The sequence below is a fragment of the Myodes glareolus genome, chromosome 7, assembly GCF_982192425.1.
Source record: "Myodes glareolus chromosome 7, mMyoGla1.1, whole genome shotgun sequence".
NCBI lineage: Eukaryota > Metazoa > Chordata > Mammalia > Rodentia > Cricetidae > Myodes > Myodes glareolus.
The window spans coordinates 84,678,021-84,728,669 of NC_142032.1; the positions used below are offsets into that span (position 1 = coordinate 84,678,021).

Below are 50,649 nucleotides of genomic sequence, written 5' to 3' on the forward strand. Positions count from 1 at the left end.
TTTCATTGAATATATATGTTGTATATGTCTATATAAATAATGTTTAAGTTTTCCACAATGAACAATGAATTTTCCTGCAGTAATTTTTGAAATTTCCAGGAAGAAGATGGGGCCCCACAACAATAACTCTACCTGGTTGATATGATGTCATGATGCTGATAGCACTACTATAAGACCTGTTTTGGGTACCAGCTGCTCAAGAGGGTTCCAACTTGGTTAGCTGAAATGGTATACTTTTTTTTTTAACAACGTTCTGGCCAGAACTCCAAATAGGAACCTCATAAAAAACCTACAGAATACTCAAGAGACTATTTGCAATTATACCAGACAGCAATCTTGGAACTTAACCATCATTTTACTTTCACAGGATCCTATAGAAAGAACATCACCCCCATGACAGCTGGAAGTAATTCTCGAAGACAATGTCCCCTCTCCAAACAAAGTTTGTCCTCAGGGCTAGGGACATCATTTAGGGGTTGATTACAATTGGTATAGGGTTGGGAGTGGAGGGGGTGAAATTTTGTAGAATCAGGGATCTCTTTGAAAAAAATGGGGAAATTGGATGGGATATTAGATCAGTGTAAGCTTACTCACACTAATAATATTAGTGAGTAATAGAGTGAATACTTGATACTTGTGAGCTATTATTTATAGGCAATTTACATTGGTATAGATTCTTGTTTATTGATACAAACTTAAATTATATTGACTATGTTCCTATTTTTGTCTACAATATTAGTATACCTAAGCAAAGTTGTTTTGTCATATTGTATGCATGCATGCTTCTACCTCTGCTTAAAACATTTTTGTATATTGATACAATTTTAAGATATATTTATCATATTGCAATGTACATTTCTACCTCTGATGAAGATACTTATACATTGTTTACATTTTGAGGTCATTGTCTTCATTTGTTGCAAGTTTATTGTATAATTTTTTAATATGAAGTTTTAGTCTTTAAGTTATATAGGTATTAAGAATTTTAGATCAATAGTCATCTGTGTTTGTCATACTTAGACTAATCAGGTTCTTTAGATACATAGAGATTGTATTCTGCATAGATAGGTAATCTTTGACCACTTCAAAGAACTATAGAATATGGCATTTAAATAACTTAGGGTTCTGTTGGTGTGAGACACGATTGCTCCTGGCAGCACAATCTAGTCCTGAGAGAATGTTGAACATCAAAGACACTCCACTTCGAGCTTGTTTTCTTCTTGGCAAAATTGGCTTTTGAAGCAAGGAACTGTCCATGCCTCAACCACTGACAAGATACATGCTATCCGGAAATGGATAAGCAGGACACAAGCAAAAAGATTGTCAAATCTTGTCAAGACAGGGTAAGATGGTTTTGAAAAATTTCTTGCCTCTGAAAATGGTCTGTCAGTTTTGCTAGGCCTTAGCCAAAATTGGTTGCTTCAACACTGCAAATGAGACTTTGGGTGATTGCCCAGGTAGCCTGTTGTCTCTGTCATTTGTTGTACATTTTTGGAAGTTGCTTGATTGCACTTCCTGCATACTCAAGTAATACTATTTCCCTTCTCAGATCTTCAATGGGGTTGAAGACTAGATAGTTGTAGTTACTTTCCTCTTATGACTTGGCCAAATTATTTATTATACAAGATTTAAACTCATTAGAATAGGGTAATTATTGAAATATTTATCATGTTTCTTGCTTGATTTATTTGTTCTTATTGTATATAATTTTGCATTAGGCATAAAACTCTCTTATTTAAACAAAAGGGTGAGGTGCTGTAGAAATTCCTACAACCAGTAGCCTTTAAGTTACCCGTCAACCTGGGTGTGGCCTCTTATACTGTTTATGCCAAAGTAAAGTGCACATCTAGCCTCTTTTCTGGCTGCAGAATTAGATTGCTGTTCTCCATTCCAGCAGAGGATATTGATTTGTGAGTGTACCTCTAAATAAATAACCCTCTATTATTCTCAATTCTGAGCTAGTGTGGGATTTCTTTTAAGTGTCCTTCTTCACAGGGCCTTGACTTTGCTCTCTTTGATGAGCTCACAGTGCTGCAGTTGCTCAATCTGCTGGTTCAGGTCTCCGATTTCGATTTCCACCGTGGCCCACTCCTGCCTCCCACCCCCATGCAGGTCAGAGTCAGGTGCTGTCCCTTTCCGAGAGTCTTATTATTAATTATAAATGATCAGCCATTAGCTCAGTCTTGTTACTATCTAACTCTTACATTTAAATTAACCCATATTTCTTTCTTTTTTAAACCCATATTTCTTATCTATGCTTTGCCACATGGCTTTGCCACCTTGTCTCAGTTTGGCATGTTCATCTTGCTTCTCCTTGTGTCTGCTTACAACTCCTCTGACTCTGTCCTTCTTCTTCCCAGCATTCTCTCTGTGTCAGGTTATTTGGCTCAATCTCTTCCTGCCCAGCTATCAGCCAATCAGCTTTTTATTAACAATGAGAGTAATATATATTTACATTGTACAAAGATTGTTCCATAGCAAGGTTCTGTAGGGTCTGTATAAGAGCACCTTGATCAGAAAGTGAGTTTTTCCTTAGTCTTGTAAAATCTGTCCTATGTAGAATGTTGATGTCCCCAAGGCAGAAAAGGCCATAGGGATGTTGAGAATAAGTGGAGGCTCATTTCTTACTGTGAGGTTATTCACTTTACTACTGAAACATCACACACACCTTCTAGTATAGAGACACACAGGTATGTATATATGTATGTGTGTATGTATGTACGTACATATGAATGTATATATGTATGTATGTACATTTGTATGTATGTATGCATGATGATACTGTCTGTAGAGAAGACAGAGAGGGAGGGAAGGGAAAAGAAAAAGAGAGGGTGTAGGAGAGAAGGGAGAGAGAAGAGACCACAAAGATGGTCATATTTGTTTTGACTGACCTGTATTAGATTACCAGGCAAGGGCTCCAGAAAGGTCTAGTAGTCAGGATGAACCCTTGTATGAAGACAACATCAGCCCACATAAACACCTTCAATGAAGTAAAAGCTATCCTGTTCATCTAGCACCTACAAGGAGGAAATGTCGTGATGACCCTTGTAACTTTTCTCCCACTTTGTCTGACTAAATTTGCATAGGTCAGACTTTCTCACCTCTGAGCAATTGAGTGTTCTATCGGCTGTTCTAGCAATCAACTCTCAGAGCTTGGCCTTCAGACAGAGGTTCTGCTGGGTTATCTGACTACATAACCTCTATTGATGTCCTGCCAGCTACCAAGTAGAGCAGGAGTGCCCATGACTCAGGATGTTTTACCAGTTAGTGTCAAGATGGACTTTGTTTTCATGCATATTTGACCTGTGCCTTTGACCCTTACAGTTGAGGTTACTGCTCCCTCTCAGGCAATGGTGCTTCTGAGAGGCACACTCTGTACTTGCCCCAGTTTTGAGGGTCAAGGGAGAATGTTCCAGGACTCAGAGTTTGCTCTTTGGAAAGGGTGCTTTGTTTTGCTTGTTTTGCACAAAACTAAGGGTAGGTTTTGGGTTAGCTGGAATTATATTTTAATTCATTCTCTCTTGTAATAGTCATAAATATCAATTCTGTAAAATGATGATTGCATTTGTTGTGGTGATCATACATTTCCAAATTTTGTGTTTATTTATATATTAACTTGCAATCTTGTTATTATGACCATATTATGAAATATGAAAGTGAATTTTTACCATAGATTACTTGGAATCGTATTCTTATAAAGCTTTAGTTCTCAATACTTAATAATGCCCCTGATTACTTTGACACAAAATTTGTATTTCTGACAGCAATATGACCTTAAGTGCTTCTTTAGAACTGACAAGAAGGTCAAAAGAAAACTTCAAAACTTTTAGAAATTTGTGTCAAGCAATATTCTGTACAGAACTTTTGTTGAATTAATAATGCACGTATTATAAAGCAGGAGCCCATTTCTATTATTTATGCTCATATATATATAAACATATTAATATACTATGTTCATATTTATCTTTTTCACACCTTATTATGCTTTTCCCTCAGTCTTTCACGTTGTTTAGGAATACTCCTGGATATTTCCCAAAGGATTTTAAGTATGTTCTGCCTGGAGATTCTGCATAAGGCCTAGGATCCCTGTCCACTGTAAGATATATTTATTAGTTTCTCAATTTTTAAGTATCTTTAAACTTGCAAATGAAATTAGAGTTTTAAAAACGTGGAGCTGAGGATGCAGCTTATTTGGTAGAATCGTACCTGTCAGGTACAAATCTGGATTTCAAACCCCAGCACCACACAGACTAAGAATGCACAGCTTCAATTCCATTACTTGGAGGTATAGGCAGGAGGAGAAGAAGTTGAAGGTTGTCTTAAGCCATATAATGACCAGCCTGGGCTACATGAGACCCTGTCTAAACACACGAACAAACAAACAAAACCAAAACCTAAAAGTTTGTTGACTTATATTTTGCAGAAAAAACAAAACTGAGCATTTTGGGTCCTATATTTAACATGCAGGTAAAGTGTAATAAAGTCAGACATGGTCAGCAGAATCTTATTTTAAGTGTTTCCATTATTTGTTTTATACTTATATGTGCAGCAATGAATCACCCGTCTCAGGAACGGACCACATCTGTCAGTCACAATTCATTGTCTGTCTGTGCTCTCCCCATTGCACATTTCCAAAGCTTATCTCCCTGTCAGACCCAAAGGAAACACCACTTCTCCTGATTCCAAAGACAGAAGGAACAAATGGCTGTCTGTGTTGCCTGTTAGCATATGGACCGGAGCACATGGTGGCTCCCAGGCTCCCTCAGTAACAAGACCATTACTGAGGTCTTTACATGAATTCATTTCACCGTCCATGCTAACCCCTACCATAAACTCTCCCAGCTCACAAACTTCCCTATTTCCAGCTACTCATTCCCCATATAACCCTGCTATTTTTGATATGCTCTCTTTCTCTCTTTCCTTTCCTTCCCTTCTGTTTCTTTATGTCTCCCTTCCTTCTAGTTTTCTCTGCTCCCAGCCCTCTCTCTAGCTCTCTGCACTGCTCCTGCTTCTCATGCCCAGGTCCACTCGGCTGACCATGCTCAGCCTACTGCTCTCTCTGCTCTGGACTCTTCCAGATGACTCTGGCTGCTCTCTCTCTCTCTCTCTCTCTCTCTCTCTCTCTCTCTCTCTCTCTCTCTCATACAATAAAAACCATACCATGAACGGTCATGTTGTTAGTTTATACATTACCTTTTACACATCCCTGAATCTTAGGAGGGTGGTCTCTTATTCTGTACCCTAGGAGTCTGTATCATAATTTTGAGGTCGATCCATATTGTTTGTGTATTAACTGTTTGATCCTTCTCGTTGCAGATGGCACCTCCTATTTGGCTAGTACACACTTCCTCTTCCATCTTATAAAGAGATCGGGGCTGTTTTCCCCCTTGACTCTACCTTCAAAACAAAAACTGGTACACCAACGCCGCTGCAAAATATCCCAGAAGTCTCTGAAGTCTGAACTGACTTGAAAAAACAACCATCCAATTGAAGTGTGGTTATATGTACTCAAGCATCAGGAATTAATAACTATTTTAGGATTCTTGTTAAAGTGAAATTTCACTGCATTTTGGTTACTTTTCGAGATTTTATATTAAGGCTGAGATCATTGACTCCTTCAGGCTTTATTCAATGACATTGCTCTACTTTCCTATTGCTGGGACAGATACTCTTATAAGAAAACTTTACTGTCCTTTGTGGTGAGGAAGACATAATAGCCATAGGCAAGAGAGGCTTGGTGTCAGGACCACCAGGTCCTCCCTCCCTCCTTCCCGCTCCTCTTTCTCCCTCTTTCCATTCATGCATCAAATAGCACATTTTGGGTGTATCTCAAATTGAATCCCAAGTATATGTCTTCTTAAATAGGTAATTCTACAATTCATTATCTATAATTCATTCTTTACAGGTCTCTTTTTCTATAAAAAAATAACACGGAGAAAAATTTACAAACTTTTAATAGATATCATGTTTGAGAAATTCACATTACCAGAGTAACTTGAGAGCTGTCAGCATCCGCCCTACACAGTACTGTACAAGTGGTCACACCGCCTTCCTATCATCATGGGTTGTTCTTTCTCATTACGGCGTGTGCTGCATGGGCCCTCGAGTAGGCCTTATTCTGCTCTGTGCTGTGGTTTTGCGGTCGCATTTCCCAGTGGAGCAGTGGCCGATCTTTTCCACTTCTGACTCTAAGTCTCACCCATTGACTGCGTATCCCTGCTGTGTTTGCAGTCTTGAAAATGGTTCAGAATCAAGGTGCTGAATTTGAGGGTATGTGGAGACAAGTCAGGGGCCACCAGCTGAGGACGTCACTCAGGGGAATCGTCTTCGTCATCACTTCAGAGTCTCAAAGAGTTGGCATCATGAAACTTGGAAACCCCGCACTGCTCACATCTCTTTATCCCTTCTTTAGCTTTCTTCAAGGACTAAGATGTGAGAATGTGATTATTTCAGAAGAAGGCCATCTTCTCTGTGTGATTTGAACGTTTCCTGCTCTTTAAATGGTAAAGATCACCGAGTCTAGGAGAGCAATTGTGACAGTGTTGGATCCAAGAGCAGGTGGGGCCATGGCGAGCTAGGAATTGGCTTCATTCGGGTGCCCTCACACACAGGCTAATAACGCCTTAGCCATGAGAGAAGTAAGAGGCCGGAGGTGTCTCCTTGGATTGCTGGCATCCACTGGAGCTGGTCGAGGGGAGGCAGCTCTCATGCTGACCTGTGAAGGATGGCTTTTTTTTTTGTAGTTGATGTGTTCTAAATATCTAAATAATAAGGTTTCTTATTATTTAGAATCGCATCATCACGACTGAACCATGTTTTTTTTTTTATAACTTTTGCAACCTGGGTCTGATTTTGTTAGCTTCCCTAAGAAGCCTTTCATCGCTGCCTTGTTGAAATTTCTATTCTATCCATTTTCTTTTGCATAATCTTTCTGTGAACAGACTTTAGCACATTATAAATGTAAGCTTAAAATTTATGCAGAGCTTGTTTCTGACCCACTTGCAAGCACGGTTTCCTGGCTTAGAATCATCTCCATTCCCGTGGCACAGATGAAGAAGCAGACTCGGGGCAGGAGTGGTCGCTAGGCAGAAAAATGGCCCAGAGAGACTCATGTCTAAGGTGCGGGTGAGTCTTGCAAGGGAGAGGAATAAGAAACTCTATGTTTATAGCCCAGATTCTATGGCTGGGTATGTGAAGTGGAGCCAATGTCCTTGTTTGTAGCTCAGTGCCTGTGTTTGTCACTTGTGTGGTTAGTCATTACTGTAAGGACAATGATATCATCTGATAATTCCGACAGCTTACTGGAAATGGAGAGTGACACATAGTTCTATGTGCAGGGTACACTTTTATCATGGCTTATACATCTTCCGAACCAAGAGCCATACTTCTCACTCTATGCCCACCCTGATCATGTGACCCTGTCCACAAGACCACTCTAATTAGACACTCTCTTGGGATCCAGCCGTAGCCCCACAGAGGGCTACGCAGAGGTGATTTCCCAGCACCATATTTAGAATCCAGAAGACACCACCTTCAATAAGAGTCTAAAGGCAGCAGGTCACATGAGAAATCATGTTATGTATGAAGCTGTGGAGGTGTTCTCAATCAAGGCTGGGCTGCTAGTGTTCTGCTTGGCTCTGTGCTTGCTGAATTGTATAATCCCCTGAGTGTGTGTATCTATCCAAGAATCAGGCAGGTGTTGAAGGGAATCTCTCAATAATGATGTCCCTCCAAGGTGGGTTAAAAGAAGAAAGGATGTTCTTTCCCACAACATCCCCTGACTGAGGACATGTCTCCTTCTGCTCTTCTTAACCTCTGGTTATACCAGATGGTCCCACCTCAGACCTCAACGACCTGAGTGACAGAGAATCACAGAACTCAAGACCTGAAGGGGAAAAGGGCTTTGGGTCCCTAGAGGAGGTTATAGTGAGAAAAGAGGTCCTATATGTAGAGGAATATTGGCTGAAGAGTCCTGGGCCCTGGCAGTGAGTGAGTCCCCTGGGGGATCATGTTCTCATTCTTAGGCAAAGGATGCCTATGTTCACTCTGGAGGAAAACCTGGAATTAAGGCTCTGAAGTCCCTGTGTAGAGATAGAGGATACCTACATGATTCCTGGGTTCCCAGAAGCTGGGCCTCTCACTTGCTCATGGTAGGAAAAGTTAAGTTAGGAAGCAGCAGCAGCAGCAGCAGCAGCAGCAGCAGCAGCAGCAGCAGCAGCAGCAGCAGCAGCAGCAGCAGCATTGCTTGGGAGTGGGGCAAAAAAGATCCTGGACTCATCAAAAGCAGAAGGGACAGGATTGTTTGGCAGGTTTGCTACCAATTCAAAGCCGAGCTCAGTGGATTTCCTTCTGGCCTGAGTCTCCTTCTGTCCCTCCATGTCCTGGCTGTTGAATGCGTGTTCAGAGCTCCTCCAGAAGCTGCGTCAAAGGGGAGAGTCTAACCCTGGAGTGTCTCAGGCTGACAGCTAGGGAGAATTGTGGATAGAAGGCATCCATCCATAGAAGGCTGCATGGCTTCTTTAGGAGCAGGCTTCTTGGTTCACCAGCACAAATGGCTCTGATTTTTTCATGAAGTCTGGCTATGGAGCATTTAAATGGTGTTTGTGAGAAGTCAAACTTTTGTTATTTGTAGATGATATGATAGTGTACATAAGTGACCCCCAAAACTCTACCAAAAAACTCCTACAGCTGAAAAATACCTTCAGTGATGTGGCAGGATACAAGATCAACTCAGAAAAATCAGTAGCCCTCCTATACACAAAGGATAAAGTAGATATAAACAGTGTAACTGTAATTCTTGCTTGATAACTGTCTTGTTATATGTAATTTTGCTATGTTAAAGTTAAAAACCTTCCTTTCTATTTAAAAGAAGAGGGAAAATGGTATGGGAAGTCCTTCTGCCTATGTGTTGCTTTTATTGGTTGATAAAGAAGCTGCTTTCTGCCAATGGCTTAACAGAGTAAAGCTGGGCTGAAAGAGATGTATAGAGAGAGTAGGCAGAGTCAGGAGAAGTCATGTAGCCGCCTCTGGGGACAGACGCCTGCACTGGAGCCCTCTGAAACTTTGCCAGTAGGCCATGACCTCATGGTGATGCACAGATTAATGGACATGGGTTAGTTTAAGATATAAGAGCTAGCTAGAAATTTGCTTAAGCTATTGGTCGAACAGTATTGCATATAATAATACAGTTTTGTGTAATTACTTCAGGAGTTTGGGTGGCTGGGAAACAAACAAGTAGCCTCTTCCAACAAGCGACCACACAGGGTGCTATTCAGGTTTATATTTTATTGCCCACAAACCAGATTTGGGAGCTCACTGTGGCCAACAAAAGGACAAATGACTTCCAGGAAGGGTGGTAGCTGAATTTGAAAATACAAAAATGTTTGTGGGGGGGGTCTTGTTTTCCTCTTCCAAACTTACCCTTGCTACAGTCCACCCCATCTCCACCCACAACAGTCAAAGACCTGTGTCAGGTCACAGGGATGCTCCTGGGTTCTTTGCCGATCTCTGACTGAGCTCCTTTATTCGAAGTTCCTTCCTTTTGATTTTGCCTGTGATAGTTTTGGGCAATTCAGGAACAAACTCGATCTGGAACAGAAGAAAGTCATCCTGACTTAGGACTGTTGCTGCTTCCTTCGAGTTCCCACGCCCTGCTCCACCCAACCCTCCTGCACAGACTGACACCTGAGGTGACCTCTGTGGGTTCCATTGAGTCCTGCAGGTTTCTCCTGTTTCCTAAAGGAGGGTGTAGTGATGTAACTTGCTTTGCCCCATGGACTGTGAGTGGAAGTGGAGCATGTCCTCTCCAGTCAGAAGAGTTTGGAGCCAGGACAAGGCGGGTGCCTCTGTGGCATCCCTATCCCAGGGCGAGGGATGTGGGGCAGAGGTTCTAGAAGAGCCACGATAGACACGAACAGGAGACTATCAACCTCCATTGTTTGGGGTCATTGTGTTTGACTAATGTAGAAGGGTGGTCTTGTCACACATCCTTTTGAATTCCAACTCTCCTTTTACAGAGTGCGCCCTCAGGTGACTTCAGCTTCATCTCTATCAAACATGCACACATGCTCTTAGATTGTGGACAGGCTCGAATTGCAGTGCATTGGGGCTAGAACCTGGCACGCACAGTATTCTAGAACATGACACATGTTAGCCCTGCAGCTTCCGAACATGTATACCTTGGTGAACATGGGAATGGTGCAGGGCTGCACTACAGCGGAAGAAAGCAATGACTTTCTGACAGGCTTGTCTCTTATTTTAAACCAGCAGGACCATACTGCGCATATTACTTCAAAGTTTGCTTTTTCTCTTAATATACTGAGAAGGAATTTTATGTCAAAGATAAAAAAATCTGAAACTCGACCTGATGGTACATGCCCGTGATCCTGATACTCAGAAGGCTGAGGCAGGAGGATTGAGAGTTTGAGGCCAGTCTGGCTACATAATGAGTTCTAGGCCAGCCTGGTTTGCAAAAAGACACTGTCTCAAAAATAAAGGACAAAAATATAATGTAGCAGAATGAGAAATAAAACAAAATTAAAAGAAATCTTTGCCACCCTCTCCAATTATAGGAAATATTTCAATTTAGTGACTAGATCATTTCACTATTATTGGGCATTTTTACATATTGCACATGGCACTTGAAACAAATGTGGCAAACTAAGCATCCCCAAATAATTTTATGTTCTAAGAATAAATACTTTGTTTCTTTTGGTTTGCTTTATGTATGCATGTTATCGGGGCTGAAAATACGGTTTAATTTCTTACAATGAATCACATTTTAAAAGTATCAATTTTGACTTCTTAAATTTTATAGAATGATAAGTAACCTTAAAAATACATTTTTGGACGCTTTTCTGATCTTTTTCTTTTAATTAGTGTGCATCAGTCAGTTCATTTCTGGTACAGAGCAGAGATGTCCCCAGGAAACAAAACCTTTTGGCTGGCTTCACTGTTCGCCCCCACCCCACCATGGCTGCTCTGGGCTGGAGCCCAGAAACTAAAGTCGCCAGCTGGGTCCGTATAGCCCGGCTCACCTTCCTGGGGTACTTGTACGGTGCTGTCACAGACTTCACATGCTGCTGTAGCTCTTTGACAAGCTTCTCCTGATCGTGTGACCGGAACTCCGGGTTCAGCACAATAAACGCCTTCACCACCTTCAGAATGGGAGTGGAGGTTCAGACGCATGCCGGCTCACAAAACTTGCTAAACAGTGTTTATTGAATGGACAAATCCACTGTAGCTTGAGTTGATGTTTGAGACTAAGGGTTACATGGAAAAGGAAAGGGCCAGGCTCGAATCCGTGTCCTCCCCATTTCCACTGCATGCCTTGGAAAAACACCTGGCCTTGCCTCTTGCCTCACCTTAAATTCCATCTCTGTGAAATGGGCACAATAGGAGTTTATTCTTCACGGGGGGGGGGGGTCGTAAAGCTTCTGTGCCCCATGGTGACCAAACCGTATTAAGTGCACACACACACACACACCAGGAACCATCCTAGGTTTCCAGCTTCTGCATGCTAAGGCCTTGGAAGTCGCCCCACCCCCTGTCTCTCCAGTCCCTGCAAGCGGGCTTCTGTGTCCTCCCTACCTCTCCTCTCTTCTGGTCCGGGCTGCCCACCACGGCCGACTCTGCCACTGCAGGGTGCTCCGCCAAGGCGTTCTCCACCTCTGCAGGCCCGATGCGGTACCTGGAGAGACAAGTGTTCTGAGCAGATGCCAGGGCTGCAGAGAACTTAACCTTATACCTTGTACTTGTGGGTCATGGACACTTGACGCCGAGGGTGGAGGTCATAGACAGCCAGAGACTCGATACTAGCATTTTTTAGTACTAAAACTACCTGGCTCAGGTGTTCCTGGGATGGCTCTCTTGGTGTCTCTGCTGAGGAGGTGGCAGAGTGATGGCCCTTGAGGAGTGTTTGGCCCAAGCAGCTTCCCTCAGCACCAGAGCCCCCGAGATCCTCAAATTGTGGCCTAGAGAAGGTTGGGTCCTCTCCGTGTGCTATTTCATCTTTTAGGCTTTGTTTCTCCTCCCTTCCTTTCCTTCCTTCCTTTCATGGTACTAGGGACTGAGCCTAGGCCCTCACACATGGAAGGCAAGCCCTTATCACCGAAGGGTACCCCCAAACCCCCTTTAAAAATTTGAGGTAGTTTAGTCAGTTGCCTAGGCAGCCTTGGACTTGGGCTCCTTCTCCTCAGTCTTGTGAGTACCTGGGATTATAGGCCTGTGTCACTACTCTCTTGGTTCCTTCTCATCGCTGTGTAATGTTTGATCCCCTTGAATTTCACTTTAATTACATCTTTGGGTGACAGGGATGTGGAGGTGTCCAGCCACCCAGGATATCTTAAACACGGCTCTGTTCAGAATCAGGCCGATGGTCCCATCACCAAGGCATGAAGGAATATCAAGCAGGCAAGGTGTCTTGAGGCATTTGAGGGTGTCAAGAGCCAGCCCAGGGCCAGCCTCACCTACCCAGAAGCATTGATGACGTCATCACCCCTGCCCAAGAACCAGAAGTAGCCGTCTTCATCAACAGAGGCTCTGTCCCCGCTGTTGTAAAAGTCTCCACATTCCACTTCAGCTGTCTTCTCCGGGTTATTCTGCAAGAAGAGCAAAACACCCTTGGTGAAGGTAGTGAGCTTAGGGTTGATGAGTGTGGGGTCACATCTGGGTTTGAATTCTGCACCTGCTACCTGGACAAGTCCACACACTGTGGGTTGCAGCTCGAGCCATGAACACCATTCAGATCATATTTAAAACACAGCATCTTACTTTTGTGGGACTCTCCACAGACTGAAGTCTCCATTCTAGTGAGAACCCTGGTTTTATTCTGCTCAGTATGCGCAGTGCTGGGACAGCTGAGGGGGACCAGTAGGCACAAGCGAGTGAATTCCCTTCTCCAAGTGCTGCCTAACCTGATTCTCGGATTCTCACTTGAATCCAGCAAGGCTTCATAACATATGCTTTCCTATGATACTACAGTACAATGTAAAGTAAGAAGAATAATAAGAACAGTACCTAGAAATCCGATTGCCCTTTGTCTAGTTTCCTCCAATGGTAATGTTTTGCAAAGCTATTGTTCAATATTCCAATCAGGATACGGACATTGATCCAGTCTCTGATCTCTCTCAGATTTCCTGTGGTGTGTGTGTTATGTAATTTGCTCACAGGCATGGACTCCTCATCCTACCATGGCAATCAATGTATAGAGCAGAGCCATCACCAGGAGACCCTTCACAAGGCTTTGGTAAGAACTCTCACCTCCCTCTGCTCCATCCTTCCCCATTCACCAGCTCTAACCCCTGACAACAACTAATCTATAGTTTTTTTCATTGATACATAATAACTGAATGTATGTGTGGGCTGCAGCTGATAATTCAACACACATAAAATGGGTAAAGATCAAATATGGAAAAACAACTAAATTTAAAAAATTCACCCGAAGGTTTTAAAAGCATATTAAAACAGGCAGAAAGAACTAAGTCACTGAAAGTATAGCAACAGAAAAAAATAATATAATCCCAAGAGGAAAAATGTAATGTAACAAAGTGAACAGAGCCTCACGGACTTGTAGGACATACCAAGGCCACCAAGAATGCACTGTCATAAGTTTTGAAGAAGAGGAGGGAGTGGGGTGGTGTTCAAATCCATTAGGGTAGAAAAAGCTTCCAAACTCAAGGAAAATGAAATAAGTGTGTCACATGATCTCACTGCTATGGATTTTCTGAAACAGACAAAGTCGGGAAAGGGCTGGGAGGTAACGAGATCCTGGGGGTGAGGGGTTGGCTGTGGGTCGGTCTATTTGTGCAATGAATACAGAGTTTCTTTGTAGGGTGTAGATTTTCTGGAGACAGATGGTGTGAGGGGTTCACTCTGTCATGAAATATTTAAATGCCACTGATGTTCACATATTAAAATGGAGGAGTGAATTCTATATTCTAATTTACTTCAAAACAAATAACAAAATCAAGGTCTCCTTGGAGGAGTCCTTAACCATGGCCTCTGGGGAGCATTGCTTTATGTGATAGCTACCAAAACAAGAACATGACTTAGTCTTAATTCTCAGAAACAAAACTCTAAAAGGAAGAAATGAAAAATTAAAGCACACACATATTATATGTTATATATTATAAATGATACCTAGTTTTGGGAGTCGTGGACGTGCATTTATGTGTGACTCTCAAAACTGCCTATTGGAATAACTTGGGATTTACAAAAACACACACAGGCCCCTCGAGGCTGTGGTGTGAAGACAGCATGGCTTCAGGTGAAAAGCACTTGGAGAAAGGAGAGGGAGTCTGAGATTGGTTGCAGTCTGGTCACCTAACCATGGTTCATCCTGGAGCCTATGAATTCCTCTTGGGGATCACGTCTAACCAGGATATCAGAGTTTGTTAGATCAGGAACTTCAGGAGGTTTTCCTATAGTTCAACCCATCTTTCCGCAGTCCCCGATTTCTTGTTTAGGGCATGACACCTAAAAGATGCAGACTCTAGACCTGCTCTGCTCATTTGGCATGGGTAAGACAGGTAACACTTCCAGCTCTCCCTCAGCAAAGGGGCAGTTGGACTTAGTGGAGGACCAGTCTGGTGATGCTGAGGACCATCCTCCTCCTTCCCCATCATTTAGCTCTTAAATCCCGAGTGGGCCAGGACAGAAAGAGCGGTGATAATGTGCCAAGGACTTAGCGTGTAGTTAAAACGGCTTTCTTTAGGTTGGTGTGAAGAGAAAATGGCTTGAAGAAGTCTCAGGATGCAGAACAACCTCGACACACTCTTGAGGCAGGACGGGGTGGGATGCCATTACCTCATACTCCACAAAAAGGCCTAAAGGCCTGGTGGGCTTGATCCTGATGCCGAGGTAGCCTTCAGTGTTGGGTGGGAGGATGTTGCCCTTTTCATCGATGATCTGGAACACGAAGCGACTTGCTCAGCCCTATGTGCGACTGATTGGCCCCTCACATGACCCTAACGGGATGAATGGGAGCCACTCATGGAGAAACTGTCAGATAAGAGAATAAAACTGTCAAATCCTTTCAAATTAGGAAATATGGAGCCCACAACCAGGGGTTCCTTGTTTCACGGGAATCTAGATATTACTGCTGTGTCTTCAAACTGGGAGACAGTATTCCCTGCAGGCATTATTTATTATTCTCTCACATGCACCATGTGCAATGTCTCCCTGCCAGACAAGCTGCATCAGGATCCATAGTAATAAATACACTTCTCACTGAAGCTCCCCCAGGAAATCAGGAAGAAACTCCCCCAGGAAATCAGGAAGAAACTCCCCCAGGAAATCAGGAAGAAACGGGAGACAAGGAGTAGGGTGACCAGCGTGGGAGTGTGGCTGGTTCTAGTACCTGCTGTCACACATGACTCCAACCCCAGTTAAGCTATCAGCACCCAAAGACCAGACCTGGAAGTCGAAGGGTAATATGGCCTTCCCCATGGAGCCTTTCTTGATCTTCATTTCCCGGAAGACACCAAGGCCTAGCCCCTGTTCACAAAAAAAAAAAAAAAAAAAAAAGACCAAGGTTGGCCAAAGTTGGGTCACACATGACCTCTGATAGAAGCAATTTATTGAGATTAGGATTTAGGCTATAGGCCTTGATATAGGTGTTGCTCCAACTCTCTCCAATGGACACTTGTAATTCCCAATATGAGCTGGATCTGTACTACGTATAGGGATGATAGACGCTAGTGACTGAGGGAAAGATAGAAACAAAGTAGGTAAGACCGAGGCAGTGGCATTTCAGGTGGAGTGTGGAATGCCTGCCAGGATGTGTCAGTTTGCCACAGAAGGGCTGTGAGTCTGTTCACCATGCATACCCCCCTGGTTATTGGATAGTGATATCCAATCCTCCTGGTTATTGGATAGTGATATCCAATCCTCCTGGTTATTGGATAGTGATATCCAATCCTCCTGGTTATTGGATAGTGATATCCAATCCTCCTGGTTATTGGATAGTGATATCCAATCCTCCTGGTTATTGGATAGTGATATCCTCAACATCTCTGGGATAGGTTGAGAAGGTTTAGATTTTTATGCCACTCCCCCTGCCAGGACTCCTCGACATCATCTGCCTTCCCAGTGAATTCAACTCCTCTCTGTAGTTCTTTGTCACTCTCTCTATTTTGAGTGCTTTCCAGCACACGGTAAAGTACACTGGTCTTCTCCTTTGTCAAAAAGAGGCAAGGGGCACACTTATTTCTCACTGTGCTTGAAAATGTATGCGAACAACTCTCCCCTGCCCCTTTCTTGGTATTTTGAGATAAGGTCTCTCTATTGTGCCTAGGTGGGCTTAGAACTCGCTATGCAGTGAATTCCAACTGGCTTTGAACTTGGGATCTTTTGCTTAGCCTCTTAAGTGACAAGGCTATCAGCAAACACAGCACACATGACTCTATGAGGAAACTTTTTTTATACAGCATGAGGTATACACCAAACAGCCAGTGAAAGATTATTACTTGGTATTATTATTCAAATCCCAAGGAGAATCCATAGAGCATTCTTATCCTGTGGTATTTTCTCCATACAGTATTTTTGTGCAGTTCAAATTCACAGACATTATGACTATTGTTTGGTTATTTGTTTCCCTCAGTGGACAAGAATCCCCAAAGTGCGGACTGTCCCATTCACTTCTGTACACCTAGCATCTGCCACAATGTCTACCTAAAATACACAATGGCCATAGTGACTTTTGTGTGACCTATGGGCTTAGCATGGCAGCCAGAACTTAATGTATGATGATTCATCAATAATAGCATTATAATAACATCCATTTCAGAAAAGCAGAATGCTAACATTCAGAAAGATTGACCCACAGACCTATGGTCTTGATGTTTATAAAGGAAAGGACTGAGCTCCTGGGTGAAGAAGCTCTTCACATCTGCTGATCTATTGCTCTTACTGTAGGTCATTGAGGTCATTGTTGTCACTGTAGGTGAGGGACAAAGACATAAGCGAATGAAGAACGCAGTGTGCTTGGAGGAAGAAAGTACTATCTGTGCAAAGAGGCTGGAGTCACCAGTGAGGCACAGTGTTCTCACCCACGCTTCTCCTTGTCTCTCTCTAATGTCTCTATAAGCCATTCAACAACAGGTCCAAAGTCATAACAATTTTTCAGGTTGGAAGCAAATCAACTTACTACTTTGTTTGTTTGTTTTGGTAAATAAACAGCAGGCAAATTTGTGAACAATGTCTCAAATGTTCAAAGCATTTTAGGACCTGAAATGGCATACATTCCTTTATTAGCTCAAAGTGGAAGTGGCTCCACCCAGCATTTAGACTGATGTGGGATTCCCCTCTGTATGCTGTGCATACCATTGGTTAATAAAGAAGCTATTTTGGGGCTGTATAGGACAGAATAGAGGCAGGTAGGGAAAACTAAACTGAATGCTGGGAGAAAGAAGGCAGAGTCAGGAAAAGCCATGTAGGCCCACTGGAGACAGATGCTGAACTTTACCCTGTAAGCCACAGCCTCGTGGCAATACACAGATTAATGGAGATGGGTTAATTTAAGATATGAGTTAGCCAGAAATACGCTTAAGCTATTGGCCAAACAGTATTGCAAATAATATGGATTTTGTGTGATTATTTTGGGGCTGAGTAGCCGGGAACAAAGAAGTGGACTTCAAATAACATTAGACATTAATGGCAAATGTGTTGGAATGAAAGACTAATGAAGTCCTTGAGATTCACAAGGTGCATGACACTATAAATGACGTGACCATCTTCTAGTTCAGTGACACTCTGGGATATCATTAAGAGTGTGCATGTGTATGTGCTCAGGAATGCATGCCTATGTGCATGTGGTGTATACAGAAAGTCTTTGATTCCTAATCTACAATCTCAAAATTTAACCTGCATTGTCCTCCTCAACACCCAGACATGAACTTTGAAAGCCAGTTCCCAACCACCTCTTCATGTAGTTGATCTAGGATATGATGGGGGAATTGGCAGGATCTGCTGATGGTCTCCAAACTACAGGAGAGAGCACTGTTTCCAACACCCCCTCTTTCCCATGTGGCTCCCTGAGCTAACAATCCCAGGCACAGCGGAAAAGTGTTTTTTAAGTTTCACCCAACAACTTTCAATCCATTGGATTCTCAATAAATTGATGAGCTGTACATTTTCCCCCTGCCAATTTGGAATAGCATATCCTTGAACCCCAAAGCTCTCCATTGACTTTAAGCCGTGCTGTACACACAGAAGACCCCAGCACACACTGGGCCATGAGCAACCCATTGGCTGTGCTCTGTAACTGAGTCCATCCAAAAGGTGCAGAAGCGGCCTGTTCACCTACCATTTCTGACTGTCCATACAACTCATGAATGAAAATGTCTGTCCTTTCCTTCCATTGCTTGAACTCCTCAGGCAGCAGGCTCTCCCCACCAGTGCTGCAATGCTCCAGGGTGGGAAACCTGAGACTTAAGAGAAGACAAATAAGTCAGGCATCAGATGCTCTGCTGGAAATATAAAACATCAAGGACTTGATGTTGGCAGCATTCTTCTGTCTGCTTTCTCACTTCTAATCCACCTTCTGTCATGTTACTGATGGCCATGGATAGATGGATGACACGCCCTGTCTGTAAGTTAATGTCCTGTAAGTTACTGTTTCTGGCAGGGACTCAGTGGGTGATGCTGAGGATGCTGGGACATATCAATGATGTTTTGGTTAGGTTTGGATATTGATGTAACAAAGAGACAAGGGTACTCATAAGAGCTCATCCTAGAACATTTTCCTATGGATTCAAGATGGACACCTCAATAGACCTTAAGAGGAAGGGGAGGAGACCCCGAGGGACACTAGGATAAAACCACTGCCTTATGTGGGGAGTGCGCTGTGCTGACTGAGGGTCTTTCTATTTCTGTGTGAAGGCTGAAAGTCAGGGCTGGAAGAGACTCGAGTAGGACATCAAGGCAGGCTGGACCATTTGTAGGAAAAGATGACAGGAAACAGAATTTGAGAGAGGTCAGAAATCCAGAGAGGAAGGATTTCAGGGCAGCACTTTAGGTGAGCATTTCCATTAGGTACATCATGAGATACAATCTCTCTCCCGTTTCCCTCATAGAGTGTTCCTAGAGGGACCCCATAAAATAATAATTGGATTATTTGAGGAAAATGTGAGGGAAATACTCAGTTGGCTCAGATTGTTGCCTAGCCGTCTGTTGTGGTTAGAGGGGTAGGGGCTCCCTAGTTCTAGAATATATGTACATGCCCATAGCCAGGAGAATTCCAAATTAGCTAAAAACCAACCCCCCAAAAACCAGGAAGTGAAAAGTGAAGCTCCAATAAGAGAATACTACATATACATCCATTGGGTTGTCAAACATTAACTGATGAAAGCAGATGGTGAAAATAATGTGGACAATGGAAATCCTTTATCTCGATGAAGAGAGCATACTATTGTCTAATACTCTGGAAAGCATTGACGTTGTCTGGCATGACAAGGTTTCTGTGTCCTAGAAAAAACATTAGAAAGCCTGTTTATCTTCACCTGGTTTGTGAGGGCCACAGTTAAGTGTAGCACTGGTCATCAACAATCCCAGGCAAAGGTTAACCCCATCTTGATCAAAGACTGTGATCAAAAATTGTAGGATGATCAAAGAAATTGTGATACTTTCATAAAACAGGATATTAAATAGCAATGAAGATAAACCAACCACAAAAACACAGTATGAATATATCAGAGATACATGATATTGGAAAAGGAACCCAGATGCCATAATTGTGTTGTATAAGTAAACATTGAAAAACATGAAAAGCAGACCCACTTTCTCAGGAATATTTCCATAGCTGCTATCAAGAAAAACAGAGGACTGAGACTCGCAAACGGATGATGGCTTTGTCTAGGGGACACAAGGAGGCCCCTAGAAGTCTCTGAGGCACGGACCAAGTTCTATCCTCTGACTCAGGTGAGTGATTGCACACGTATTTCTAACAGTTCATTCATCTGTAAACTTTCATCTTAGGCAAGCTCATGTTTTTGCTTTTGTGATTTCACAAATAATAAACCCACACACAAATGAATAAAGCTACAAGGTTACAGGACCGGGTCTTGAACTAACTAATTAGGCTGAAAATCACACACACACACACACACACACACACACACACACACACACACACACCATCAAAAACGCAAAGCGGAAACAAACCATGGCACATCAGACACTGTAGAAATTCCTAACCAGAGACTGCTGTTTCCAGCCAAGGTTACATACTTGTCAGTTTTCTGCTGAAGAATCATTCGGTAAACGCCTGGCGCAGCAAGGCACTGAGTGATGGGGTATTTGAACAGTGTCTGGAAATGAAGAGATACGGAATCTTATTCTTGTAGCTAAGGTTAAAAACATCGGCCAATTATTAGCCCTTAGGTTATGATCTTTCCTCCAGGAAGGCTTACTTATTTGTGTGTTAATTCCTTTAATACATGCACACTAGGCATGGCTTTTGTACGTGGAACTGTGTCAGGTACTGGGAAGAATGAACCCACGTGTGAGACATTGGAAAGGGTGGAGACAGAGAAGACGAAAAAGGCAGGCACAATAAGGGGGACGTTGGTAGATGTCGTAAAAGAGATGTGGAGTTCTGTCAAGTACACAGCAGAGGGCAATGGGTTCGGTGGGTGCTCCAAGATTATGGAGGAGACAGCATTTAGGAGGGCATCAGGAAACGAACACGGTGTCTACAAACGGAGAGGTGGGAGTGCTCATGGAATGGAGACAGAGGATACATAGGGAAGAAGTCTCATAAGCTAAACAAACAATCCTCTCTCTCTCTCTCTCTCTCTCTCTGTGTGTGTGTGTGTGTGTGTGTGACTGGAAATTCACAGTATTTTATTCTCTGTAATATGACCAATTGTGAGTCTCTGTATTGATGGCCCCTGCAGCCACGCATACACTGGCCATACTAAATAGACTAGGTGAGTTAAAAAAAAAAGAGTACACAGGGTTGGGAGAGAGAAGTGGTGAAGGGCGTGGAAGGAACTGGAGGGGAGGCAGTGGGGGATGGATTTGACCAGAAGGCATTGTAAACATGTATGATAGCAAACAAGAAATAAAAGTATATTTCAAAAACCTACTTGAAAGAAAGCTAAGGCTGTGACTGGAAACTAACATGCTAACCAATATCAAAGGTGAAGTAAGAAGCTTGTCTTGTATTCCAAAGGCTTAATTTTTACACTTTGTTGTAATGAGAAGCACCCCACCCCACCCCTGCTACTTGACCCTAGCAGAGCAGCACCCAGAAATTTGGGCATATCTTCCTTGCTTTAGTTTCTCGACATGAATATTATGCATTTCCTACCCACAAAGTCTGATCTATAGATCCATGGAATAGCTAAGAAAGATGCATTTTATTATAGCTCACATTGCGACCCCGATACCGTGACTCTGCTTCAGTGTCCCACGTGGTGGGCAGCTCAAAACCAGGATGACTTGATTTACATAGTCTTCGTGGGTTTACCTGAGTGTTGGGAAACCTGTATAGTCTCTGAGTGGGTTTCGACTCTGGGAAGTTGGTTTTCTTACCTCTATAATGACTTTGGGGTCGAACTGTGGAAGGTGGTGGACAAAGATGGTAGCTCCTGATGCCCATGGTTGTATTAGGCTCCCCACGGTAGCCAGAATCCATCCCGGGTCTGACATGCACCACAAAATGTCAGATGTCTTCAGTTTCAGCACTTCCCTGCTAACTCCAAAAGACAGCGGTCTCAGCTAGGCCACCATGGGGGCACGGTGACGAGAGCTGGGGAGCATTTTCAACTAAGGAATCACCTCTTTTGCTCACTTCAAGTGATCTGTGGGGAGGTGGGGGGAAGCGATCCAGAACACCCAAAGTGTTCCACCATGTCTTACTTCCTGGACAGAAAGTCACTGGAAGCAGTGCTCTGATAATGGCCCCTCAGACTTTTGCTAGAAAAGCTGGGGACAAAGTCTTCGGCTGTCTTGCTGGTTCTGGATCAGTCACTGATATAACACTTGCGGACTCTGGAAGCATCTATGTGGCATACACAGTGGTGGTATGGCACAATGAAAACCCAGTCTAACCAGAAATGTGTGAGGCCCGGCTGTGGACTGTTTCTAGGCCACGAGTCAATACATCCCCCTATTTGTTCTTTGGCTTAAAGTGTTTGGTTTGGGCTTTCCATCCTTTGCAAGGAGGAGGCAAGGAGTCAAAGGGCGATGGCCGGGAGCTGAAGAGGAGGAATTCTCGCTTGTCTGCCTTCTCCTGTTCCTGCTCTGGTTAATAAGCTAGAGACCAGGGCTCAGCCTGTTTGTTCTGAATATTGCCAGTTTCTCCAACTGGAAGTGGGTAAGGGGTGGAGACAATTGGCCGAAGGTTATTGAAATGATTCACCAGGGCTCTACATATTTTTGTTCAAAGCCCTGTTGGAGTTCAATTCCAGGTACTCCATTAGTGAGAAATGCCACGTCTGTTTTTCCCATCCTACAGACGGGAGGGGGGCTATCAGGACAGGTGTCTTGAGGACACGGTGACTTGTTACTTGCATGGCTTGCAGAATGCCCTCCTATGAGAGGGCTCAATAAGATCCAAAGGATCCTCTTGTGTCCCCCCGGGTCTCTCTCAGCTAGCACTCAGGACCCCAGACTCATCTCTCAGGCCCTCAGAGGCTGACACAGAGAAGAAGATGGAGACACTTCCATTCAGATGACCATCTCCTCCACATGCCCATGGGCACACACCTCTTGCCTTAGAGCTGGAACCCAACCTCGAAACAAGTGCTCTTTCCCTACCTTGAAGGGGTACAGGACCGGAAAGCAAGTCCCTGGTTGTGCTTTGCCATCTTGGGGGAACCTGTGGTCCCGCTGGTAAAGAAGATGGCCATGGGGTCCGTCATCTTTGTATTAATGCAGGTGTGGTCTGGGGTTGCTGATCTGCAAAGAGAGTTGAGGCAAGAGAAGAAGAATCACACTGTTGTGTTCACATCTTCCAACGAAGCAACATGGAGAGTCGAGCTGGGGAGCCTGGTGAGCAGAAAGGCTGGAGGCTGGACCGGTGTTCCCGCCGGCAGACAGGAGCCTGGCTGTGGAGTGATTCGGACAAATGGGCTGGTGTGTCTTTAGTTGAAAATGGGAAAAAATGCATGGACTAAGAAATTGCAGAACCCTTAGCTACCACTGTCTGCACTGCAGCCCATCCCAAGTGAGTTGGGAATGGGAACTTGTTCAGTGCTCTCAGCAGGTCTGGGTGGTGAGCACGGGAAGCTGTGTCCCTTTGGTCTGCTTGCTCTTGGGGATCTTCCCAACAGATGCTTCTGAGCCTTCTCTGATTGTAGAGACAAGTTGTCTAGGTATTTTTTTTTAATCCTGAAGATAATATTAATGTTGAAGAAACACCAGCACTGCTGGTTGTGTTAAGTAGGACACAGCACCACACTGGCACTGGGTAATCTGAATGATTTCCCAAGCATTTTCTTGATTTTAAACTGTTTTCTGTAAAGTCTCTGGTTTTATGAGAGGCCACTCCCCTTTACAGTTGAAACAAATGGCTTAAGAAATGAAGATGTTACTCCAAGGAAGCAAGCCTCACATGGTTCGTGGTTCCTGCCATGCTGTGAGTATTGTGGGATACACCCCCATGCTCACAGGAGTTTTCTTGGGGGTAAAGGAGTCTTTCTCCAGTCCTACCTTAGACTTGCTAGAAAGTGCCCCCAAAGGTAACCAGGAGAGGGACAGTCTTTGCCCTGAAAGTTACTATCCCACTGTCCCACTGAAATTATAAATTCAGTTTCTTATTCTCATTCTCTTTTGTTTTTGAGAAATGATCTCACTGTATGTACATCCCTGGCTGTCCTGGAATTTGCTGTGTCTGACTTTGATCTCACAGAGATCCACTTGTCCCTGCCTCCCGAGTGCTCGTATTAAAATCACGCACTACCACACCGTGCTCAAGGTGTTCTGAAGTTTCACATTTCATTCTGAAAATTCATTTTCATTAAACTTCTTCATATATGTGTTTATGCGCGCGCGCACATACACACACGTATAAAGGTGCCTTATTTACATGGACTAGGTAACACACTAGTCCCTGATTTTATAATGCTCCTTTGCAAGGCTTCAGGGCTGAGCGTACATTGATGACCAAACATGGAAGTTCAACTTCTTGATTTTACAAAGCACTAAGGGCCAAGGAAATCCAGAAAGGAGAATCAAGAAGCCCAGGGCTTCACAGCCGGTAGATGGCATGTCTAGGAAGAGAGTTTCCAGCACCCAGTCTTGCAGGCCTCCTGTCCTAGCTACTTGTCTCCAGTGCTCGGGTGTAGGTGGTCTCCTCCCCCAGTCTGCTTAGAAACCACATTTATCAGACCAGAAACTCACTTCATCAGTGACTGAAAGTTGAGCCATCCGTCATGGCTGTGATCAGACACCACTAGCTTGGCTTTCAGGGAAGGACACTGAGAAGCCACAGAATCTACTTCTGGAATGAGGCTCCCTGTGGTCACAATGGCTTTGGCTTGAGATGATTGTAGTCGGTAGAGGATGTCCTTGGCTTTCAGCTGTGTAGTCCCAGGCATGACGACAATCCCTGGGGTTGAGAAAAGATGGCTTACTTTCACATCCATGGGCTTAGGCCTGGGTCACCCGCTGAGAGTTTTCACAGTACTATGAAAAGTGTGATCCACAGACCACCAGCCTCTACACCATAGGGAATACAGAATCTCACATCCTGCACCAAGTCAGCTCAGTCACAATCTGAATCTTAATAAGATCTCCAACTCATTCATATGAACATAGAGATCGCGAAGCTCTTCCGCAGTCCTTTCCAGATGAGCTCAGAGGGTAGCCAGACCCTGGTTTGCACACACTTAGGCCAGAACAGGTAATAAGGCCTGTGAGGACAGTGTTGTTGATGCTTAGGGCTGGCTGCATCTCAGTACTCTCTGCCTCATTTCCTCTTCCTCCCCACTGGTCCCTTGAAGTCATTTTCAGGGCACCTTTGTCCCTTTTACCTCAAATTGAGCCACATTGTCCTGTGAATGTTTCTGTGTTCTCTTCATCAATACCAACACAGCTACCAGCAGTGAGTTCAAGCCTGGCTGCCCCACTGAAATCACAACCCTAGTAGATGCCTTTCTGCATTTCCTACCACATCAAGTCCACAAAGCATAGGCCATTTCCTTCCACATTTCTTCTCTGCATGAACACCGGTGCCTTCTGTCTCTAGGGAGATACTCTACTCCCTATTCTAACAATGAAGGCCACTCTTTATTTTCCCCTTTTCGTCTTAGCTTCTCTTTCAAAATGGTTGTGTGTTTGCATGCATGTTGTGTGCACATGTGTGTACATCTGTGTGCATGTGTGGTGTGCCTGCATGTGCATGTTCATGTGTGTGTATGCATGTTGTGTATGTGCTGTGGGACAATGGTCTTGCACCCCATAAAGATTTGTCACTTGTATTGATTTAATGAAATGTTGTTTGGCCAGTGGCCAGGCAGGAAGTATAAGTGGGGCGACTAGAACAGGAGAATTCTGGGAAGAGGAAAGAGTCAGTTTGCAGTCGTCACCCAGAGCAAGAAGAAGCAAGATGAGAATGCCTCACTGATAAAAGGTACCAAGCCATGTGGTTAACACAGACAAGAATTGGGGGCTAACTTAAGACGTAAGAATTAGTTAATAAGAAAGCCTGAACTACTAGACCAATCAGTTTATAAATAATATAAGCTTCTGTGTATTTCTTTGGGACTGAATGGCCATGGAACTGGGTGGGACAGAAAAATCTGTGTCAACATGCATGGGCCTGCATATGTGTGCCTGTGTGCATGTGCCCACTCACACATGTATATGTGGGCACATGCACACTAATCCTGATTTTGCATGTGGGGAACCCATTAAGGACTGCCTTTCTTCTAATCTTCTTTAATTCTGACCTCAGAGGACTCAGCTGCAGTCTTGGGCTTCCCACTGACCATTTTCTAGTTCTATAGATGCATTTTTTTCTATATTCTCTCTGCCTTTGCTATAGTTCTTGGTTCCATATTACATTCTGTTAGATAATGAAAAGGAGGGGAGAAGGAAGGATAGAAGGGAGACAAGGAAAACATGGTACAGGAATATGAATGATGAGATAAGAAGGGTGATTGAAAATAGAGAATCCACGAGTCCGGCCACAGTTTGCAGATCAAGTATCCCCTAAAAGGCTCATATGTTGAAGGCTTGATCCCCAGTTGGCAGATTCAGTGTTAACGGGTGTTTGGATGACAACGTCTGTGAGGCAATGATTAATCTATAGATGAACTCATAATAGAATGAGCTTTTGGAGGTGGTGGGAACTGGGTCTTTGTTGAAGTAGGTCATTGAAGGTTTTCTTGTTCCTGGTCTCCTCCAGACTCTTGTGTTTTGCTTCCTGGTCCCATGAGGTAGGTTACTTTGTTCCAGCACATGAGCCCATAAGGATCCACCTCACCTCAGACAGCCATGGAGCTGCCATGGGCTGTAATCATGAGACAAAGCAGACATTTCCACCTCTAACTAGATGTCTCCTCAACTCTTGGCCACAACAATGAAAGTCTGAAACACAAAGCCCCACATGGGTTCCAAATTACACATAAACATGGACAAGTAATTTTAAAAGGAAGGGAAATCCCTGCATGAGATTTTTAATTAATAAAATGTAGATGCCATGTTAGAAATGAAAACCCTCCCTATAAGCCTACTATAGTGTATTCAACATAGTTAAGAGCTATCAATGCACAGCCAAACCATATAAAAGTCTATTGGTGAAAAAGAGTCATAGCCTCATGCAGGAAGAGTCAGGTGAATAGTGTCTGGCTTGAGTGATGAAATACTCATCGTGGATGCTGGGGGAGGCCCACTTCGCACACACACTGACACGGCGCACTGAGGGAGACATAACCTGGTTTTGTAGGAGTGTAGTCAAATACAGTTAAGCTGAAGAGAACTGTGAAGAAAGAATTGTAAGTCCAAAAATTGAGCTGTACTCTGCCAAGCAACTCACTGGGACATTTCAAAAATGTTGCCACACAGAGAAGTCTGAAACACTGTAGATTAAAGGGGTTGGAGGGGATCTGAGAACTACATGCAATGCATGGTTCTCGACCGAATTTAAAGAGAAACTGGCTCTAAAGGACAATGTTTGAATAATAGAAGAATGTGTATTACTAAGGTGCATGGGTTACTAACTGCAGGGCACCTATGTTAGCCTTTGGGCTGTAACTCCATTGTGAGTTTGTGAAGGGGACATTTTAGGTTTTAGCAGATGCTAATGGTCCTGTGCTCACAGGTACTTACCTGGTGCTTGTATGCCCCACAATATCCACAACAGACTCTTGAGAGAGGACGGGAGGGGTACATGCTATGTTTAGGGCATATTAATGCCAGTGTGGTAGGGAGGAAAAGAGGAAGAAAGTGTGTGGGTGTATTTGAGCAGAAAGAAGAAGGGATGAAAGAATAAGGAAGGTACGGGGAAGAGGAAATATTTTGTCTCCACCTGAGATGTCGGCCCTCAAAGGGAGGGACAGAGGCTTCTCTGTGGTTCCAGTATAGAAGCCAAGGCTGGAGCCCCGGAACTTCATTTGTACCCGGCTGGATGCAGGGCACCTACCATCCAGCACTCAGGTCCAATGGGTCCTGTGTAAATCACTTACCTGTTCGAAAGCAGCCTGTTGTCACCAGCCACCACTCGGGCACTCGGGGCAGAATCAAGGCCAGGCGATCCCCCTGCTTCAGGCCACAGCTCTGTTCAAAGACGTTGGCAGTACGGCGGCTTAGGTCCCTCAACTCCCGGAAGCTCCACTTTATCTCATCTCCTTGGTTATTCACCCACCACAGGGCCAGACTTGAGGCTTTCTTGCCCTCCTGGTTAAGATTATATACCAAGCATCACTTCCTGCTTCCAAGGAAAAGGACAATTCACTCCCACAGTTACATTCCACTGGGAGCCTAGCACAGTGAGATCCCTTTTTAAGACATCAACAGACTCCAGAGAAGTAGAAAATTGGATTGTGGACTACCCCCAAGTCACATGTGACTTTGAATACCCTTCAAGCTTCCCACTGAAGGCAAGGAAATTCTCCTCTCCATGTGTCTATTCTAGGTTCATACAGGCCCACGGTTGGTTCTCAACCTGTGGATTGCAACAATTGGAAAACACATATTTCTGATGATTTTAGGAACTGAGACACTGCTTGTTAGCAAAATTACAGTTATGAAGTAGCAATAAAAATAAATTTATTTTTGGGTGTTCCTAAGACCATTGGAAATATGTGTTTTCTGATGGTCACTACTCACAAGTTGAGAACTACTGATTAAGACAGTGAGTTCCTCTCTTCACCTTGGTTTTCCTACCTATGAAATGGGGACAACAATATTGCCTAAGAAATTTTAGATAAATAAACCACATTAATAGTGTTTGGCACAAAGTAGTTGCTCAATAAAATAGTATCCTAACGAAAGAAAAGAGGCTCAAGTAGTTGTCAAACGTTTGGTTAGTGTTTCAAAATTAAGGTATTTCTAGTGGTTAGGATTTAAAGACAGAAAAGCAGAAACCTGCATGTTCTTGTTTCCCCACAGAAACATCAAACAAGTAGTAGCAAACTGACAAGAGCAGCTTTGTGAGAACGCTTGACAGTTTAGCAACTGCCCACAGGTAAAGCCACACTCAGAATGTAGGGCGTTTTGTGGCATTCTCCCTTGCCCTTGCTCCCGAGTCTCTGGTGTGGTGCAGCACAACCAAGGGGAAGCCATCCAATGCTGGCTCATGGAAAAGACTGGAACTGGTCTATTCAGGAGCCACTGGGCGAATGACTTTCTCTCCTGTCTGATCTGCAGGCCACAGGGAAACGGCACCATTGTCTGATTCTTAGGTAGATGTCTTTGTACCAGCAGTGGGGTCCATGATGTGTAAAGACTTGTGGGCACCAAACGCCAAGAGATGAGGGAGGAAGTAACTCGACAGAACTGCCAAGGCCCTGAGAAGAAGCACAGGCGAATTCCTAGAAGGAAGTAGGGTTAGTAACACTGGCCATGTAAATATGAAAACTGTACAGTGGGGAAGACACACAAATAGGACAGGGGAGACAAATGTCAGAAAGACCTGACATGACATTAAGCCTCCACACGACCACATTGGTGATGATGGTCTTTCCTTACACAAGCTAGTGTGCATGACTGGGGGAAAAGGGGGCTTTCCCCCTACATGTCAAGCTTTCAACCAATGAACATAAGGCATACAAAAGAACAGAGATGCTATCTATTCAAAGGGACAAAACAGATCTCCAGAAACTGAAGCCCAAGCTGTGTCAACTTTAGCTGTTAGACAAAGATGTTTTTAAACACCTGTGTTAAATTTGCTCCAACATCTAAAGTAAAAACTCAAAGATAAAAAGGAGAACAGAAACGCTTCAAATGAATCAAACGGCAGTATCAATAGCGGGGTAATCTTTAAAAGAGAGATGAATTAAATTCTAGGACTAAAAGCATAGTTGTTGAATGATCATATGCTTGGGGTTCATCAGGAGATCCAGACAGGTAGGAGAAAGAATGGCTGAAGATGAATACAGGTCATTTGAAATGGTTGAACCTAAGAAACACAAATAAAAAAACCCCACAGCTTCCAGACCCATATTTGTATTTGAGGAGTCTCTCAGAAGAGTCATTCAGTTTATCTGAGGAAATGATGGCCCCAAACTGCTGGTTTGAGGAAAGGCATGCATCATCTAATACAAGCAGCTTAATAACTCCAGGACAAGCCCAAGGAGCCCCCTATGAATTGTAATTCAAATGCAAAGGCTGGAATCACAGGAGTGATCTACTGCTGTGGGACAATGCTTTTGTACACTGTAAAGATTTGTCACTTAAATTGGTTTAATAAAATACTGTTTGGCTGGCTAGGCAGGAAGGCTGGGCAACCAGACTAAGAGAATTCTGGGAAGAGGAAAGACAGAGATGCAGTCACCAGTCAGATGTAGAGAAAACAAGATAAGAAAGCCTCACTGATGAAAGGTACCAAGGCATGTGGCTAAACATAGACAAGGATTATGAGTTAATTTAAATTGTAAGAGCTAGTTAATAATAAGCCTGAACTAATAGGTCAAACAGCTACTTTGACCTCTGTGTGTTTCTCTGGGACTAAACAGCTGCAGGACCAGGTGGGACAGAAACTTCCATCTACAAATGGCACCTGACATGGGGTAAGAATTTCCATATAAAGCCTGAGAGAGCTTTAAAAAACCTAAAGGATTCTAGACAGACAAGGACAGAGTCAAGCACTTGGTCACTGTCTTTGCTGGGGTAGGCTCTGTTTGCTGACAGCAAGCAGAGGCATTGCTCCTTTAAGCAGTTGGCATCAGGCTTCTTGGTGGTGGCATGAACCTGGAAACTCTACAGAGTTATGACAATAAATCTGACTCCCACCAGTACTTCCACCATGAAGCTAGACTCTCAAAAAGCTAAGGAATGGGGTGGAGCCAATCACCAAAGGCACAGCTTTAATCCTAGCCATATCACTTAGCAGAGTTAATGCTCATGTGCTAAGAAAAAGACAGAGATATATAGTAAAGACATATTCAGATGAAAAAATAAAAACCTTTAAATGGTTTACAGTGTGCTTTAAAATATATGTGTAGGCTTGAGAGGGAAAAAGAAAAAGTATATAGAAAGTCTTTAAAAAAAGAAAGGGGAACTATTGTGGGGCAATGCTTTAGAACACTGCAAAGATTTGCCACTCATATTGGTTTAATAAAATGCTGATTGACCAGTAGCCAGACAGGAAGTATAGGTGGGACAACCAGACTAAATAGGAGAATTCTGGGAAGAGGAAAGGCAGAAAAACAATCACCAGTCAGATGTAGAGGAAGCAAGATGAGAATGCCTCACTGACAAAAGATACCAAGCCACATGACTAAACATAAACAAGAATTATGGTTAATTTAAATTGTAAGAGCTAGTTAATAATAAGTCTGAGCTAATAGGCCAAGTAGTTTATAATTATTTAAGCCTCTGTGTGTTTCTTTGGGACTGAATGGCTGAGATACCAGGTGGAACAGAAACTTCTGTCTACAATCTTGAGTGCCCCAAAGAAAAACAACACACTGTGTCCAATACCCATCAGGGAAACTGCCAGTCAAGTTCTCAGCAGAGGTTTTGCAAGGTGGAGGAGGTGAGATTAGATATTTGAGGTGTTGAGAGAGAAAAAACAACAGCAACAGCAGCCAATTACTTAATTTTTTTTTCAAATGTGGGGGAGAAATTAAGATAATCATAGACAATTCAAACAGAATGAATTCATTACCACCAGACTTGCCTTATAAGAAACTGCCTTGAAATTAAAGGAACTGGAAATTGACATATGCAAAACCACAATGGTTTCTTATAAACATGGTGACACGTATGGCTATGGTACCATTATTGTTATACTTTTGGCTTGTAACTCCACTATTATTTAAAATGATTTAACACAATTATTTATTTAGACATTTGTGTGAACATCTGTGTATGTGTGCATGAGTGTGTACACGTGCATGTGTGTGTGTGCCTGTGTGTAGGTGTGTTTAGGGGTACGCATGCTACAGCATGCATGTGAATGCCAGAAGACAACTTTTGTAGTTGATGCTCTTCTACCATGCTCTTCTACCGTGAGGACTGAACTCAGGTTGTCGGGTCTGACAGCAGCAAGGCCTTACCTGCTGAGCCATCTCACTGGCCTCGACTTTTATTCTTTAGTTATGTTTAAAAGACAATGATAAGCCCACATTAAAGTGTGTACACTATAAAAGGTGGAATTTGTGGCATCAGGATCATAAAGTTGGGGTTTAATAGGATAGGACCGTGGAGGAGCAGGGTTTCTTTCTTATGTGATTGAGGCTCTGCAGTTAAAAGTTACAAATAGACCTTTGTTGCTGCAGTGTTCTATGCAATCTTCATGGTAAGCACAAGGAAAGTAACTATAGAATACATGCAAAAGGAAATAAAAAGAAAACCACACAAGTTGCCATAGAAACTTAACATAAAATAGCAAAGGACAGATTGAAGAAAGAAACAGAAAGTGGCAGGAAAAATGGGGCATTGTCTGTCTCATTTACTGGCTTATCCCCATGTTGGGTGCTCCTCAAGTCTTAGTTCTATGAATAAACAACCAAGTGAACAGTGTAAAAGACAGAATGGAAACAAGTTGATGTGAATGTGATCTCTCATGAATACATTTGGGGATTGTTTCAGGGCTCAATAGAAACAATATACGTAAAGTGCCTGAGGATTGGATGATAATATATGCTTTAATTTCCAAGAACAACCAGGTTTATACATTGATAGCCTTAGTGAGTTACTGCATCCCCTGTAAGCTGTCTAGCTTACAGCTCAGTTTTTTTGTTTTCTAATGTTTATCTGCCAAAAATTCCAGACTACTTCACAGGAGTACATCGTATTTCTATCTTATATCTTACAAGATAAATACGTTCAAAAGCGAGTGCAGTAAGCAGTGGTGGTGTGGGCAGAGCTGTTGAATGAACCGGGGATCAGTTTCCGAGTGACGCTTGCCAGAGGTAGTGCAGAAAGTGGCGGCTTTCACAGGAGCACCAACAAGGAAGGACCCAAAGTCAACCCATCCCACAAGTGTTTACTGAGTGCCTATGAAGCGTGAGACACCAAATGTCACTCCAGGCTAATAGGGAATGGGTCTGAGTTACTAACCGTGGGTGAGGCAGTTGCAAAAGTTGAAGCAGACAGATCCAAGATATTGGAAATGAATATTCAAGAGATGGGATGCTTATAAATGGGCCCGGGGTGTTGGAGATACAGATGATGTGGCAAGGGTTGACTGTGATACTATGAAATCCAGTCATCCTCTGCTTCCCTACGGGAAGATTGGCTTGTTTGTTAATCCCATAAACTGATTTACAAGCTCACTAACCCAAACTCTATGGAGAAAACATGGAACAAGCTAATACCATCGTCTCCTTATCACCACTTCCTTCTTTCCCAACCCATCGCACGCTCTCAACATTCCTAACCAGACCTACAGTCTCGGCCTGTTTAGCTCTGAAGCAGAGGTGCTCTGGCCTCTTAGAGAGCAACACCAGGCTAAAGGTTGGATTGTGGAATCAGTCAGCCTGGATCCAAATCTTGTCCCCTTGTTTGTTAGATAGGTAGGCATTTCCTGCGGGTCACTTAAACTCTCAAGTGCCCAGTTTCCTCATTTGGAAAATGGAAAGAGCAGAAGATCAAATCAATGGCGGACATGGAACAGACACATGTTCTACATGACAGAGGGCTGGATTATTCTTGGCACTGTCATGAAAGTTCGGTGAGAAGATGGCAGAGGAGGCATGAGTCATGCTCCTGGGGAACTTAATTAACACTTACAGCTACTCCCCAGCTTCATCTCTGTACAAAGATCGGGTGCTGCAGGGCTGGTCAACTAGGGCTGGGTGGCTCAGCACATCACACCTGTCTACGGCAGCTCCCAGTGCCATGCCTACTTTCTATCCTTCTGTGTCTTGGGAAAAGACAGGCCAAGGGGGATTTTCTGTACAGATCATGATGCCTCTGTGGGCCACAAAGATTGCCTCTCTGGAAAAATCCTAAAGCCACTCGTAAGAACGTAGCTGACATGAAGTATCTCAGGGAGACTTGCCACCCTCATCAAATGACAGATGACATGATTTGGATAAATGTAGTAGATACTCCTGTGTGATTTCTGAAAGCCTGTCCCCTCTCTAGGCATGGCTCCCAGATTAGCCTGAGTGTGATGAGCTGAACACTTCGACTCTCCCACTAACTGAAGGGGAGAATTCGAACCGCCGGTAACCTGCCTATTGGAACTTTGCACTAGATCACAGTTATGGAAGAATAAACATTCATCAAATGATTTTACCCACCGTACAAGTGAGCTTTAAAAATAAATCTACCCCAATTTTGTGGAAAAACAAACAACAAAGTCTACTGAAGCTCAGAGAAGTGAGAAAAATATCCAGACTAGGAGTCAAGCCCTCAGATGTAAGCCTTTCCCATGATACAGCTGCCTTGAAGAAGCTATACATCCTTCTGTCTCTCTTTACCTAGTTAGAGCAAGACAAAGCCACCAGGCCACTCCTGTTCCAATGTTCCATCACCATGCCCCCTTACCTCCTCCATTTGAGCCCAGTAGTCTAGCACGTCTCTCGCAAAGTTAAATTCCTCAGGCGAATCATAGTCATTCCATCTTTGAGGCCACACTCCTGTTGTGGAGATGCTGTGCTGCTGAGATGGGCTTGTGGAGAAGCTGTGAAAGAACTTGTAGATGCCCCACGGGATCTGGAACTTCTTCAGCCACAGCATATTGATGTGGTCCTCTGGTATGAAACACAGAACCTTCAAGTGACTGCCTGCCTTGGGAAGAGATGGTTTACATGTCAATCACCCCACAGGATCCTTCTCCATGTAGTGTTGATGTGTGATTGCTATCCATTGCTAGGCTTGCCTCTTTCTTCAGATGGGGATTTCTCTACCCAGCTGAGGGACCACAAGGTGCAAAATGCTAGTGAATGGCTGTAGCTGCTACGTGGGATTGAGACACTTTCCTGGAATTCTCTTGCACCTTCCTCTGATTTGATTCCAGGGTGATAGCCATGTGGTCATCCCAATTGCAAACCCTCTTCCATGAGACAAGTTCTCTTTACTCTGAAGACCTTTCTTCCTGCCAAGCCCAATCTTGTAGTTTCCATGGAAACTGTCATATCATCATCTAAACCCCATTCCCAACAGCTGATGATGGGTCAAAATCTCAATAGTCATCCCTGCGATTTTTAAACACAAGCTAGAGTAATCACAATACTTCTCAAAATTGTGTGTGTGTGTGTGTGTGTGTGTGTGTGTGTCTGTCTGTCTGTCTGTATACCTGTATGTCTGTCTGTCAGTGTGTTTGGTGCCGAAGAGTAGCTCAGACTGTCTCCTATTATAACAGCCACAGAGTGAAAAGTTGGGGGAAATTCCTGAGGTTATGATGTCTATGATGTGAAATAAATGAAGCCCATGCCCAGGGACATAGAGATGATGGTAGTGAGAGTCCTGCCCCTCTGCCCTTCTGCTATTATGAGCTTCCCCTGGATTTTGTGGGCTTCTGTACAGATTCCTACAGCCATACACCCATCCTCAGAGCAGAGAGTGCTAGTGTCTCATTTCCTTCCTGCTGATACTGTGCAGCTCGAAGATCCTCCCTAGGACAGAGTCCTGGGCAACAGTTCCCAGACCTTCATAGTCAATACAGGCAAGGGAGCTCCACTGGCATTTCAGTGAGATCATGAATCCAAGCACAGCCTAGATGATAAAACCAGTCCTAGGATGGCCTGGGTTATACGGCAAGATCCCCTCTTCGAACCAAAAAGAAAAAGAAGAAGAAGAAGAAGAAGAAGAAGAAGAAGAAGAAGAAGAAGAAGAAGAAGAAGAAGAAGAAGAAGAAGAACAACAACAACAACAACAACAACAACAACAACAACAACAACACCCAAAAAACCAAAACTGAATCCTGTATTTGAAAGATCATGTAATTGGAAGTTGAGATTAGATGTTAAGGACTGAATGGAGTAGTCTTAACTGATGACAACAAAAAATTGTTGGCTTCTTAGGAACTGCAGCATCCTTTAGTTCCACTGTGGGAACAAGTATGCTGCAGGGCAGATGCTGGGTGCAGGCACCCATTGGCCATTCTTTTCTATAATGGCTATATTTCTACATAGATGTCTGTATGACCTCAGGCTCTTCCTTAAATAGTGTTTTCCCCAAAGGTAGGGCATACAGTCACTTAAGTGGTTAAAAGGGCTGGGCACATAACTCAGTAGTAGAACACTTGTCTGTGCCTGGTTCAGTCTCTAGCACTGCAAAAGAAATAATCAAAATAATCAAATGATGGCTATTGACTTAAATAAAAGGGTGAGCCAGAATGAGGAGATATAATAATACTTTATCACGGGCTGCTTCTGTGTTCCATCTGAAGTATCTGTGGGAGTACTAACCCCTATATTTCTTCTCAGTGTGACTGTCATTAGAAGTAGGTGCTTTAAAAAAGGAATTGAGGAAGAATCCTGGCCACCAAGGGGCACTTATCATCTCGCAGCAGATTCATCATTGGGGTGAGTTTGCTCTGACCCATGGCAGAAGCCCAACAAGGAGGAGCTCAGACATCCCCAGTCCCCCTTGACTCCCTGGCCACTCTGCAGGGGCTAAACTCTCTTGCCTCCTAGCCCATCCCACCTTTCATCCAGGAACCCCTTCCTTTATTTCTCCCTTCCTCCTCCTCGGGGCCATAAAAACACCCAGCTCAGCAGGCTTATAGGCTGGGATTGGGCTGGAAGGGTAACCCAGCAGGAGGGAGTGCCTGTGTTTCAATAGCCTGCCTGCCGGTGGTGGAAAGGTAGGCCCTGCATCAGCTCAGCAAGAATCCTGGCCAGCAAGGGGCGCTGATCCTCTAGCAGAAGATTCATCAGAGGGGGGAACCTAACTCAGTACCAGAAGATCCAATAGAGAACAGTTGAAGGAAGAGATGGGCAGATGCCAAGGCAAGAATTCCTCCAACAATCTGAAAAACAACATGAAAACACCAGATCCCAGCGATCTTACTACAGAAGGACTTGAACACCCTGTTCCGGAAGAAGTGGAAAGCAGTGTCATTATGAAAGCAATAGAGTCCCTTAAACAGGGTATGAATAACTCACTTAAAGAACTGGAAGAGAAGTATAACAAAAAGAATGAAGAAATGAGTAAAGAAATGGAAGAGAAATATAACAAAAGGTTTGAAGAAATGAGTAAATCTGTAAATGACACCCTGGGAAACCAAGGAAAAACAATCAAACAGGTAGTGGAAACACTTCAAGAATTGAAAGTCGAAATGGAGGCAATGAAGAAAACACAAAATGAGGGCCAGCTGGATATGGATAATCGAGGTAAACAAACAGAGACTTCAGAAGCAAGCATAGCCAATAAAATACAAGAGATAGAAGAATGAATCTCAGATTATGAAGACACCATAGAGAAAATAAACACTCTGACCAAAGAAAACAGCAAATCCAACAAATTCTCATCACAAAACATTCAGGAAATCTGGGGCATAATAAAAATACCAAATCTAAGAATAATAGGAGTAGAAGAAGGAGAATTGCAGATCAAAGGTTCAGAAAATATATTCAACAAAATTATAGAAGAAAACTTTCCCAACCTAAAAACGATATTCTTATGAAGGTTCAAGAAGCATACAGAACACCGAATAGACTGGATCAGAAAAAAAATCCCCTCGTCATATGATAATCAAAACCCAAAGCATTCAGATTAAAGAAAGAGTATTAAGAACTGCAAAGGAAAAAGGTCAAGTAACTTATAAAGGTAAACCTATCAGACTTAAACCAGACTTCTCTATGGAAACCATGAAAGCCAGAAGGTCCTGGATAGAGGTACTGGAGAAACTAAGAGACCATGGATGCAAGCCCAGACTACTATACCCAGCCAAGCTATCGTTCACTATCAACGGAGAAAACAAAATATTCCAGGATAAAAACAAATTTAAACAATACGAAGCCACAAATCCAGCCTTACAGAAAGTAACAGAAGGAAAATCACAACCCAAGGAATCCAACATTGCCAACACTGCCTACAATAACTCAGACATCTAGTGACCCTTCACAAGCACAACTCAACGAAGGAAAACACATACACTCTACTACCCACCCCCCCCAAAAAAAATGACCGGAGTCAACAACCACTGGTCATTAATATCACTTAACATCAATGGACTCAATTCACCTATAAAAAGACACAGACTTAGAGATTGGATGCAAAAACAGGATCCAACATTCTGCTGTTTACAAGAGACACACCTCAACCACAAAGACAGACACCTACTTAGGGTAAAGGGTTGAGAAAAGGTTTTCCAAGCAAATGGACGTAAGAAACAAGTGGGTGTGGCCATTCTAATATCTAACAACATCGACTTCAAACTAAAATCAATCAGAAGAGACGGAGATGGACATTTCATACTCATAACAGGAACAATCCATCAGGAAGAAGTCTCAATCCTGAATATCTATGCCCCTAATATAAAGGTACCCACTTATGTAAAAGAAACACTTCTAGAACTCAAGGCAGTCATCAAACCACACACACTAAGAGTAGGAGACTTCAACACACCTCTCTCACCAATGGACATGTCAATCAGACAGAAACCTAACAGAGAAATAAGAGAATTATTGGAGGTATTGAATCAAATGGACTTAACAGACATCTATAGGACATTCCACCCAAATAGGAAAGAATATATCTTCTTCTCTGCAGCTGATGGAACCTTCTCGAAAATTGACCACATACTCGGTAACAAAGCAAACTTCCACAGATACAAAAAAATATTAGTAACCACCTGTGTCTTGTCAGACCACCATGGATTAAAATTAGAATTCAACAACAATGCTACCCCCCGGAAGCCAACAAACTCATGGAAGTTGAACAGTCAACTACTAAATCACCCCTGGGTCAAGGAAGAAATGAAGAAAGAAATTAAAGTCTTCCTTGAATTTAATGAAAATAAAGACACAACATACTCAAACCTATGGGACACTATGAAAGCAGTGCTAACAGGAAAGATCATAGCACTAAGTGACCAATTAAAGAAAACAGAGAAAGCACACATTGGAGACTTAACAGCACACTTGAAAGCTCTAGAAAAAAAAGAAGCTGATTCACCCAGGAGGAGTAGAAGACTGGAAATAATCAAACTGAGGGCTGAAATCAACAAAATAGAAACACAGAAAACAATCCAAAGAATCAATGAAACAAAAAGCTGGTTCTTGGAGAAAATCAACAAGATTGACAAACCCCTCTCCAAACTAATCAAACAGCAGAGAGAGAACACACAAATTAATAAGATCAGAAATGTAAAGGGGGACATAACAACAGACACAGAAGAAATTCAGAGAATCATTAGATCTTACTACAAAAGCCTGTATTCCACAAAATTGGAAAATGTAAAAGAAATGGACTTTTTTTTTTTAGATAAGTACCATATAACAAAATTGAACCATGACCAGGTGAACAATCTAAATAGACCTGTCAGTCGTGAAGAATTAGAAGCTGTTATCAAAAATCTCCCTACTAAAAAAGCCCAGGACCAGATGGTTTCAATGCAGAATTCTACCAGAACTTCCAGGAAGAGCTAATACCTATACTCCTTAATGTATTTCACAATATAGAAACAGAAGAGTCATTGCCAAACTCTTTTTATGAAGCTACAGTTACCCTGATACCAAAAACACACAAAAACACAACCAAGAAAGAGAATTACAGGCCAATCTCACTCATAAACATTGACGCAAAAATTCTCAATAAAATACTTGCAAACCGAATCCAGGAACACATTAGAAAAATTATCCATTATGATCAAGTAGGCTTCATCCCAGAGATGCAGGGCTGGTTCAACATACGCAAATCTATCAATGTAATCCATCATATAAATAAACTGAAAGAAAAAAACCATATGATCATTTCATTGGATGCTGAAAAAGCACTGGACAAAATTCAACACCCCTTTATGATAAAGGTGTTGGAGAGATTGGGGATACGAGGATCATACCTAAATATAATAAAAGCAATATATAGCAAGCCGACAGCTAACATCAAATTGAATGGAGAGAAACTCAAAGCCTTTCCACTAAAATCAGGAACACGACAAGGCTGTCCACTCTCTCCATACCTCTTCAATATAGTGCTTGAAGTTCTAGCAATAGCAATAAGACAACATAAGGGGATCAAGGGGATTCGAATTGGAAAAGATGAAGTTAAACTTTCATTATTTGCAGACAATATGATAGTGTACATAAGCGACCCCAAAAACTCTACAAAGAACTCCTAGAGCTGATAAACACCTTTAGTAATGTGGCAGGATACAAGATCAACTCCAAAAAAATCGGTTGTCCTTCTATACACAAAGGTTAAAGAAGCAGAGAGGGAAATCAGATAATCATCACCTTTTACGATAGCCACAAATAGCATAAACTATCTTGGGGTTACTCTAACCAAGGAAGTGAAAGACCTATTTGACAAGAACTTTAAGTCTTTGAAGAAAGAAATTGAGGAGGATTCCAGAGAATGGAAAGACCTCCCCTGCTCTTTGATTGGGAGAATCAACATAGTAAAAATGGCAATTCTACCAAAAGCAATCTATAGATTCAATGCAATCCCCATCAAAATCCCATCAAACTTCTTCACAGACCTTGAGAGAACAATAATCAAGTTTATATGGCAAAACAAAAAACCCAGGATAGCCAAAACAATTTTATACAATAAAGGAACTTCTGCAGGCATTACCATCCCTGACTTTAAACTCTATTACAGAGCAACAGTATTGAAAACAGCTTGGTATTGGCACAAGAACAGAGAAGTCGGCCTATGGAATCGAATAGAAGACCTGGATATTAACCCACAAACCTATGAACACCTGATTTTCGACAAGGGAGCTAAAGGTATACAATGGAAGAAGGAAAGCATCTTTAACAAATGGTGCTGGCATAACTGGATGTCAACCTCTAGAAAAATGAAAGTAGATCCATATCTATCACCATGCACAAAACTCAAGTCCAAATGGATTAAAGACATCAACATTAATCTGACCACTTTGAACCTGATAGAAGAGAAAGTGGGAAGTAGTCTACAAGATATAGGCACAGGAGACCACTTCCTAAGTAGAACCCCAGTAGCACAGACAATAAGAAAATCAATGAATACATGGGACCTCCTGAAACTGAGAAGCTTCTGTAAAGCAAAGGACACTGTCAGTAAGACAAAAAGGCTACTTTACGACTGGGAGAAGATCTTCACCAACCCCTCACCAGACAAAGGTCTGATTTCCAAAATATACAAAGAACTCAAGAAACTAGACACTAAAACTCTAATTAACCCAATTAAAAAATGGAGTACTGAACTGAACAGAGAATTCACAACAGAGGAACTTCGAATGGCCAAAAGGCACTTAAGGTCATGCTCTACCTCCTTAGCGATTAGGGAAATGCAAATCAAAACAACTTTGAAATACCATCTTACACCTGTCAGAATAGCCAAACTCAAAAACACCAATGATAGCTTATGCTGGAGAGGATGTGGAGTGAGGGGAACACTCATCTATTGTTGGTGGGAATGCAAATTTGTGCAGCCACTGTGGAAATCAGTGTGGTGGTTTCTCAGGAAACTGGGAGTCAACCTCCCTCAGGACTCAGCAATTCCACTTTTGGGAATATATCCAAGAGATGCCCTATCATACTACAAAAGCATTTGTTCAACTATGTTCATAGCAGCACTATTTGTAATAGCCAGAACATGGAAACAACCTAAATGCCCCTCAATAGAAGAATGGTTTAAAAAGGTGTGGAACATATACACATTAGAGTTTTACTCAGCGGTAAAAAACAATGACATCTTGAATTTTGCATGCAAATGGATGGAAAAAGAAAACGCTTTACTGAGTGAGGTAACCCAGACCCAAAAAGAGGAATATGGTATGTACTCACTCATAAGTGTCTTCTAGCCATAGTTAAAGGTCTTTGAGCCTATAATTCGTGATCCTAGAAAAGCTAAATAAGATGGTGAACCTGAAGAAAATCATATGGTTATCCTCTTGGATATTGGAAGTAGACAAGATTGCCAGGCAAACTTGGGTGCAAGGGGAGTGGGGGGGGTGGAAGTAAGGGGAGATGGTTAGACAGAAGGGAGGAGGGAGGATTGGGGATAGCTTGGGGGAATGGGATGGGGGGAGGGAGGAAGGATGAATATGGGAGCAGGGAAATATATATCTCAACTAAGGGAGCCATTTTAGGATTTGCAAGAGATTTGATTCTAGAGGGTTTCCCAGGCCCAAGGAGAGTTCCCCAGATTGTTCCCTGGGCAGCAGAGAAGAGGGTGCCTGAACTGGCCTTGGCCCATAACCATACTGATGAATATTTTGCATATCATCATAGAACCTTCATCTGACGATAGATGGAGATAGAGACAGAGACCCACATTGGAGCACTGGACTGAGCCCCCAAGGTCCAAATGAGGAGCAGAAGGAGGGAGACCATGAAAAAGGAAATCAGGACCGCGAGGGGTGCTTTCACTCTCTGATACATGGGGACTGATCGAATGAGAGCTCACCAAGGCCAGCTGGACTGGGAATGAATGAGCATGTGATCAAACTGGAGTCTCTGAATGTGGCTGACATGGTGACTGACTGAGAAGCCATTAACAATGGCACTGGGTCTTGTTTTGTCTGCGTGTACTGGCTTTTTGGGATCCTAGTCTGTTTGGATGCTCACCTTCCTAGACCTGGAGGGAGAGGGGAGGAACTTGTACTTCCTACAGGGCAGGAAACCCTGACTGATCTTAGGACTGGAGAGGGAGGAGGAGAGGGAGTGGGGGGAATGAGAGGGTATGGGGAGGAGGGGAGGAAGTGGAAATTTTTATAAACAAATAAATAAATAAACTTGAAAAAAATGGAATTGAGTCAAATATGAGGTCTTTGGAATATATTATGGTTGGCCTCCTTTTAAGAGAAGGAAGCAGGCATCGGTAGTGCACAGCTTTAATACCTTCTGTGAGTCTGAGACCGGCCAGGGGTTCACAGGGAGGCAGTGTCAGAAAACAGGAGATTAGTGTTCAAACCCAAGGTGGAGGCCAATGCTGTGTGAATAGCGAAACAGTTATCCACAAGCCAAGAAAAGAGGCCTCGAGTGTTGACTTTAGGTGTTCGTTATTCAGAACTTTGAGAAAACAAAAAAAAAATGTCAAGTCACTCCGTCTGTCCTAATTTTCCATGGCAACCTTCTTGTTCAAATAGAGAATAAATAAAGCTCTCTCACAAATAGTTTGCAATTCTGACTTCATGTTTGTCAGGTGCGTTGCCAAACACAGGAGTTACCTCGATAAGGAAAGCTGTGTGTAGCTGAGAGGGTAGCCTTTAGCATCAAACAGCACAGGTTCAAACTCCAGCCCCTCTGTTTGCCATCTATGTAACCTGGAACAATTTACATAACCTCTCTCTCAAATACAGATGAACCAACAGCACCTATTGACCTAAGCAAAGGTATTGAGGAACCGCTGACATTCTGCTTCTTCTTTTGTAACTATGAGAACCAAGCAATCGCATCCCGAGTTGGGACGTGCAGCTATGCTTGCAAATCTCCAAACTCTCTGACCATCAACCAGGGTGGAAATGGGTCTGCTTTTTCTGGCCTCCACAGTGCTCTAGAATTGGGAGTTATTAGTAACTAATTAAACCTGACCTTAACAAGCTGCATCTTAACCTCTACGACAGGGTTAGAGCGAAGAAGTGGAGATTGGTGCCTGGAACAGATGGCGCAGAACTTTTGCACGGAAATATACAGATATGCCACACGGCACAGTGTGTGCTGCAGTTTTAAGAGACACCGGTATCTGTGTTTCTGTTTGTCCTCCTGGGGGTACCCAAACCTCTCTCTCACAGCTGTGTCCATTTCTGTAACTATGTATCAATATCTAAAATTGCATTTCTCTACTTTACTATCCATGGCTCTATACCAATACAGCAAGAATTACATCAATGTTATTCTATATATAGATAAATATATATCTATTCACCATAGTGTTTGTTAATGAACACTAAATATTCTGTTATGTTAGATTCTTCCCTTGTCATGTTTCAATAAACAGGGGAATAAAAGAAGAGAAATTTTTATTTTGTCTATAGAATGTCTGAATCAAAGAACAATTTCCCTTTCATTTATGAAATACTTATTATCAGGGCTCCACGTGTGAATTTAGATGCTGTCAACTGGAGGAAGGTCAACTCTCTTGGAGGCTGAATGCTGAAGACTTGATAAAATCATTTTAAAGCCCAATGTTTTGAAATGTTTTAAAGTCTATTTGGGAGGCAATTTGCCATGTGGATTTGAGGGGGGCTGTACCCGGGGTTCTAGACTCATGCACTCGGTACCTTGAGATGTTCCTGGAACCAGCAACCCTTTGAACACAAAGTGTTACTTCACATCCCGACACAGTTAATGTGTCTCTCACAGGGGGACTCAGTCATAGAGCCAGTATTGACTTTTAGCCATGGCTTTACCACCGACTAGTTCTGTGGTTTTGGTTGCTGTAATTTGAGGAACAAAGGTGATAACTACTGCACTGATTTCCATGATTATTGATGATATAAACACTTTGCCAGCATTGGGCCTGGAGCATGCTAAGACTTTAAAGATGTTGAGGTTGAGGTACCTTTTAACTACCTACAATTCTGAATCTCTCTCTCTCTCCCTCTCCCTCCCCCCCTCTCTGTGTGTGTGTGGGGGGGTGGGTTTGTGTGTTTGAGTGTGTGTTTACATGCACACATGCCCACATATGTGGAGGTCAGAGGGCAATGTCAACTGTTTTCCCCAGTATCTCTCCACTTTAAGTTTTTGAGACAATGTCTCTCACTGATCCTGAGGCTGGCTGATTTGGCTGGACTGGTTGGTTGCACGCCTCAGGGGTCCTTCTGTGTCTGATGCCCCACACTGGGATTATAGTGATGACAGCTTGCTTTCTATTGCTGTGATAAACACCGTGACCAAAAGCAGCTTGGAGGGGAAACAATTTATTTAATAGCTTACATGTTCTGATCATGTTTCACCCACTGAGGGAGGCCAGATCAGGAACACACACAGGAGCGGGAACCGTGGAGGAATCCGGCTTGATGGCTTGTTCTTCATGGCTTTCTCAGCTGGTTTTTAGTACCAGGCAAGATGCCCAGGGGTGGCACCACTCACAGTGAGTTGGTTCCTTCGACAGCAATCATTAATCATAAACATGCCACCACAGACTTGCTTACTGGTCAATCTGATGGAGATATCTCCTCAGTCGAGGTTCCTTCCTGCTTCCTAGATGACTTAGCTTGTGTCCAGTTGTCAAAACAACTAACAAATGTAGGGCACATGCTGTAGGGCACCCTACCTGGACTGGAGAGCAAATTTAGGTCCACACACCTGCTCAGCACGTGATTTACCAGGTTAAAGACAAAGTGAACCAGCCTCTGCACAGTGTAGTTTGCTTTCAGTGACTCCTCTTGTCTCTTGTCTTCTCTACTGATTCTCTAACACACCAGTCCCCTTCTAGGAGCCAACCACCATGCTAAACACAGCTCACATATGTTTCCAGGTATTCTTCTCACCAACATGCCCATTGTACTCGAAGAAAGGAAACATCAGAGAAGTTAAGTGACTTGACCAATGCCACATAATTTGTAGGTGGTATTCCCAGAATTTAAAACCGCATTCTCAAGTTTAAGGCTTCTGTGGAATGTATAAATGCACACAGGCACACAACAGGCACACAACAGGCACACAGATAGACAGACATGTGCATGCGTGCACATACATACACACACATGCACACACACACACACACACACACACACACACACAGAGAGAGAGAGAGAGAGAGAGAGAGAGAGAGAGAGAGAGAGAGAGAGAAGAGAGGCTTTCTCTTACCTGGTACTATGAGGGAGACAAACGGGCTAGGTCTACCCAGGCAAGGAGGCCTGCAGAATCTGCCCTCTGTGTGCTGTCCTTGCCAGGGCCCGGAACACAGCAGCTGAACTTGGCCCCTGACTGAGGAGAATGTTGAGCAGAGAACTCCAGGAATTGGACGATGCTGTGGGGGGAGGAGACGTTCAGTGGAGAGGGCAGAAAGCAGTGCTGGCTTCCAGAAGGGGCAACCAGCTAGGGGAAAGGATTGTATAGAACCTTCCCAGTGTTTGCGGGCTACTTGAGATGGGACCGGAGAAGAAAGGTGGAGTCATCACAGGTTTTCTGCAGCTAAAGTGCTCCCCTTCCCAGTCTGCACCCTTCCTTTTCATCTACACGACAGCTGAAGGGTCACACAGCTTCATAGCTCCAGAGCCATAGAGATCGCATTGGCGAGAGACTCAGTTCTGCCTGTAACACCCACCTCTTCGTGGATGATCCCCTCACTCCGTTCCTTGCTTTATTTGTAAAATGAAAATGTTAAGTTCTAAGGATTTTGTTTTCAAGCTGGTGTTAGATGAGATAATTCTTGAGAGGCTCACAGCACCCGGGGATAGACTCTGTTGGCTGTTTCCTTTGGGATTCTACTCATGAGAAACCATTTTATATATGGGCAGAAGCCATGGCCCTTTGCAGTTCCAAAGGTTTGGGCTTAAACCCTGGATCTGCCACTCGTAAGAAGAAACCCGGGGAAAGCCATTGCAACCTCGAACTGTGGCATCTCCCCGATAAATGAGGTTGTGGAGGTTATTGTAAGGCCAGGTCTGTGAATCACTGAAAGCAATATGCAGCTACTGACTCAGGAATTTAGACACAGGATGGATATCGGTGTTGCACTGATTGTTTAATGAAGGTGATTATACACAGTGTCTGTAATAATCATTTTCCATTGCTCCTGTTTGGTGGGGTATTGTTGGAGAGTGGAGGACCTCCAGGCTTCTGGCCTGGCTTTCCCAGCAGTCTTACTTCCCTAATCTCTGCTGAATCTGGAATAAAAACGCCTTGGCTTAAAGTTACCACTAAAGAAGACAGCGTGTAGGGCAAGCCTGGCAGCCTTATGCTTCCTGGCTGATGGGCGTGTGGTGGGATTTTTAGCACAAGGTAGGTTTTCTATTGGGGGAGAAGGATACACAAGAAGGTAGAGTGAGGTGGCAGCCTCAGAAAGCTACACATTAAATGTCCAAAGTACCAAAGGGCAACAGTCACTGAGAGTGGCCTGGGAGGGGCAGCGGTAGATCCCCAGAGATGCTTTCTAGACCCCCCAGATGTCTGCTGAGTGACCACACTAATACATGGCCACGGACCAGGCAGTCTGAATGAGTCTAACTTTCACCACTTAGCAGCTTCGCGGCCCTGTGAAGGTTCCTATCCCTCTGCCTCCATGACAAGTGGGTCTGCAGTAGAGAAAACACAACTCGGAAGATTCCATGTATACCCCTCTTCTACCTCAGCCCTGATTGCAGCGAGCCTAACGCTACTGAACTAAAGTTCTAGACAGTGAACTCTGCCGTGAACACAAACCACTCCCGGGCTTGGGCCCATTAGGGGATACTTACTAGTCTGCCCTCTCTTGTGATTCAACTCTGCTGGAAGCTGCACAGAGACATGACAGCCTGAAGTGGCGGAGACACCATCGGTCATCCTTTCTAGATGACCTTGTGGAATCACCGTCCTAGACCTCTCCCTTTCTACAGACTAACTCCGGTAACCCAATAAAGAACCACAGAGTCACTCAACACAGACACTTCCTGAGCATCTTTTAGGTACAGACCTGGCATTGACTATGCCATGCAAGGTTATTGCTCCCCAGAGGTTCCCATGCCTTGTGATAGACAGGCAGAAGACAACAAAAATCTCAGGCTTTGACCTCTGCACTTATATGCGCAGCAGTTCTTGATTTATACACAAACACACAGAAGTTGAAGCTGTTCCAGAACATTCCTAGAGACACAGGGGGTATGATACAACACAGGACAGGACTTGAATGTTATTTTATCTAAGCTATTTTTTTTCCTGCCCAATTCTCTCAATAATTTTCTGCTTCTGCTGTGTCTGCTGTGCCTCCATTTTTGATTTTAGTTTTTCACCTGGGGAATATATATGAAGAACTGAAGCTGTTCTTCTCCTGAGGAACCGGGCATTGGTTGGATGGAAAGAACTTTCATTGTCTTTCCATTACCTGGTCAATCTTATCAACCAGGTCTGGGAAAAACTGTCTCTGGAATGATACAAAATCTTCCTGTAGGTGGGTCTTTGTTGTGCCCATAATAAGGAGTCAGTGGCTTCCTCATTCACCTCAGATTTGATGTGGAACAAGGTTTGGAAGACACTTCGTTAGTCAGGCGTCTGCACTGGTCTGCCCTTGGGGTCCTGACAGGATATGTCCTCAACTGTAGGCACTAAGAACACCTCTTGTGCACATTCACTACCCGACTAAAAGAGCCCTGCCCATCTCCCATCTCTCTCTCTTTCTCTACTTGCCCCCCTCTCCTTCTCTGCCTGTCTCTCTGCTTCTCCCTCTCTCCTCCTCTCCTCCTCTCTTCAGCTCCTGTCTCCAGAGGGGCAGGGCTCCCCTCACCCCTCCCCCTTTCCCATTCCCTTTCCCCTAGTAAAAGCCCCTTCACGTGAGCTCTGACACATGGTGTCTTTTTCTCGTGCACCACTTTTTAAAAGTACAACACACTTCCCAACACCTAGCACATAGCAAGCGCTTTTCAAATGGAAGCTCTCAAAGAGACTTCAGACTGGATTAGCACAGCTGAGGCCAGTGTTGTATATGGATCCTTACTACACAACTGCTCCTATTCCCTCATCTGGAGATGACAGCAACAGAATTGATTCCATATGATTGTTGTGATAATTAAAAATTAAATGTACACTACTCGGAGTGCCTGACAGGTGTTAAGAGTGCTGTTGTTGTTAGTTATTAGGAGAGAGGAATAGGGAGAGGCAGAAACAATCTGTTCTTTTTTTTTTTTAGGTGTATTCATGCAACACAGCCAGAGAGTTGACATAAAGTTTAACAAGTATTATTCACATCAATACCTTTGGCATTAGAGACCTACAAACTTTAAGATTTTCATTACTCTAATTTTAAAATTTATTCTCTCTCTCTCTCTCTCATGTGTGTGTGTGTGTGTGTGTGTGTGTGTGTGTGTGTGTGTGTGTGTGTGTGCATGTACGTATGTTGAAAGTAAGACCCCATTGATGAAGATACCATGCATTTCAGACACAAAATTAGGAGGAACTGGGTTGAAGCGGACCTGGTAGACTCTTCCCTGAGGACTAGCTCTCACACTGTCTGAATCTATGCCAACAGCCAAGGGAGGAAAGCATCTGATAGTCCCATTCAGCTGAAAAACCTGCAAACACAGCAATAACCAGCATCGGGAAGATGCTTCCAAAGCGCAATAGTGGCACTCATAACTGGGGGCAACCAGCAGCTGTCTAATTGGACTTACAGCCTGCTCAGTAGGAGAGAGTTCATGCCTCGTACTGCAAACCCAGTCAACCGCCTGCGGGTGATGAGGTCATAGACCTTAGAGGAGAACCTGCTTCTGCCACTTTCCTAAACCAGCATAACTTCCAGTTGCATTCTAAGGACTCATCTTTAGTCCCCAAGGTAAGGCGTTCTTGCCCTTCACCAAGGAAGCTTGGACGTGAAACAGATGCGGATCATTGCAGAAACCCACAGCCAGTCCAAAAGCAGAAAACAACTGACTGGAGATGTGCAACCTCAGCTGGCACATCTGCCGCACAGCTCTTACACCTAATGCTCGGCACCGCTGCTGGGGATGGCATAGAACAGCTGTAGGAGCCAGAGGACCAGAATGTCTGCAATGATGCGGCCTCTTCTATCTACGGCAGGGAAATCACACCCATGAAATCATAAAGGTTGATTAGACAAGACCTGTAGGATGACAACATCCATTGACATGCCAGTGTTGGTGGGAGAAATCTTACAAGGTCCTATCCCTAGGCAAAGGCTGTAGACAATGAATGGCTGCAAAGAGAGGGAGAATCGGAGACGAGCCCCCCTCCCCCAGTAGGTTATTAAATCCCAAGTGATCATTCCTAAACACACCCAGGCAACACTAAATGGGCTCGTATACATACATCTGCCTGTGTGTGTAACAATAGTTTAAGGAGAGGTCGTGAATTTGAGAGGGAGTGGGGGTGCATAGGAGGATTAGAGGGGGAAATGGAAGGATGGGAAAGACATAAAATAAAAAAACTTTAAAAAACATGACCCATTCCTAAGAAAAACAGGGCATCAACAGGTAAAATTGATGACCTAGATTGGGATTAGTAGATAATAATTTTAATAAATGCTCTAGAGTGTAGTGTGATTTCTAATTGGTCTTAATAATAAAAGCCCATAGGAGGATATTAGGGAGTGAAAGTTGAGAGATCAGAGGAGCAAAGCAGCCAGTCACTAGTTCTTACCTCTATGAAATCTTCAGACAGAATGGGGTGTCCTGTCTCTACAAGTCCTCAGACTGAATGCTGTCTCAACAGAACCTCAGACTGAATCCTGAGCTCCTGTCTCCTCCCGCCTCATATTCCTCTCTCTGCCCAACCATATCACTTCCTGTCTCCACCTCCCTAGTGCTGGGATTAAAGGTGTGAGCCACCACCGCTTGGCTCTGCTTCTCTTATGCTGATTCAGTCTTGTTTAGCCCAGGGTGGCCTTGGACTCACAGAGATCCATCTGGTTCTGTCTTCTGAGTGATGGGATCAAAGGTGTGTGCCACCACTGCCTGGCCTCTTTGGCTAACGGACGTGGCTAGTTCCACACTCTGATCTTCAAGTGAGCTTTATTTGTTACAGCACAAAAGAAATATCACACAGTCGGAGCTGTTTAAGGACTGAGGGCAAGTGTGCTAAAGAGAAACAAAAAGAACTTTTAGCAAAGAAATAAATTTTTAATTGGGAATCATTAACTGAATAAACTTTTCTTGTTACCTTAAATTAAAAATTAATTGACTCGACCTTCTGGCATATTCAAGACGATCAAAGAAAGTCAATGAACCTGAACTAAGATCAGAAGAGGTGGCCCCTCTGAAAAATAGAGAGAACTTTGAAGCTGAGAGTGGAATGTCTGAGGACTTTGGAATCATTAGTGAAGGACCAGAAGAAAGCA

The 50,649-nt window shown here is 43.4% G+C and overlaps 1 protein-coding gene across 4 annotated transcripts; it reads right to left on the minus strand.

The window, feature by feature from the left end:
• Positions 1–9,265: 9,265 nt before the first annotated feature.
• On the minus strand, positions 9,266–50,114 carry Acsm1 (acyl-CoA synthetase medium chain family member 1). Of its 4 annotated transcripts, none has more exons than XM_087908526.1 (15): positions 49,953–50,114; positions 45,471–45,633; positions 34,108–34,313; positions 27,633–27,843; positions 24,346–24,553; positions 22,762–22,902; positions 21,535–21,694; positions 20,227–20,306; positions 18,305–18,428; positions 15,415–15,495; positions 14,806–14,907; positions 12,472–12,599; positions 11,590–11,689; positions 11,037–11,156; positions 9,266–9,588 (listed from the first exon to the last, which is right to left on the minus strand). In XM_087908526.1, exons 3-15 carry the CDS (start codon positions 34,297–34,299, stop codon positions 9,475–9,477), a joined length of 1,761 nt encoding a protein of 586 aa, XP_087764652.1. In that variant the 5' UTR covers positions 34,300–34,313; positions 45,471–45,633; positions 49,953–50,114; the 3' UTR covers positions 9,266–9,474. The 4 variants fall into 4 exon arrangements, with proteins under 4 accessions (XP_087764652.1, XP_087764651.1, XP_087764650.1 ...); XM_087908525.1 differs by having other exon boundaries at positions 34,108–34,346; positions 49,953–50,113; XM_087908524.1 differs by having other exon boundaries at positions 34,108–34,350; positions 49,953–50,113.
• Positions 50,115–50,649: the final 535 nt, after the last annotated feature.

Bases quoted from the DNA above. Each gene is read 5' to 3' on its own strand.
- Acsm1 (XM_087908526.1), bottom strand. From the start codon at position 34,299: ATGCTGTGGCTGAAGAAGTTCCAGATCCCGTGGGGCATCTACAAGTTC. The intron at 21,695-22,761 runs GTAGGGAAAGAG...TTTTGGAGTTAG, and splicing joins CGGTCCTGTACCCCTTCAAG to CAGGGAAGTGCTGAAACTGA. The intron at 11,157-11,589 runs GTAGGGAGGACA...CCCATTCTGAAG, and splicing joins CGGACCAGAAGAGAGGAGAG to GTGGTGAAGGCGTTTATTGT.